The 72,089-nt window shown below is 35.3% G+C and overlaps 2 non-coding genes across 2 annotated transcripts; both read right to left on the bottom strand.

The window, feature by feature from the left end:
• Window positions 1–41,968: 41,968 nt before the first annotated feature.
• Window positions 41,969–42,075, bottom strand: LOC141675867 (small nucleolar RNA R71). The gene has a single exon (XR_012556496.1). It is a non-coding gene; the product is annotated as a small nucleolar RNA R71 (small nucleolar RNA).
• A 3,202-nt stretch (window positions 42,076–45,277) lies between these two features.
• Window positions 45,278–45,384, bottom strand: LOC141675759 (small nucleolar RNA R71). Its single transcript, XR_012556394.1, has one exon. It is a non-coding gene; the product is annotated as a small nucleolar RNA R71 (small nucleolar RNA).
• Window positions 45,385–72,089: the final 26,705 nt, after the last annotated feature.

The raw sequence follows: 72,089 nt of genomic DNA, 5'->3' as shown, positions 1-72,089 counted from the left end.
CATCCTTTTACCACCTCTTAGTGACACTTTCATACAAGTCAATTTTGTTCCACATTTTGGCTCTAATCAACCATGTAAGTTACTTTTCATCATATTAGAGTCACTTTGCACCCTATAAGAGTCACTTTCCAATATATTTGTACAATTAACATGTTAACATCATATACATCAAATTTAACATCCTTTTACCACCTCTTAGTAACACTTTCATACTAGTCAATTTTGTTCCACATTTTGGCTCTAATCAACCATGTAAGTTACTTTTCATCATATTAGAGTCACTTTGCACCCTATAAGAGTCACTATCCAATATATTTGTACAGTTAACATGTTAACATCATATACATACATTTTGTCATCCTTTTACCACCTCTTAGTATCACTTTCATACAATTCAATTTTGTTCCACATTTTGGCTCTAATTAAACATGTAAGTCACTTTTCACCATATTAGAGTCACTTTTCACCATATTAGAGTCACTTTGCACCCTATAAGAGTCACTTTCCACAATATATTTGTATAATTAACATGTTAACATCATATAAATGCGATTTGACATCCTTTTACCACCTCCTCATTCCACTTTAATACAAGTAAATTTTGTTCCACATTTTGGCTCTAATCAACCATGTAAGTCACTTTTTACCATATTAGAGTCACTTTCCACAATATATTTGTACAATTAACATGTTAACATCATATACCTCCAATTTGAAATACATTTACCACCTCTTAGTGACACTTTCATACAGGTCAATTTTGTTGCACATTTTGGCTCTAATCAACCATGTAAGTCACTTTTCATCATATTAGAGTCACTTTGCACTCTATAAGACTCACTTTCCACTATATCTTTGTACAACTAACATGTTAAAATCATATACATCCAATTTGACATCCTTTTACCACCTCTTAGTAACACTTTCATACAAGTCAATTTTGTTGCACATTTTGGCTATAATCAACCATGTAAGTCACTTTTCATCATGTTATAGTCACTTTGCACCGTATAAAAGTCACTTTATACTAGATCTTTGTAAAATTAACATGTTAACATCATATACATCCAATTTGACATTTTTTTACCATCTCTTAGTGCCACTTTCATACAAGTCAGTTTTGTTCCACATTTTGGCTCTAATTAACCATGTAAGTCACTTTTCACCATATTAGAGTCACTTTCACCCTATAAAAGTCACTCTCGGTATATTTGTATAATTAACATATTGACATCATATAAATGCAATTTGACATCCTTTTACCACCTCCTCGTTCCACTTTCATACAAGTCAATTTTGTTGCACATTTTGGCTCTAATCAACCATGTAAGTCACATTTCACCATATTAGAGTCACTTTGCACCCTATAAGAGTCACTTTCCACAATATATTTGTACAATTAACATGTTAACATCATATACATCCAATTTAACATACTTTTACCACCTCTTAGTGACACATTCATACAAGTCAATTTTGTTCCACATTTGTTCTCTAATCAACCATGTAAGTTACTTTTCAGCATATTAGAGTCACTTTGCACCCTATAAGAGTCACTATCCAATATATTTGTACAATTAACATGTGAACATCATATACATACATTTTGACATCCTTTTACCACCTCTTAGTATCACTTTCTTACAATTCAATTTTGTTCCACATTTTGGCTCTAATTAGACATGTAAGTCACTTTTCACCATATTAGAGTCACTTTTCACCATATTAGAGTCACTTTGCACCCTATAAGAGTCACTTTCCACAATATATTTGTATAATTAACATGTTAACATCATATAAATGCGATTTGACATCCTTTTACCACCTCCTCGTTCCACTTTAATACAAGTAAATTTTGTTCCACATTTTGGCTCTAATCAACCATGTAAGTCACTTTTTACCATATTAGAGTCACTTTTCTTCCTTTAATAGTCATTTTCCATAATATATTTGTACAATTAACATGTTAACATCATATACCTCCAATTTGAAATCCTTTTACCACCTCTTAGTGACACTTACATACAAGTCAATTTTGTGGCACATTTTGGCTCTAATCAACCATGTAAGTCACTTTTCAGCATATTAGAGTCACTTTCACCCTATAAAAGTCACTCTAGGTATATTTGTAAAATTAACATATTAACATCATATAAATGCAATTTGACATCCTTTTACCACCTCCTCGTTCCACTTTCATACAAGTCAATTTTGTTCCATATTTTGGCTCTAATCAACCTTGTAAGTCACTTTTCACCATATTATAGTCACTTTGCACCCTATAAGAGTCACGTTCCACCATATATTTGTACAATTAATATGTTAACATCATATACATCCAATTTGATATCCTTTTACCACCTCTTAGTGACAGTTTCATACAAGTCAATTTTGTTCCACATATTGGCTCTAATCAACCCTTTAAGTTACTTTTCACCATATTAGAGTCACTTTGCACCTTATAAGGGTCACTTGCCACCATATATTGATACAATTAATTGTTAACATCATGAACATGAAATATGATATCCTTTAACCACCTCTTGGTACCCCTTTCCTATGAGTCAATTTTGGGCACATTTTGGCTCTCATCTATCATGTAACTGACTTCACATCATATTAGAGTCTCTTTTCACCCTATGAGAGTCATTTTCCACCATATATTTGTACAATTAACATGGTAACATCATATACATCCAATTTAACATCCTTTTACCCCCTCTTAGTGACACTTTTATACAAGTCAATTTTGTTCCACATTTTGGCTCTAATGAACCATGTAAGTCACTTTTCACCATATTAGAGTCACTTTGCTTCCTATAATAGTCATTTTCCATAATATATTTATACAATTAACATGTTCACATCACATACATCCAATTTGATATCCTTTTACCACCTCTTAGTGACACTTTCATACAAGTCAATTTTGTTTCACATTTTGGCTCTAATCAACCATGTAAGTCACTTTTCACCATATTGGAGTCACTTTGCTTCCTATAATAGTCATTTTCCATAATATATTTATACAATTAACATGTTCACATCATATACATCCAATTTGACATCCTTTTACCACCTCTTAGTGACACTTTCATACAAGTCAATTTTGTTGCACATTTTGGCTCTAATCAACCATGTAAGTCACTTTTCATCATATTAGAGTCACTTTGCACTCTATAAGACTCACTTTCCACTATATCTTTGTACAATTAACATGTTAAAATCATATACATCCAATTTGACATCCTTTTACCACCTCTTAGTAATATTTTCATACAAGTCAATTTTGTTGCACATTTTGGCTATAATCAACCATGTAAGTCACTTTTCATCATATTATAGTCACTTTGCACCATATAAGAGTCACTTTATACTATATCTTTGTAAAATTAACATGTTAACATCATATACATCCAATTTGACATTTTTTACCATCTCTTAGTGCCACTTTCATACAAGTCAGTTTTGTTCCACATTTTGGCTCTAATCAACCATGTAAGTCACTTTTTACCATATTAGAGTCACTTTTCTTCCTTTAATAGTCATTTTCCATAATATATTTGTACAATTAACATGTTAACATCATATACCTCCAATTTGAAATCCTTTTACCACCTCTTAGTGACACTTACATACAAGTCAATTTTGTGGCACATTTTGGCTCTAATCAACCATGTAAGTCACTTTTCAGCATATTAGAGTCACTTTCACCCTATAAAAGTCACTCTAGGTATATTTGTAAAATTAACATATTAACATCATATAAATGCAATTTGACATCCTTTTACCACCTCCTCGTTCCACTTTCATACAAGTCAATTTTGTTCCATATTTTGGCTCTAATCAACCTTGTAAGTCACTTTTCACCATATTAGAGTCACTTTGCACCCTATAAGAGTCACGTTCCACCATATATTTGTACAATTAATATGTTAACATCATATACATCCAATTTTATATCCTTTTACCACCTCTTAGTGACAGTTTCATACAAGTCAATTTTGTTCCACATATTGGCTCTAATCAACCCTTTAAGTTACTTTTCACCATATTAGAGTCACTTTGCACCATATAAGGGTCACTTGCCACCATATATTGATACAATTAATTGTTAACATCATGAACATGCAATATGATATCCTTTAACCACCTCTTGGTACCCCTTTTCTATGAGTCAATTTTGGGCACATTTTGGCTCTCATCTATCATGTAACTGACTTCACATCATATTAGAGTCTCTTTTCACCCTATGAGAGTCATTTTCCACCATATATTTGTACAATTAACATGTTAACATCATATACATCCAATTTAACATCCTTTTACCCCCTCTTAGTGACACTTTTATACAAGTCAATTTTGTTCCACATTTTGGCTCTAATCAACCATGTAAGTCACTTTTTACCATATTAGAGTCACTTTGCTTCCTATAATAGTCATTTTCCATAATATATTTATACAATTAACATGTTCACATCATATACATCCAATTTGACATCCTTTTACCACCTCTTAGTGACACTTTCATACAAGTCAATTTTGTTTCACATTGTGGCTCTAATCAACCATGTAAGTCACTTTTCACCATATTAGAGTCACTTTGCTTCCTATAATAGTCATTTTCCATAATATATTTATACAATTAACATGTTCACATCATATACATCCAATTTGACATCATTTTACCACCTCTTAGTGACACTTTCATACAAGTCAATTTTGTTGCACATTTTGGCTCTAATCAACCATGCAAGTCACTTTTCATCAGGTTAGAGTCACTTTGCACCCTATAAGAGTCACTTTTCACCATATTAGAGTCACTTTTTACCATATTAGAGTCACTTTTCACCATATTAGAGTCACTTTTCACCCTATAAGAGTCACTTTCCATAATATATTTGTACAATTAACATGTTAACATCTTATACATCCAATTTGACATCCTTTTACCACCTCTTAGTGACACTTTCATACAAGTCAATTTTGTTCCACATTTTAGCTCTACTCAACCATGTAAGTCACTTTGCACCTTATAAGAGTCACTTTCCACTATATCTTTGTACAATTAACATGTTAACATCATATACATCCAATTTGACATTCTTTACCACCTCTTAGTGCCACTTTCATACAAGTCAGTTTTGTTACACATTTTGGCTCTAATCAACCCTTTAAGTCACTTTTCACCATATTAGAGTCACTTTGTACCCTATAAGAGTCACTTTCAACCATATATTGATACAATTAATAGTTAACATCATGAACATGCAATATGACATCCCTTAACCACCTCTTGGTACCCCTTTCCTACGAGTCAATTTTGGTCCCCATTTTGGCTCTCATCAATCATGTAACTCACTTTGCATCAAATTAGAGTCACTCTGCACCCTATAAGAGTCATTTTTCACCATATATTTATACAATTAACATGTTAACATCATATACATCCTATTTGACATCCTTTTACCACTCTGAGTGCCACTTTCATACAAGTCAATTATGTTCCACAGTTTGGCTCTAATCAACCATTTAAGTCACTTTTCACTATATTACAGTCACTTTGCATCCTATGAAAATCACTTTACACCATATATTTGTACAATTAACATGTTAACATCATATACATCCAATTTAACATCCTTTTACCAACTCATAGTGCCACTTTCATACAAGTCAATTTTGTTCCATATTTTGGCTCTAATCAACCATGTAAGTCACGTTTCACTATGTTAGAGTCAATTTGCACCCTATAAGAGTCATTTTCCACAATATATTTATAAAATTAACATGTTAACATCATATACATCCAATTTAACATCCTTTTACCACCTCTTAGTGACACTTTCATACAAGTCAATTTTGTTCCACATTTTGGCTCTAATCAACCATGCACGTCACTTTTCACCGTATTAGAATCACTTTGCTTCCTATAATAGTCATTTTACATCATATATTTTTACAATTAACCTGTTATCATAATATACATCCAGTTTGACATCCTTTAACCACCTTTTGGTACCCCTTTCTACGAGTCAATTTTATTCCATATTTTGGCTCTAACCAATCATCTAAGTGAATTCCCACCATATTTGTGTCACTTTACGCCCTATAAGAGTCATTTTCCACAATACATTTGTATAATTAACATGTTAACATCATATACATCTAATTTAACATCCTTTTACCACCTCTTAGTGACACTTTCATACAAGTCAATTTTTTTCCACATTTTGGCTCTAATCAACCATGTAAGTTATTAGAGTCACTTGGTACCCAATAAGAGTCACTTTCCAATATATTTGTACAATTAACATGTTAATATCATATACATATATTTTGACATCCTTTTACCACCTCTTAGGGTCACTTTTATACAAGTCAATTTTGTTGCACATTTTGGCTCTAATCAACCATGTAAGTCATATTTCACCATATTAGAGTCACTTTGCACCCTATAAGAGTCACTTTCCACAATATATTTGTATAATTAACATGTTAACATCATATACATCCAATTTAACATCCTTTTACCACCTCTTAGCGACACTTTCATACAAGTCAATTTTGTTCCACATTTGTTCTCTAATCAACCATGTAAGTTACTTTTCATCATATTAGAGTCACTTTGCACCCTATAAGAGTCACTTTCCAATATATTTGTACAATTAACATGTGAACATCATATACATACATTTTGACATCCTTTTACCACCTCTTAGTATCACTTTCATACAATTCAATTTTGTTCCACATTTTGGCTCTAATTAAACATGTAAGTCACTTTTCACCATATTAGAGTCACTTTTCACCATATTAGAGTCACTTTGCACCCTATAAGAGTCACTTTCCACAATATATTTGTATAATTAACATGTTAACATCATATAAATGCGATTTGACATCCTTTTACCACCTCCTCATTCCACTTTAATACAAGTAAATTTTGTTCCACATTTTGGCTCTAATCAACCATGTAAGTCATTTTTTACCATATTAGAGTCACTTTGCTTCCTTTAATAGTCATTTTCCACAATATATTTGTACAATTAACATGTTAACATCATATACCTCCAATTTAAAATCCTTTTACCACCTCTTAGTGACACTTTCATACAAGTCAATTTTGTGGCACATTTTGGCTCTAATCAACCATGTAAGTCACTTTTCACCATATTAGAGTCACTTTCACCCTATAAAAGTCACTCTAGGTATATTTGTAAAATTAACATATTAACATCATATAAATGCAATTTGACATCCTTTTACCACCTCCTCGTTCCACTTTCATACAAGTCAATTTTGTTCCACATTTTGGCTCTAATCAACCTTGTAAGTCACTTTTCACCATATTAGAGTCACTTTGCACCCTATAAGAGTCACGTTCCACCATATATTTGTACAATTAATATGTTAACATCATATACATCCAGTTTGATATCCTTTTACCACCTCTTAGTGACAGTTTCATACAAGTCAATTTTGTTCCACATATTGGCTTTAATCAACCCTTTAAGTTACTCTTCACCATATTAGAGTCACTTTGCACCTTATAAGGGTCACTTGCCACCATATATTGATACAATTAATTGTTAACATCATGAACATGCAATATGATATCCTTTAACCACCTCTTGGTACCCCTTTCCTATGAGTAAATTTTGGGCACATTTTGGCTCTCATCTATCATCTAACTGACTTCACATCATATTAGAGTCTCTTTTCACCCTATGAGAGTCATTTTCCACCATATATTTGTACAATTAACATGTTAACATCATATACATCCAATTTAACATCCTTTTACCCCCTCTTTGTGACACTTTTATACAAGTCAATTTTGTTCCACATTTTGGCTCTAATCAACCATGTAAGTCACTTTTCACCATATTAGAGTCACTTTGCTTCCTATAATAGTCATTTTCCCCAATATATTTGTACAATTAACATGTTAACATCTTATACATCCAATTTGACATCCTTTTACCACCTCTTAGTGACACTTTCATACAAGTCAATTTTGTTGCACATTTTAGCTCTACTCAACCATGTAAGTCACTTTGCACCTTATAAGAGTCACTTTCCACTATATCTTTGTACAATTAACATGTTAACATAATATACATCCAATTTGACATTCTTTATCACCTCTTAGTGCCACTTTCATACAAGTCAGTTTTGTTACACATTTTGGCTCTAATCAACCCTTTAAGTCACTTTTCACCATATTAGAGTCACTTTGCACCCTATAAGAGTCACTTTCAACCATATATTGATACAATTAATAGTTAATATCATGAACATACAATATGACATCCCTTAACCACCTCTTGGTACCCCTTTCCTACGAGTCAATTTTGGTCCACATTTTGGCTCTCATCAATCATGTAACTCACTTCGCATCAAATTAGAGTCACTCTGCACCCTATAAGAGTCATTTTTCACCATATATTTATACAATTAACATGTTAACATCATATACATCCTATTTGACATCCTTTTACCACCTCTGAGTGCCACTTTCATACAAGTCAATTATGTTCCACAGTTTGGCTCTAATCAACCATGTAAGTCACTTTTCACTATATTAGAGTCACTTTGCATCCTATGAAAATCACTTTACACCATATATTTGTACAATTAACATGTTAACATCATATACATCCAATTTGACATCCTTTTACCAACTCATAGTGCCACTTTCATACAAGTCAATTTTGTTCCATATTTTGGCTCTAATCAACCATGTAAGTCACTTTTCACTATGTTAGAGTCCATTTGCACCCTATAAGAGTCATTTTCCACAATATATTTATACAATTAACATGTTAACATCATATACATCCAATTTAACATCCTTTTACCACCTCTTAGTGACACTTTCATACAAGTCAATTTTGTTCCACATTTTGGCTCTAATCAACCATGCACGTCACTTTTCACCGTATTAGAATCACTTTGCTTCCTATAATAGTCATTTTACATCATATATTTTTACAATTAACATGTTATCATAATATACATCCAGTTTGACATCCTTTAACCACCTTTTGGTACCCCTTTCCTACGAGTCAATTTTATTCCATATTTTGGCTCTAACCAATCATCTAAGTGAATTCCCACCATATTTGTGTCACTTTGCGCCCTATAAGAGTCATTTTCCACAATACATTTGTATAATTAACATGTTAACATCATATACATCTAATTTAACATCCTTTTACCACCTCTTAGTGACACTTTCATACAAGTCAATTTTGTTTCACATTTTGGCTCTAATCAACCATGTAAGTCACTTTTCACCATATTAGAGTCACTTTGCTTCCTATAATAGTCATTTTCCATAATATATTTATACAATTAACATGTTCACATCATATACATCCAATTTGACATCCTTTTACCACCTCTTAGTGACACTTTCATACAAGTCAATTTTGTGTCACATTGTGGCTCTAATCAACCATGTAAGTCACTTTTCACCATATTAGAGTCACTTTGCTTCCTATAATAGTCATTTTCCATAATATATTTATACAATTAACATGTTCACATCATATACATCCAATTTGACATCATTTTACCACCTCTTAGTGACACTTTCATACAAGTCAATTTTGTTGCACATTTTGGCTCTAATCAACCATGCAAGTCACTTTTCATCAGGTTAGAGTCACTTTGCACCCTATAAGAGTCACTTTTCACCATATTAGAGTCACTTTTCACCATATTAGAGTCACTTTTCACCATATTAGAGTCACTTTTCACCCTATAAGAGTCACTTTCCATAATATATTTGTATAATTAACATGTTAACATCATATAAATGCGATTTGACATCCTTTTACTACCTCCTCGTTCCACTTTCATACAAGTAAATTTTGTTCCACATTTTGGCTCTAATCAACCATGTAAGTCACTTTTCACCATATTAGAGTCACTTTGCTTCCTATAATAGTGATTTTCCCCAATATATTTGTACAATTAACATGTTAACATCTTATACATCCAATTTGACATCCTTTTACCACCTCTTAGTGACACTTTCATACAAGTCAATTTTGTTCCACATTTTAGCTCTACTCAACCATGTAAGTCACTTTGCACCTTATAAGAGTCACTTTCCACTATATCTTTGTACAATTAACATGTTAACATCATATACATCCAATTTGACATTCTTTACCACCTCTTAGTGCCACTTTCATACAAGTCAGTTTTGTTACACATTTTGGCTCTAATCAACCTTTTAAGTTACTTTTCACCATATTAGAGTCACTTTGCACCCTATAAGAGTCACTTTCAACCATATATTGATACAATTAATAGTTAACATCATGAACATGCAATATGACATCCCTTAACCACCTCTTGGTACCCCTTTCCTACGAGTCAATTTTGGTCCCCATTTTGGCTCTCATCAATCATGTAACTCACTTCGCATCAAATTAGAGTCACTCTGCACCGTATAAGAGTCATTTTTCACCATATATTTATACAATTAACATGTTAACATCATATACATCCTATTTGACATCCTTTTACCACCTCTGAGTGCCACTTTCATACAAGTCAATTATGTTCCACAGTTTGGCTCTAATCAACCATGTAAGTCACTTTTCACTATATTAGAGTCACTTTGCATCCTATGAAAATCACTTTACACCATATATTTGTACAATTAACATGTTAACATCATATACATCCAATTTGACATCCTTTTACCAACTCATAGTGCCACTTTCAAACAAGTCAATTTTGTTCCATATTTTGGCTCTAATCAACCATGTAAGTCACGTTTCACTATGTTAGAGTCCATTTGCACCCTATAAGAGTCATTTTCCATAATAAATTTATACAATTAACATGTTAACATCATATACATCCAATTTAACATCCTTTTACCACCTCTTAGTGACACTTTCATACAAGTCAATTTTGTTCCACATTTTGGCTCTAATCAACCATGCACGTCACTTTTCACCGTATTAGAATCACTTTGCTTCCTATAATAGTCATTTTACATCATATATTTTTACAATTAACATGTTATCATAATATACATCCAGTTTGACATCCTTTAACCACCTTTTGGTACCCCTTTCCTACGAGTCAATTTTATTCCATATTTTGGCTCTAACCAATCATCTAAGTGAATTCCCACCATATTTGTGTCACTTTGCGCCCTATAAGAGTCATTTTCCATAATACATTTGTATAATTAATATGTTAACATCATATACATCTAATTTAACATCCTTTTACCACCTCTTAGTGACACTTTCATACAAGTCAATTTTTTCCCACATTTTGGCTCTAATCAACCATGTAAGTTATTAGAGTCACTTGGTACCCAATAAGAGTCACTTTCCAATATATTTGTACAATTAACATGTTAATATCATATACATATATTTTCACATCCTTTTACCACCTCTTAGGGTCACTTTTATACAAGTCAATTTTGTTGCACATATTGGCTCTAATCAACCATGTAAGTCACATTTCACCATATTAGAGTCACTTTGCACCCTATAAGAGTCACTTTCCACAATATATTTGTACAATTAACATGTTAACATCATATACATCCAATTTAACATCCTTTTTCCACCTCTTAGTGACACTTTCATACAAGTCAATTTTGTTCCACATTTGTTCTCTAATCAACCATGTAAGTTACTTTTCATCATATTAGAGTCACTTTGCACCCTATAAGAGTCACTTTCCAATATATTTGTACAATTAACATGTGAACATCATATACATACATTTTGACATCCTTTTACCACCTCTTAGTATCACTTTCATACAATTCAATTTTGTTCCACATTTTGGCTCTAATTAAACATGTAAGTCACTTTTCACCATATTAGAGTCACTTTTCACCATATTAGAGTCACTTTGCACCCTATAAGAGTCACTTTCCACAATATATTTGTATAATTAACATGTTAACATCATATAAATGTGATTTGACATCCTTTTACCACCTCCTCATTCCACTTTAATACAAGTAAATTTTGTTCCACATTTTGGCTCTAATCAACCATGTAAGTCACTTTTTACCATATTAGAGTCACTTTGCTTTCTTTAATAGTCATTTTCCACAATATATTTGTACAATTAACATGTTAACATCATATACCTCCAATTTGAAATCCTTTTACCACCTCTTAGTGACACTTTCATACAAGTCAATTTTGTGGCACATTTTGGCTCTAATCAACCATGTAAGTCACTTTTTACCATATTAGAGTCACTTTCGCCCTATAAAAGTCACTCTAGGTATATTTGTAAAATTAACATATTAACATCATATAAATGCAATTTGACATCCTTTTACCACCTCCTCGTTCCACTTTCATACAAGTCAATTTTGTTCCACATTTTGGCTCTAATCAACCTTGTAAGTCACTTTTCACCATATTAGAGTCACTTTGCACCCTATAAGAGTCACGTTCCACTATATATTTGTACAATTAATATGTTAACATCATATACATCCAATTTGATATCCTTTTACCACCTCTTAGTGACAGTTTCATACAAGTCAATTTTGTTCCACATATTGGCTCTAATCAACCCTTTAAGTTACTTTTCACCATATTAGAGTCACTTTGCACCTTATAAGGGTCACTTGCCACCATATATTGATACAATTAATTGTTAACATCATGAACATGCAATATGATATCCTTTAACCACCTCTTGGTACCCCTTTCCTATGAGTCAATTTTGGGCACATTTTGGCTCTCATCTATCATGTAACTGACTTCACATCATATTAGAGTCTCTTTTCACCCTATGAGAGTCATTTTCCACCATATATTTGTACAATTAACATGTTAACATCATATACATCCAATTTAACATCCTTTTACCCCCTCTTAGTGACACTTTTATACAAGTCAATTTTGTTCAACATTTTGGCTCTAATCAACCATGTAAGTCACTTTTCACCATATTAGAGTCACTTTGCTTCCTATAATAGTCATTTTCCATAATATATTTATACAATTAACATGTTCACATCATATACATCCAATTTGACATCCTTTTACCACCTCTTAGTGACACTTTCATACAAGTCAATTTTGTTTCACATTTTGGCTCTAATCAACCATGTAAGTCACTTTTCACCATAGTAGAGTCACTTTGCTTCCTATAATAGTCATTTTCCATAATATATTTATACAATTAACATGTTCACATCATATACATCCAATTTGACATCCTTTTACCACCTCTTAGTGACACTTTCATACAAGTCAATTTTGTTGCACATTTTGGCTCTAATCAACCATGCAAGTCACTTTTCATCAGGTTAGTCACTTTGCACCCTATAAGAGTCACTTTTCACCATATTAGAGTCACTTTTTACCATATTAGAGTCACCTTTCACCATATTGGAGTCACTTTTCACCCTATAAGAGTCACTTTCCACAATATATTTGTATAATTAACATGTTAACATCATATAAATGCGATTTGAAATCCTTTTACCACCTCCTCGTTCCACTTTCATACAAGTAAATTTTGTTCCACATTTTGGCTCTAATCAACCATGTAAGTCACTTTTCACCATATTAGAGTCACTTTGCTTCCTATAATAGTCATTTTCCCCAATATATTTGTGCAATTAACATGTTAACATCTTATACATCCAATTTGACATCCTTTTACCACCTCCTAGTGACACTTTCATACAAATCAATTTTGTTGCACATTTTAGCTCTACTCAACCATGTAAGTAACTTTGCACCCTATAAGAGTCACTTTCCACTATATCTTCGTACAATTAACATGTTAACATCATATACATCCAATTTGACATTCTTTACCACCTCTTAGTGCCACTTTCATACAAGTCAGTTTTGTTACACATTTTGGCTCTAATCAACCCTTTAAGTCACTTTTCACCATATTAGAGTCAGTTTGCACCCTATAAGAGTCACTTTCAACCATATATTGATACAATTAATAGTTAACATCATGAACATGCAATATGACATCCTTTAACCACCTCTTGGTACCCCTTTCCTACGTGTCAATTTTGGTCCACATTTTGGCTCTCATCAATCATGTAACTCACTTCGCATCAAATTAGAATCACTCTGCACCCTATAAGAGTCATTTTTCACCATATATTTATACAATTAACATGTTAACATCATATACATCCTATTTGACATCCTTTTACCACCTCTGAGTGCCTCTTTCATACAAGTCAATTATGTTCCACAGTTTGGCTCTAATCAACCATGTAAGTCACTTTTCACTATATTAGAGTCACTTTGCATCCTATGAAAATCACTTTACACCATATATTTGTATAATTAACATGTTATCATAATATACATCCAGTTTGACATCCTTTAACCACCTTTTGGTACCCCTTTCCTACGAGTCAATTTTATTCCATATTTTGGCTCTAACCAATCATCTAAGTGAATTCCCACCATATTTGTGTCACTTTGCGCCCTATAAGAGTCATTTTCCACAATACATTTGTATAATTAACATGTTAACATCATATACATCTAATTTAACATCCTTTTACCACCTCTCAGTGACACTTTCATACAAGTCAATTTTTTTCCATATTTTGGCTCTAATCAACCATGTAAGTTATTAGAGTCACTTGGTACCCAATAAGAGTCACTTTCCAATATATTTGTACAATTAACATGTTAATATCATATACATATATTTTGACATCCTTTTACCACCTCTTAGGGTCACTTTTATACAAGTCAATTTTGTTCCACATTTTGGCTCGAATCAATAATGTAAGTCACTTTTCACCATAATAGAGTCACTTTGCACCCTATAAGAGTAACTTTCCATAATATATGTGTTTATTTAACATGTTAACATCATATAAATGCAATTTGACATCTTTTTATCACCTGCTCGTTCCACTTTCATATAATTCAATTTTGTTCCACATTTTGGCTCTAATCAAACATATAAGTCATTTTTCACATATTAGAGTCACTTTACTTCCTATAATAGTCATTTTCCACAATATATTTGTACAATTAACATGTTAACATCATATACATCCAATTTAACATCCTTTTATCACCTTTTAGTGACACTTTCATACAAGTCAATTTTGTTCCACATTTTGGCTCTAATCAACCATGTAAGTTACTTTTCATTATATTAGAGCCACAGTGCACCCTATAAGAGTCACTTTCCAATATATTTCTACAATTAACATGTTAACATCATATACATCCAATTTTACATCCTTTTACCACCTCTTAGTAACATTTTCATACAAGTCAATTGTGTTCCACATTTTGGCTCTAATCAACCATGTAAGTTACTTTTCATCATATTAGTCACTTTGCACCCTATAAGAGTTACTTTCCAATATATTTGTATAATTAACATGTTAACATCATATACATCCAATTTAACATCCTTTTACCACCTCTTAGTAACACTTTCATATAAGTCATTTTTATTCCACATTTTTGTTCTAATCAACCATGTAAGTTTCTTTTCATCATATTAGAGTCACTTTGCACCCTATAAGAGTAACTTTCCAATATATTGGTACAATTAACATGTTAACATCATATACATACATTTTGACATCCTTTTACCACATCTTAGTGTCACTTTCATACAAGTCAATTTTGTTCCACATTTTGGCTCTAATCAACCATGTAAGTCAATTTCACCATATTAGAGTCACTTTGCACCCTATAAGAGTCACTGTCCACAATAAATTTGTATAATTAACATGTTAGCATCATATAAATGCAATTTGACATCCTTTTACCACCTCCTCATTCCACTTTCATACAAGTCAATTTTGTTCCACATTTTAGCTCTAATCAACCATCTAACTCACTTTTCACCATATTAGAGTCACTTTGCACCCTAAAAGAGTTACTTTCCATAATATATTTGTATAATTAACATGTTAACATCATATACATCCAATTTGACATCCTTTTACCACCTCTTAGTAACACTTTTATACAAGTCAATTTTGTTGCACGTTTTGGCTCTGATCAACCATGTAAGTCGCTTTTCAGCATATTAGAGTCACCTTGCACCCTATAAGAGTCACTTTCCACTATTTATTTGTACAATTAACATGTTTACATCATATACATCCAATTTGACATTTTTTACCACCTCTTAATGTCAGTTTCATACAAGTCAGTTTTGTTCCACATTTTGGCTCTAAACAACCATGTAAGTCACTTTTCACCATATTAGAGTCAGTTTCACCCTGTAAAAGTCACTCTCGGTATATTTGTTTAATTAACATGTTAACATCATATAAATGCAATTTGACATCCTTTTACCACCTCCTCGTTCCACTTTCATACAAGTCAATTTTGTTCCACATTTTGGCTCTAATCGACCTTGTAAGTCACTTTTCACCATATTAGAGTCACTTTGCACCCAATAAGAGTCACATTCCACAATATATTTGTACAATTAACATGTTAACATCATATACATCCAATTTGACATCGTTTTACCACCTCTTAGTTACAGTTTCATACAAGTCAATTTTGTTCCACATATTGGCTCTAATCAACCCTTTAAGTTACTTTTCACCATATTAGAGTCACTTTGCACCCTATATGGGTCACTTGCCACCATATATTGATACAATTAATAGTTAAAATCATGAAAATGCAATATGACATCCTTTAACCACCTCTTGGTACGCCTTTCCTACGAGTCTATTTTGGGCCACATTTTGGCTCTCATCTATCATGTAACTGACTTCACATCATATTAGAGTCACTTTTCACCCTATAAGAGTCATTTTCCACCATATATTTGTACGATTAACATGTTAACATCATATACATCCAATTTAACATCCTTTTACCACCTCTTAGTGACAATTTCATACAAGTCATTTTTGTTCCAGATTTTGGCTCTAATCAACCATGTAAGTCACTTTTCACCATATTAGAGTCACTTGACTTCTTATAATAGTCATTTTCCACAATATATTTGTACAATTAACATGTTCACATCATATACATTCAATTTGACATCCATTTACCACCTCTTTGTGACACTTTCATACAAGTCAATTTTGTTCCACATTTTGGCTCTAATCAACCATGTTTGTCACTTTTCACCATATTAGAGTCACTTTGCTTCCTATAATAGTCATTTTCCACAATATATTTATAAAATTAACATGTTCACATCATATACATCCAATTTGACATCCTTTTACCTCCTCTTAGTGATACTTTCATACAAGTCAATTTTGTTGCACATTTTGGCTCTAATCAACCATGTAAGTCACTTTTCACCATATTAGAGTCACTTTGCACCCTATAAGAGTCACTTTCCACAATATATTTGTATAATTAACATGTTAACATCATATACATCCAATTTAACATCCTTTTACCACTTCTTAGTGACACTTTCATACAAGTCAATTTTATTCCACATTTTGGCTCTAATCGACCATGTAAGTTACTTTTCATCATATTAGAGTCACTTTGCACCCAATAAGAGTCACTTTCCAATATATTTGTACAATTAACATATTAACATCATATACATCCAATTTAACCTTTTACAACCTCTTAGTAACACTTTCATACTAGTCAATTTTGTTCCACATTTTGGCTCTAATCAACCATGTAAGTTACTTTTCATCATATTAGAATCACTTTGCACCCTATAAGAGTCACTTTCCAATATATTTGTACAATTAAAATGTTAACATCATATACATACTTTTTGACATCCTTTTACCACCTTTTAGTGTCACTTATATACAAGTCAATTTTGTTCCACATTTTGGCTCTAATCAACCAAGTAAGTCACTTTTCACCATATTAGAGTCACTTTTCACCATATTAGAGTCACTTTTCACGATATAAGAGTCACTTTCCACAATATATTTGTACAATTAACATGTTAACATCATATAAATGCGATTTGACATCCTTTTACCACCTCCTAATTCCACTTTCATACAAGTAAATTTTGTTCCATATTTTGGCTCTAATCAACCATGTAAGTCACTTTTCGCCATATTAGAGTCACTTTGCTTCCTATAATAGTCATTTTCCACAATATATTTGTACAATTAACATGTTAACATCATATACCTCCAATTTGAGATCCTTTTACCACCTCATAGTGACACTTTTAATACAAGTCAATTTTGTTGCACATTTTCGCTCTAATCAACCATGTAAGTCACTTTTCATCATATTAGAGTCACTTTGCTTCCTATAATAGTCATTTTCCACAATATATTTATACAATTAACATGTTCACATCACATACATACAATTTGACATTCTTTTACCACCTCTTAGTGACACTTTCATACAAGTCAATTTTGTTCCACATTTTGGCTCTAATCAACCATATAAGTCACTTTTCACCATATTAGAGACACTTTGCTTCCTATAATAGTCATTTTCCACAATATATGTATACAATTAACATGTTCACATCATATACATCCAATTTGACATCCTTTTACCACCTCTTAGTGACACTTTCATACAAGTCAATTTTGTTGCACATTTTGGCTCTAATCAACCATGTAAGTCACTTTTCACCATATTAGAGTCACTTTACACCCTATAAGAGTCACTTTCCACAATATATTTGTATAATTAACATGTTAATATCATATACATCCAATTTAACATCCTTTTACCACCACTTAGTGACACTTTCATACAAGTCAATTTTATTCCAAATTTTGGCTCTAATCAACCATGTAAGTTACTTTCATCATATTAGAGTCACTTTGCACCCTATAAGAGTCACTTCCAATATATTTGTACAATTAACATGTTAACATCATATACATCCAATTTGACATTTTTTAACCATCTCTTAGTGCCACTTTCATACAAGTCAGTTTAGTTCCACATTTTGGCTCAAATCAACCATGTAAGTCACTTTTCACCATATTAGAGTCACTTTCACCCTATAAAAGTCACTCTCAGTATATTTGTATAATTAACATATTAACATCATATAAATACAATTTGACATCCTTTTACCACCTCCTCGTTCCACTTTCATACAAGTCAATTTTGTTCCACATTTTGGCTCTAATCAACCTTGTAAGTCACTTTTCACCATATTAGAGTCACTTTGCACCCTATAAGAGTCACGTTCCACCATATATTTGTACAATTAACATGTTAACATCATATATATCCAATTTAATATCCGTTTACCACATCTTAGTAACAGTTTCATACTAATCAATTTTGTTCCAGATTTTGGCTCTAATCAACCATGTAGGTCACTTTTTACCATATTAGAGTCACTTTGCTTCCTACAATAGTCGTTTTCCCCAATATATTTGTACAGTTAACATGTTAACATCATATACATCTAATTTGACATCCTTTTACCACCTCTTAGTGACAGTTTCATACAAGTCAATTTTGTTCCACATATTGGCTCTAATTAACCCTTTAAGTTACTTTTCACCATATTGGAGTCACTTTGCATCCTAAAAGGGTCACTTTCCACCATATATTGATACAATTAATTGTTAACATCATGAACATGCAAGATGACATCCTTTAACCACCTCTTCGTACCCCTTTCCTATGAGTCAATTTTGGGCACATTTTGGCTCTCATCTATCATGTAACTGACTTCACATCATATTAGAGTCTCTTTTCACCCTATAAAGTCATTTTCCTCCATATATTTGTACAATTAATATGTTAACATCATATACAACCAATTTAACATCCTTTTACCACCTATTAGTGACACTTTCATACAAGTCAATTTTGTTGCACATTTTGGCTCTAATTAGCCATGTAAATCACTTTTCACCATATTAGAGTCACTTTGTACCCTATAAGAGTCACTTCCCATAATATATTTGTATAATTAACAAGTTACCATCATATACATCCAATTTAACATCCTTTTACCACCTCTTAGTGACACTTTTATACAAGTCAATTTTGTTCCATATTTTGGCTCTAATCAACCATGTAAGTTACTATTTTCGTCATATTAGAGTCACTTTGCACCCTATAAGAGTTACTTTCCAATATATTTGTACAATTAACATGTTAACATCATATACATCCAATTTAACATCCTTTTACCACCTCTTAGTAACACTTTCATACTACTCAATTTTGTTCCACATTTTGGCTCTAATCAACCATGTAAGCTAGTTTTCATCATATTAGAGTCACTTTGCACCCTATAAGAGCCACTTTACGATATATTTGTACAATTAACATGTTAACATCATATACATATATTTTGACATCCTTTTACTACCTCTTAGTGTCACTTTCATACAAGTCAATTTTGTTCCACATTTTGGCTCTAATCAACCATGTAAGTCACTTTTCACTATATTAGAGTAACTTTTCACCATATTAGAGTCACTTTTCACCCTATAAGAGTCACTTTCCACAATATATTTGTATAATTAACATGTTAACATCATATAAATGTGATTTGACATCCTTTTACCACCTCCTCGTTCCACTTTCATACAAGTAAATTTTGTTCCACATTTTGGCTCCGATCAACCATGTAAGACACTTTACACCGTATTACAGTCACTTTGCTTCCTATAATATCATGAACGTGCAATATGACATCCTTTAACCACCTCTTGGCACCCCTTTCCTACGAGTCAATTTTGGGCCACATTTTGGCTCTCATCAATCATGTAACTGACTTCACATCATATTAGAGTCACTTTGCACCCTATAAGAGTCATTTTCCACCATATATTTGTACAATTAATATGTTAACATCATATACATCCTATTTGACATCCTTTTACCACCTCTTAATGCCACATTCATACAAGTCAATTATGTTCCACAATTTGGCTATAATCAACCATGTGAGTCACTTTTCACCATATTAGAGTCACTTTGCTCCCTATAAAAATCACTTTCCACCATATATTTTTACAATTAACATGTTAACATCATATACATCCAATTTGACATCCTTTTACCACCTGTTAGGGCAACTTTCATACAAGTCAATTTTGTTCCACATTTTGGCTCTAATCAACCATGTAAGTCACTTTTTACCATATTAGAGTCTATTTGCACCCTAGAAGAGTCATTTTCCATAATATATTTGTACAGTTAACATGTTAACATCATATACATCCAATTTAACATCCTTTTACCACCTCTTAGTGACACTTTCATACAAGTCAATTTTGTTCCATATTTTGGTTCTAATCAACCATGCAACTCACTTTTCGCCATATTAGAATAACTTTGCTTCCTGTACTAGTCATTTTATATCATATATTTGTACAAGTAACATGTTATCATAATATACATCCAATTTGTCATCCTTTAACCACCTTTTGGTAACCCTTTTCTACGAGTCAATTTTATTCCACATTTGGCTCTAATCAATCATGTAAGTGAATTCCCACCATATTAGTGTTACTTTACGCCCTATAAGAGTCATTTTCCCCAATATATTTATACAATTAACATGTTAACATCATATACATCCAATTTAACATCCTTTTACCAACTCTTAGTGACACTTTCATACAAGTCAATTTTGTTCCATATTTGGGCTCTAGTCAACCATGTAAGTTACTTTTCATCATATTAGAGTCACTTTGCACCCTATAAGAGTCACTTTCCAATATATTTGTACAATTAATATGCTAACATCGTATACATCCAATTTAACATCCTTTTACCACCTCTCAGTGACACTTTCATACAAGTCAATTTTATTCCACATTTTGGCTCTAATCAACAATGCAAGTCACTTTTCACGGTATTAGAATCATTTTGCATCCTATAATAGTCATTTTCCATCATATATTTGTAAAATTAACATGTTATCATAATATACATCCAATTTGTCATCTTTTAACCACCTTTTGGTACACCTTTTCTATGAGTAAATTTTATTCCACATATTGGCTCTAATCAATCATGTAAGTGAATTCCCACCATATTAGTGTCACTTTGCGCCCTATAAGAGTCATTTTACACAATATATTTGTACAATTAGCATGTAAACATCATATACATCCAATTTAACATCGTTTTACCACCTCTTAGTGACACTTTCATACAAGTTAGTTTTGTTCCACATTTTGGCTCTAATTGTTAGTGTATACTGAAAATATTTATTTGAAGTATGTACATTTATTTCTGACCAGTTTATTTGAGAATCATTTGAATGTTTACATGTTGTCTAATATTATATATTGTGAACAATCTAGTATCAAATGGGATACAGAATATTAGATTGTTAAATACGGTTATATAATATAATAAGGTTCACAGCACAGGTGGTGTTGGACAATCCACTGGTATGGCTGTAGTATTATTTAGATTAGTTTATATTGACTAATAAATAATACTAGTATACTTTGTGTATATTGAACAGGATCAAATTTAGAATTGTTCCCTTAATACTGATTAAGAAGGAGAACTAAGATTCTATGTTATTATTAATGTTTAGGTTCTTAATCCGAAAATAGTAATTGACACGTGTATATTATTTACATGCTTTGATTTATATATGAAATAATTCTTTTGAATTATATCATTATATTTTGGGTGACGGAATTATATACATGGTGGATATTATTTATTGAAGGAATCCATGTCTTGATAATATTCGGGTTAATGATGTCCCCTTGAAAGCTCAAAAAGATTTAATTATGTGAAACACTGAAGGTGGAATTTATTCTGGCATAATAAAATAAAGGTTGAGTGGATGATCAAGGATAAAAGATATTAATTAAATAAATTATCAGTAATTTATTTAATTAATGGACATATGATATTTTAAACATGGGGAATTTAATAAGCAAATAATATTGGAACCGAATTAATTAAATTACGGTATTAGGAAAGGTAGTGCAAATATTAATTCTTTAGTGGATTGAATTAATATTTAATTACATTGGGCTAGGCTCAAGATGTAATTAGAAGGCCCAACCTAATTATCCATGGTCCCTATTGTAGCCTATATATATTCTTATTCTCTTTTTGCTTGGCAATTGTGTGAAAACATATTGTAGCCACCAAGGAGCAAGAAGAGAGGATAACTTGAGAAGACGGAGGCCACACTTCGCTCAAGGGAATTTAGGAATACAATAGATTAGCGTGGAATCAACCATTAACAAGGTAATCCTCTTTTCGTAATCTTTATCGTAAAACGTAGTAACACCCTAAGTCCGTGGTTCCCAACAATTGGTATCAAGAGCCTGGTAATGGGTTCAACGTTTTATGATATAATATCCATGTAGTAATTATATATGCGTGTATATAGTGTTTTGCTTGTATTGGTTTTGATGCAGGTTGTTAATCCACTATTATGGCCATGTATATTTTAATTATGTGTTTGGATCCCACGTGGTTTAATCGTGGTTAATTTTTGTTTTGGTTTCCACGTGGTTTAATCGTGGTTGTAATTTACACGAGGGTTGATCGTGTTAGAATAGATTTTACAAAATTAGTTTTGTATTAGATCTATTTTTTTGTAATTATTCCGGGTATTTTGTAATAGTTATGTGCGATCAGAGATCAATTCCGGTAGTTTTTTGTTCCGCTGTGCGATTACAAGGGGCTGCTGTTGATGTTTGGATCGAACAAAATCAAAACAAAACTCACAGAAAAGAAATAGGCGCGCGCGCTGCGGCCGCTGCGGCAGCTGGGGCTGCTGCGGCAGCTGGGACTGCTGGGGCCGCTGGGGCTGCTGCGGCAGCTGGGACTGCTGGGGCTGCTGGGGCTGCTGCGGCTGCTGGGACTGCTGGGGCTGCTGGGGCTGCGGGGGCTGCTGGGGCTGCTGGGGGCGTCGGGGCGCGCTTGGGGCAGATTTTTTTTTAGAGCTGGATTTTTTTTTCAAGGGCCATAATAGTGGAAAATTTATTTTAATTTTTTCCATTAAATTTTAATTATTGCTTTAATTTATTGATTATGTGTGTCGTTAATTATGTGTGTAATTCTTTTAAAATTACATGTTTAACTTAATTAGGACGACATGGACATAAATTTTATTTATTGCTTTAATTAAATGTTATATGTTGCTAAAATTATGTGTGTATTTTGAATGCATGATTAGACATAATTATAACAATATAGGGCCCCATTTAATTTTAAAATTCCTCAATTTTAATAAAAAAAATTCTAAGTGGTAGAGGGAATTAAAATGAAATTAAATCCCATGGTCTCCATTATTGGTTGTAGGTAATTTAACATAAAGACGAATATAATTTATATATACGTCACCCATCGTAGCATGTAATTTATGGTGTCTAGAATGTTATAGAAATTACTAGAACAAACTTCTTAAATTAATAAATTTTGAAAGGAATAAATACGGATTTTCTTTATTTCTGATTTGGGACGATTTTGACGAAAACGGGTTCATCAAACTTGTAAGGCTGTGAGTTTTAAGCGAGACCGATGTGACTCCTCCACTACCTGAAAATCAAACCATTGATCAATATTGAATTGAAGTATTCTATTCAAGGCAAAATTACGAATAATTGGAAGGTATACACGCCACCCATCGTGGCGTACCAAGTTCCATAGATTTCAAATAATTTAAGATTTGATGATGGTATACACTTAGCTATGAAAAATAATATAGTCCACCCCAACGTGGCATATTGTTTAGTAATAGGACTGAAGTAACATTTAAACAAAATTAGGTGGTATACATGTCACACATCGTGGCGTACCAGAAGCTTATGGTGTTTATAAGTTAGTGCATTAAATTTTAATAATTGTTAGAGGAATCAATAGATCTTAATAATTAATGCACCCTTATTTATGTGATGTTTTTATGCATGATTCTCAGGATAAAATGGGTTTTAATCCACTATTCACCATACTTAAGGATAACAAACTTACCGGACCTAACTATATTGAATGGAAACGAAATTTGGACATTGTGTTGACTGCTGAGGAGTAGAAGTTTTGCACTTATGAACCCAAGCCTGAACAGCCTGCTGTTGATGCTCCTGAAGATGAGAAAGAGTATTATAAACGGTGGATTAAGGCTGATGAAATATGTTAGGTCCCAATTTGTTTGTAGAAGGGGGGGTTGAATGCAAACAATACCGTTTCGTCGAATAAAATGCGGAATAAAATTGTGAAACAAAATTCAAGTTAAATAAAACTTTTATTAAACTTGAAAGGTGTTACAACTACGGTATCGGTTACAAGGGATTAATCTCAAATCAATTATTACAAATTTAGAATAAATTCGACATGAACTTTTTCTATTTTTGTAATTAAAAGATCAAATGCTAAAAGCGATTTGAGATTAAGTTCTAGGGATTTTAATCCGCTAGATTGATATACAAGAACAAGATAAGTAATTCTAGTGGTTTGGATTTAACATTAACAAACTAGAATATTTGATCTTGAATAAGCAGATGAATGATGAAATATTTTCTTTTGTTTTCTGCTGTGTTCTCTTGTTCTGTATGAATGAATGATTGAATGAATATCATGAATTGCTGCTTCTGCTTCTATTTAACAATCCAACCGAGAGGAAAAGAACTGGAATGACAATCCTTTTTAGCTTGAAAGACTTTCGGTGAGACAATCTATTAGAGCTAGCAAGATAATTAAAATGAACTAGCAAGACTTTCGGTATGACTATTGATTGTCATACCGATTGTCATATTAGTTCAAATGAAATTGTTTTACTGAATTAATAATTGATTTTAATCTAAATAATAATTCTATCAATACAATCAACTGAATTAGCATGACATTCGGTATGACTATCAATTGTCATACCGATTGTCATACTAGTACAATCAGTTGTCTTACTTAGAATTATCACAGATTTTAATCAATTAACATTCTGAAAATCCTTAATATTAATTCTAAATTAATTAATTAATTTAATTCAATTAAACAATAAATTAATCCTTGCAGATATAATTTATTTTCTTAATTAAATTATATGACTTAATTAATTAATAGAGAATTAATACTAACCCTGAGCAGCATCCATTCTTCTGACAATCTTCTGAAAGTCATTGAGACTTATGAATCAATTCCGCCACTTCAATGCTGACACTCGATGTAATGTCTGGTTCATGAGTGACTAACTTTCGTGACGTTTCTTCATGTCTTGACTTTGTTGTTCTGATTGAATCCTTGTAATAAATGATACCTTGACGAGATCTCTGTCACTTGATTAAATCCACGATCTTGATTTATATCACTGAGGCATGATCAAATTCTTGAACTTCTTCCAGTGAATCTTCAAGTCTGCAGATGAACAATGTTTCTTTATTCTTTGACAGATGTTACTTTGTGAGATCTCTCTGATGCTTGATCCACTATTTACTTATTACATTCTTATTTGAGTTGAGTTAAATACTCGAATAAACGAGTAGGCTATGACATATGCCTTTCAATCTCCCCCTATTTGCTTGTTAGACAATAACAACAAATACCTAGAGGATAACTCAACTAACAAATAAGAAAAAGATATAAACAGTAATGTAAAGTAAATAGCAGAAAAGTTCTGGATTATATTTAACATTTTCCAGATTCCAAATGAAATTTACAAGTGAATACAAGATAGATGTTCCTCTAGCCTGAACATATAACTACATTAGACTATCTTGATTCATAACGCTCTAATCATATTACATTGAGTTTTGAGCTAATTGACTTTAGTTGTCTTCTCTTCTGACTTCACCTTCTTCTAAATCTTGAAGCAATTCCTTGTCAAAGATACGATCTTTTTCTGAAGTGAAGCTTGCAGGTCTGACTGGTTGAACTCCAACTGTCTTCAACTTATTCTTGAGTTGATTATACCTTTTAACATTCTTCTCACAATAAGCTTGAATCAAGTCAGCAGCTTGAGTCTTCAACATGGATGAATATCCAGCAGTTCTCAAATGATGTTCCATCCAGACCAGATGCTTAGCTGAGTAGTCTTTAAGAGATTGTACATCTAGCTGACAGATTTGAAGACAATCAGACTTAAAGAATCTCACTTGATGAGGATTGTTGACCACTTGAGGACTAGCCCTGCTGGCAAACTCTTTAAGCCTTTCCTGAAGAACTTCATTCAACTCTGAGCTTCTTTTCACTTTGTTTAAAAGAACCCAAATCTCTGACAACGAACGATTCTCAAATAGATGAAGTGACACTTTGAATGATCCTTCACTCTGACAATATACAAAAATGCTCATCTCATTTAGGGATCTATCAAAAGCAGCTGTGATCCTTGAGACTTCAGTCTTGATAGCATTCATGTACATGTCATTGTTAGGATTTGAGATTTCCAGCTTGTCAAGAAGATGTAAGAACTGCCTATCATTGTTAGTGCATAGCTGAGGCATATCGAGTACTCTCCTAGCTTCATCCCACTTTCCACCAATCTTCAGTCTGACATCTCTTCTCCTTTCTTGAGCTTTAATGTCATGAAGACGTTGCTTTTGAAGAGTTTCTGTTCTTTGTATGTCTTTTCTCCTATCAATGATCTGTGAGACCTTCTTGAGTTCAGCTTCTTTTCTTTGCATCTCTGACTGTTCTTTCTGAAATTCTTTCTCAAACCTAGGATCCACTGTATCTTCTTCTTCCCAATCTTCAAAATCACTTTCTTCTTCAGCTTCAAATAACCCATCTTTATCTTCCTGAATTGGTTCAGTGGGAATGTCAAAAATATCGAAGTCATCCTGTTCTCCACTGTAGTAGGCATCATCAGCCTTTCCTTTATCTCCAGCAGAAGTATCTTTTTCTTTCCCTTTGGAACTACTCCCTTTCTTCTCCCCCTTAGTTGAGGGATCCTCTACTGACTTTCCTTTGAAACCTCCACCACTTCCAGAGCCTGATCCTCCACCAGACGGTCCTTCAAAATAAGCTCTTTGTTCTTCATTAGGGCAATGAGAATTCTTGATCATGTAATATAAGTGCTTCATGCCTTCATTTAGATGTTCCATGCCCGTCTCTATCTTTAGAAATCTTGAGTTGTCCAGTGAATGATTCATCTCAACGAGGTCTTCAAGAGAAGTCATTCTTGTATGTAGGGAGCAGAAGTTGGATATGTCATCAGCTGATAAATTTGGAGTGTCCTGAATAGAATTGAGCTTTGGTATTACAGTAGTCTTTAAATCTGAGATGTCATTCCTTATGATTGCAAGCTGATTGTCGACAGAGGTGGAAGAAGAAGACCGTTCAACCACTTGTGCTTTGAATGCTTGAGCTTCAGCTTAACTTTTAGCAAGTTCTTCTTTCAGGGCAGCAATCTGAGCTAACAGGTTGACAGTATCAGTGTCTGTGTGTGCTCTCACCTGAAGTTCACTCGTATTTGGTTCACTCATCTCACGTGCATGTGTTTCTCTCAATATGATTGCTCGTGAGGAGTCTTCCAATTGCTGTTCTTGTGTACCTGCATTAAAAGTCACCCTAGCCTCTTCAAGAGAGGTCAGTGGTGGTGCAATGGGAATTCGCGAGTCCCGATCCTCAGTCAATGCTATCAAATCTTTTGGAATAGATGTCTGAATTGCTTCAGGGATAGATTGACCGAGTTGCCCTCCACTTTCTCCAGATAAATCTGCGAGTGGAGAATCCCATAAGGGAGCCAGAGTTGTTGGATCTGGGAGGGGAGAAAATGACTCTATTAAAGATGGCGGAGAGTCAGATTTTCCCTCTGAAGCATGTGACTGCTCTTCTGCCGTAACTATGGCAGGCACTGTAACCGACTCGACGTGCACTCCTCGCTGGGTGTCCTGAGTATTATCTGGGGAAGTGTATGGTTCCATTGCGAGTAATGGAATTGTGCTTGACTCAGTACAAGATGCCATGGCCCGATGGCGAATTTCAATAGATGCATCCTGTTGAGAGAATGCCTCTAGTAACTGTTCATTGGCCATTTCAAAGTCCATGTCCTGTTGGGAGGACAAGGATGGGCTTTCAGATGCCTCAGAATAGGTTTTTCTTTTCTTAGGAGGAGGCAGAGCTGAGGGTTCACTCATATTTGACATTGTACTACTTCCTAGTAATCTTCTGGGTAACATTTTAGACAGTGGGGGAGAGGGTGAGATAGAATGAGACTCTGTGTTTGGCTCTATGACCTGGGATTGAAGCTGTGGTTCTACAACTTCATGGTCAGCCCTATCAACCACTGAGGGTCTGTTAACAGAAGTAGGAAGAGAGTGAGAGTGAGAGTGAGGAGTTACTACCTGTAATGGAAGAGCCTGGGTGGCTTGAACCACTGGAGGTTGAGGTTGCTGTTCATGGCCGGGAAGATTAAAAATAGGCAAGGGAATATAATTGGCCATGAAAGCAGATACAAGTACTGGTACTTGCATAAATTTGAAGGTTGTGTCTTGGCGAGTGTAAATCTTTTTGCTAACTGGTGGGGGTTCGGTTACAGCAGAGTTAGCAAAAAGTGCTTTGTGTTCAGGGGTGAGTAGATGATCTGCTATGAGCATAAGAAAACGAGCATAGTAACATGATACCCTACGATTTGTAGAATGATCACGTAAAGCAGAAGTTAGACGTCTCAAGAGAATGGGAAAAAGTAGTTTGCCAAAATTGATCCTTTGATTGAAAACAACCGCAAGACCAATATACTGCAGGGTGGAAGTAATGTTATGAAAATTAGATTTTGTGCAGTTGGCAAACACTTTGGAAAGTGTATCGAAGAATATATCCCATTCAGACACCAAATTTGATTTAGAAAGTTTGGTTAAATTGATCACCCCCTGATAGTGAATAGCATTGAAAAAATTTGTGATATCATTTTCAGAGGGTAAATTACAGAAATTGTCTAGTGGAAAATTTAACGCACGATTGACGACTGTTTCATCAACTACATACTGTGTGTTTGCGATGGTGAATGAAAAAGATTTTGAATCATCGGCCACAGTAGAAGTTGTGCAAATCAGTCTAAGTAGATCGACGTTTAAAATCACATTTGATTTAATAGCAGAGCTAACAATCGAATGATCATTTAAAAATCTAATCCAAGGCTTAAATTTTTCAACATCACATTTTTCCGGATTGAAATAACCAACTTGATTATGCGCGACAATTTGGAAATTGAGAGCCATTTTTTATAAAATAATAATAAGACACAAGCTTTTCAGAATTTTAAGAATAATATTAAGAAAATTCGAATTAATTAAATTAATTTAATAATTCGAATTAAATTAATTATAATCGAAAAATTTAGACAGAAATGTATCTCGTTAAAATTCTTAAATCACTAACACAGTTTTGACACACCAAAAGACACAAATAAGAAATTAAAATTAAAATGGAATTTGAAGGGGCAAACTGATTTTAATTTGATTTTTGCGTTTTTTATACTAACTTTTATTTTTCAGAAAATTCAACAGCACTTCTTTATGTATATACTTATATGTATATATCACTAAAGTGATGATTAAGTTTGCTGAGTAAAAACTCGAGCAAGGAAATAACAGGTTTGGTTTGGTTCGAAGAGAGAGAAGAGAGAAAATGGAGAGAAAACTGTTAGAAATTCTTTGAAATGAACTGCTATGTTGAAAATGATTCAAAACAAAACAGCAACAGCCTTTATATAACAGCTGGTATGACAATCCGGGATTGTCATACCGATTGTCATACCAGGCAAAAGAAGGAAAAGAAACAAATAAAAATAAACAACTGGTATGACAATCTGATAGTCATACCGATTGTCATACCAGTACAAAATAAAACAATATAATTCTGATATTAATTTTATTACTGGCATGACAATCAATAGTCCTACCGATTGTCTTGCCAGTTATAAAATTAATCTGATATTAAAATAAGCAATCAATATTACTAAAATGACTTTCAGCATCAGCAAGACAATTTTAATTGTCTTGCCGATTGTCTTTGCAGTAGAAAAACAAAAAGAATATGTACAGACAATTATTAATGTACTGAAACTTTATTACAAAATAGTAAAACTGAAATAAATACTTAAAATTTTTACAGAAAATAAAGACAATATTTCAGAATTAATTATTTTTATTCCAAAAATAGATTTCTGTTGAATTTTAGCAAATAAAATTCATAGAAAAATATTTTTAGAGGAAATAAAATATTCTGAGATATTTTAAATTAACAAGTAGAGTAAATAACATAGATAAGATAATATATATTACATAGAAATAAGCAAGAAATATGATAAAATGATAAAATAAATTTGCAAATGAATTTTTCATTTATGAAAAATTCATTTATAAATTCATTCAAGAACAGATTCCAGATATTAATTAAATTAATCACAAAAACTATTTAACATGCCCAATTTACCAACTAATCTGGTAAATGTGGATTCGTCAAGTGGTTTAGTGAAAATATCTGCTATTTGTTCTTCTGTTGGAACAAAAAATAGTTCAACAGTACCATTCATGACGTGCTCTCTAATAAAATGATACCTGATGTCAATGTGCTTTGTCCTCGAGTGCTGCACAGGGTTGTTGGTGATGGCTATTGCACTTGTGTTGTCACATAAAATAGGAATCTTGTTCAATACAGAGCCATAGTCTCGTAGTTGGTTCCTAATCCACAAGATCTGAGCACAGCAGCTTCCAGCAGCAATATATTCAGCCTCGGCCGTTGAGTTGGAAACTGTTTGTTGTTTCTTGCTGTACCATGAGACTAGCCTGCTTCCTAAGAATTGACAACTTCCTGAGGTGCTTTTCCTATCAACAACACTTCCTGCATAATCTGAATCTGTATATCCGACAAGGTTAAAACCAGATTCTTTAGGGTACCAAATACCTAGATTTGGTGTTCCCTTAAGATATCTTAAGATTCGTTTAACAGCAACGAGATGAATATCTCTAGGATCCGCTTGGAACCTTGCACATAGGCATGTAGCATACATAATATCTGGTCTACTTGCAGTAAGATAGAGTAACGAGCCAATCATACCTCTGTAGCTTGTGACATCTACCTTAATGGAGTTTTCACATGGTCCAAGCTTGACAGCTGTAGTTGATGGAGTCCTTGCTGATGCAGAATCCTCTAGAGTGTATTTTTTGAGGAGTTCCTTGAGATACTTGGATTGACAAATAAATGTTCCATCTAACCTTGATTTACTTGTAATCCAAGAAAGAACTTCAGCTCTCCCATCATGCTCATTTCAAACTTGTTGTGCATTAACTTAGCAAATCTCTTACAGAGATTATCATTAGTAGACCCAAATATTATATCATCCACATAGACTTGGACTAATATAGTATCATTCTTATGTTTTTTAGAAAAGAGAGTTTTGTCTATGACACCTCTAATAGAGCTATTTTCAATAAGAAATTCAGAGAGAGTGTCATACCATTTTCTTGGTGACTGTTTTAGCCCATAGATAGCCTTGAAAAGAAAGAAGACAAAATCCATATGATCTGGATCTTCAAAACCAGGAGGTTGCTCTACATATACCTCTTCATCCAGCTTTCCATTCAGAAAGGCGCTCTTGACATCCATTTGATAAACTTTAAAGTTTGAAAATGCTGCGAATGCCAGAAATATCCTGATGGCCTCAAGTCTAGCCACTGGAGCATAGGTTTCATCATAATCAATACCTTCAGCTTGAGAATACCCTTTAGCTACCAGTCTTGCCTTGTTTCTTGTAACCACACCATCTTCATCTAGTTTATTCCTGAATACCCACCTTGTACCAACAACTTTCTTGTGTACAGGCCTAGGTACCAGTTTCCAGACTTGTTGACTTTCAAACTGATTGAGTTCATCTTGCATAGCAATCACCCAATCTGGATCAGTTAGTGCTTCTTCAATTTTCTTAGGTTCCATCTCAGAAAGAAATCCTGAGAACAGACACTCATTTTGAGTAGCACATCTAGTTCTGACTCCAACATCTGGATCACCAATAATCAACTCAAAAGGGTGAGCTTTATTCCAGACAGTCTGTCTTGGAAGATTTGATCTTGATGATTCGCCTTGAAATTCATTGTGATGTTGTGTCCTACTAGATGATCCTTCAGCATCTCCCCCTGAGTTGTTGCCATGTTGACTTGAAGATTCTCCGTCAGTAGCAGTGGTATCTCCATTGTTTCCAGAGTTTCCATCACTATTACCTTGAGTATTATCAGGATTAACAAGTTCTTCAACAGCAACAACCTCAGGTTCTTGACCATGTTCTGACTCTGAATCTGACGTATCATCAAACTTCAGTTTCTCAGAAGGATCTTCAGTTTGGATACTAGGGAGTTTAGTGTCATCAAATGTAACATTGACACTTTCAGTTACTTTGTGTTGATCAATGATATACACTCTATATGATCTTCTTCCATATCCAACAAAAATACCCTCATATGCCTTTGCCTCGAACTTACCACGACGATCATCTCCATCCTTGAGCACGAAGCATCTGGCACCAAATACATGAAAGTATTTGATAGAAGGTTTCTGTTCATTCAAAATCTCATAAGGAGTTTTCATGAAGTCTTTGTTGATTAGAGTTCGATTCTGAGTATAACATGCAGTATTGACAGCTTCAGCCCAAAAGTACATTGGAAGACCTGATTCATTTAACATCGTTCTTGCAGCTTCAATCAATGTACGATTCTTCCTTTCTACCACTCCATTTTGCTGAGGGGTTCTAGGAGCTGAAAATTGTCTGGTAATCCCTTTGTCTGTACAGAATCCATTTAGAAGTGCATTCTTGAATTCTGTTCCATTATCTGACCTTATTGCTCTAACAGGGACGTTAGAATCTAACTCAATCATCTTGATATGATCAATCACAACTTGTGGTGTTTCATCCTTAGAGTGAAGAAATAAAACCCACGTATACTTGGAATAGTCATCAACTATCACAAGACAGTAACACTTCTTTGACATAGAAAGGATATTAACTGGACCAAATAAATCCATGTGCAATAATTGCAGAACACCAGTTATGGAAGATGTGTCAGTGCCTTTGTGACTTGCTTTCTTTGACTTTCCTTTCTGGCAAGCCTCACATAGTCCTTCTGGAGAGAATTCCAGCTGAGGCAGACCTCTTACCAATTCTCTTTTGACAAGAGAATTCATTGTCTTGAAATTGAGATGGGAAAGTCTCTTGTGCCATAGCCAACTCTCATTTGACGATGCTTTTGCATAGAAACAATTGACTTCAAGATTGCTTCCAGAGTTCATGTCAGCTACGAACAGATTTCCTTTCCGTATTCCCATTAAGGAGGGTTTTTCACTTTTCTTGTGCTTCAGCTTGTCGAATAAAATATTGTAGCCGTTGTCACAGAACTGACTAATGCTAAGCAGATTGTGTTCAAGTCCTTGCACAAGATATACATTTTCAATGATAATATTTCCAGCTTGCAAACAGCCATATCCCTCCGTTAAACCTTTGCTGTTATCTCCAAAGGTAACCACTGGGCCAGCTTTCTCAACCACATTTGATAGCAGGGCTCTATCTCCGGTCATATGTCTTGACGATCCACTGTCAAGAATCCACACTACCGGTTGTACCTGTTTAATGCCCTGCAATACAAATGGATTAGAACTTCTTCGGAACCCAAGCTTGGCTGGGTCCGGCATACTTGTAAAATTGGCCTTTATCAGGCAAAACAACATTCTTAATTTCACTATTCTCAACATTCTCAATGACTGAACATTTGACCTTTAAAACAGCCTTATCAGATTTATGTTTAGGCTTAGGCACAAATGTCTCCTTTCTAGCTTTAGGAGGACTAGCAGTCTTAGACCTATCATGCTTTCTATTATTCACATGCTGACGAGGAGTAGTCTTATCATTAGAAGCATGCTTACCATTAAAATAAGCAAACAACAGATTAAAAGCACAAGACATACAATCAGGAACACCACATGCTTTATGAGAAGGATTAACAATAGGCAACTTATGCATGGTAGACATGGCATTTGTGTTATCCAACTCATGTGTGTCTGAGTTAGTCTCAGTTGCTTTCACAACCTTGACTGGAACTTTTGACACACTTGACTTGGAGACAGCTTTCCCATTAGCATTATCTTCAGCACGGATTTCTTCTTGAATAATAAAAGAGGTCTCATCAAATGGTTCAGCAATTGATTCCTTATAGAGGGGTTCATCAACACCCTTAAGCACATGTGGTACTTCCCTGCCTTTAGCACATACATGAGGAGGGGAGTTTATGCCTAATTTTCCAATAGCAGCATTGTAATCATAACCTATTCCATGTGTTTGATTAACAGCTTGCTTATTGTAAAACTCTTTGGACTTCGAACAAGAATTAAAGTAAGCTTTAACCTTAGCCTCAAGACCGGTGATCTTGTCTTTGAGAATAGTTTCGAGTTGTCTATAACAGTCAACTCTATTCTCTAGAAAAGATACTTGGTCTTTAAGTTTATCTTGATTAATGTGCACAAGTCTTAATTCATTGACCTCTTTCTCAAGGTCTTTGATTTGTTGATTTAACAATTCATTATCACGACGAGCACAATCTAAGTTACTTCTTAGATGATAAACCATTTAAGCATCAGAAAGTTTTACCTCTTTTCTTGACGATGAGGTGCTTGCATCACTAGCCATGAGAGCAAGATTCCCAACTTCTTCATCTTCACTGTCAGTATCATCCCAGCTTCTTCCCTTTGCCAGGTACGCCCTTTCAGATTTACTCTTCTGATTAGAATCGTAAGAGTTCTTCCTTGCTTGTTTTGGCTTCCTGCATTCTGTGGCAAAGTGTCCCAACTCATTACAGTTGAAGCATCGAATGGTGCTTCGATCAACCATCCCTGTTTTATACCCACCACTGCTGGTGTTAGAGGATGAAGATCCACCTTTCTGGAATCTGTTGTAGTTGGACTTGTACTTGAACTTGGGATTCCTTTTGAATCTGACATTTGAGAATCTCTTGACAATCAGGGCCATTGACTCATCCTCCAATTGCTCCAGTTCTTCCAAGGAATAATAATCATCTCCTGATTGATTTGTAGTAGGTGAATCAAATTCTGCTACTATCACATTATCTTCAACCTTGGAAGACTGTACCATTCTATCTGACTATTGAGATTGTTGTTGATATAGTGGTTGTTGTTGTTGTTCATCAGCTACCAGAGCAGTAGACGTGCTGACCACTCTTCCTTTCCCGTAAACTTCCTTCTGCTGAATCTGCTCCAACTCATAAGTCTTTAACACACCATATAGCCTTTCCAAAGAAATCTCACTCAGATCTCTTGCTTCTCTTATGGCAGTGATTCTATGTTCGAGATGAGTTGGCAGTGTTAAAAGGAACTTTTTATTGACCTCCCTGATGGAATAGTATTTACCATTAATGTTCAGGTTGTTGATCAATGCATTGTACCTCTCAAACACTTCAGTGATTCCTTCTCCTGGATTAGATTTAAAGTATTCATACTCAGAGGTTAGGATTTCTAGTTTGTTCTCCCTAACTTCCTCTGTGCCTTCATTAATAATCTCAATAGTTTCCCAGATATGTTTAGAATCTTTACAATTCATCACATGTCTGTTCATTAGGGGATTAAGGGAATCTACTAAGATTAATTGAAGGCTAGCATCCAGGGAAGCTTCTTCTATTTCAGCAGGAGAGAAGTCCTCAGGATCCTTCACATAAGTTCTCGCTTTGGTGATCACCACATCATTCTCTATTACCTCTGGTTCAATAACCATAGGAATTTTTGGACCCTTCTTCAACACTTGCAAATATTTGGGATTAGCAACCTGTAAAAACAGTAGCATCTTCTTCTTCCACATCACATAATTTTCTTTATCGAAAAGTGGAATTTTAACGGTTCCAACTTTTTGTGTAGTCATTATGAATTTTTGAGTGAATAAAAATTCAAGAAGTGAAAGAAACACAAAAGTCTAGGATCTTGATTTGTACGTTAATCAGAATGCTCTGATACCAATTGTTAGGTCCCAATTTGTTTGTAGAAGGGGGGGTTGAATGCAAACAATACCGTTTCGTCGAATAAAATGCGGAATAAAATTGTGAAACAAAATTCAAGTTAAATAAAACTTTTATTAAACTTGAAAGGTGTTACAACTACGGTATCGGTTACAAGGGATTAATCTCAAATCAATTATTACAAATTTAGAATAAATTCGACATGAACTTTTTCTATTTTTGTAATTAAAAGATCAAATGCTAAAAGCGATTTGAGATTAAGTTCTAGGGATTTTAATCTGCTAGATTGATATACAAGAACAAGATAAGTAATTCTAGTGGTTTGGATTTAACATTAACAAACTAGAATATTTGATCTTGAATAAGCAGATGAATGATGAAATATTTTCTTTTGTTTTCTGCTGTGTTCTCTTGTTCTGTATGAATGAATGATTGAATGAATATCATGAATTGCTGCTTCTGCTTCTATTTAACAATCCAACCGAGAGGAAAAGAACTGGAATGACAATCCTTTTTAGCTTGAAAGACTTTCGGTGAGACAATCTATTAGAGCTAGCAAGACAATTAAAATGAACTAGCAAGACTTTCGGTATGACTATTGATTGTCATACCGATTGTCATATTAGTTCAAATGAAATTGTTTTACTGAATTAATAATTGATTTTAATCTAAATAATAATTCTATCAATACAATCAACTGAATTAGCATGACATTCGGTATGACTATCAATTGTCATACCGATTGTCATACTAGTACAATCAGTTGTCTTACTTAGAATTATCACAGATTTTAATCAATTAACATTCTGAAAATCCTTAATATTAATTCTAAATTAATTAATCAATTTAATTCAATTAAACAATAAATTAATCCTTGCAGATATAATTTATTTTCTTAATTAAATTATATGACTTAATTAATTAATAGAGAATTAATACTAACCCTGAGCAGCATCCATTCTTCTGACAATCTTCTGAAAGTCATTGAGACTTATGAATCAATTCCGCCACTTCAATGCTGACACTCGATGTAATGTCTGGTTCATGAGTGACTAACTTTCGTGACGTTTCTTCATGTCTTGACTTTGTTGTTCTGATTGAATCCTTGTAATAAATGATACCTTGACGAGATCTCTGTCACTTGATTAAATCCACGATCTTGATTTATATCACTGAGGCATGATCAAATTCTTGAACTTCTTCCAGTGAATCTTCAAGTCTGCAGATGAACAATGTTTCTTTATTCTTTGACAGATGTTACTTTGTGAGATCTCTCTGATGCTTGATCCACTATTTACTTATTACATTCTTATTTGAGTTGAGTTAAATACTCGAATAAACGAGTAGGCTATGACATATGCCTTTCAAAATATCACGATGTTACATTCTGGCAGCAATGTCGGGTGTTTTGCAGCATCAACATCAGTTTATGGCCACTGCTTCGGATATGCTCTTTAATCTCAAGGAACTTTTTGGAGATCAGAATAGGGCTGCTAGGCTAGTAGCCATGAAGGCTTTAATGAACACTCAGATGGCTGAAGGCACACCTATAAGGGATCATGTTCTCAAGATGATGTCTCATCTGAATGAGATAGATATCCTTGGTGCTGAACTTGACGGGGAAACCCAGATTGACATTATCCTTATGAGCTTGTCCAAGAGTTTTGAGCAGTTCCGCTTGAATTACAACATTAACAAGAGGCAGTATAGTCTCGCGGAACTGCTGACAGAACTTTAGGTAGCTGAAGGATTATTTCGGCAGAGTGTTCAAGTGAATGTGGCTGAGAAAGGTTCTTCCTCTAAGTCGAAAGGTATTAAGAAGAAGAAAAAGGCTCAGACACAGAAAGCTGTGAAGGCAGTGGGAGTTCAGGGTGGTGTGAAAAAGCCTAAGGGAAAGTGCTTCAGATGCAAACAGTCAGGTCACTGGAAACAGGATTGTCCTCTTCCTAAGAAGACAAACAATACTGGTATGTCTCTTTCTCTAGTTACAGAAACATTTATAGCGGCTATATCTACGAGCACTTGGTGTGTAGATACAGGAGCCACTGATCATGTTTATAATTCTATGCAGGTGTTCCGGCTATCCAGAATGCTTAGAGATGGTGAGATATACGTGTTCATAGGAGATGCTACGAAAGTAGCAGTAGTTGCAGTAGGAGTTATTCATTTATCTTTTGGTTCTGATAGGATTTTGGTTTTGAACAATTGTCTTTATGTACCTTCTTTTATAATGTTTGTTTGTCTGGTACATTGCAAGACAATTTGTATATAATTAATCCTAGTCAACCTGCACTGCAACTGCAATTTAGGGAATTGAACAACACATCTTCTAACTCTACTAAAAGAAAGGAACCTTCTAGTTTGAACCAAACATATCTTTGGCACTTGAGATTAGGTCATATTAACTTGAGGAGGATTTAAAGACTGGTAGTAGACGGGCCTTTAAGCTCATTGGCAGTGGAGCCATTTACAGTTTGTGAATTCGGCTTGGAAGGTAAAATGACTAATAGGCCTTTCAATGCAAGGGGGAATAAAGCCAAACAAGTATTAGAATTGGTTCACTCTGATTTATGTGGACCCATGAATATCCAAGCAAGAGGTGGTTATGAATATTTCATCACTTTCATTGATGATTATTCTAGATATGGGTACGTTTATTTGTTGCGCCGTAAGTCTGAGTGCTTTGATAAGTTCAAAGAGTACAAAGCTAAAATGGAGAAGCGACTTAATAAAAGTATCAAGTCACTACGATCAGATCGTGGTGGCGAATACTTGCTTGGAGAATTTAGGGAATATTTATCAGAATATGGGATAGAATTCTAGTTAACTGCACCAGGCACACCCCGGCAGAACGGTGTAGCAGAGAGAAGGAACCAGACTCTTTTAGAGAGTGTTAGATCGATGATGAGTTATTCGGATTTACCCAAGTCATTTTGGGGACATGCCTTAGAGACAGCAGCTTATCTTCTGAACTTAGTACCTTCTAAGTCGGTTCCTAAAACCCCCTTAGAATTATGGACCGGGGATAAACCGAGTCTAAGACATATTCGAATATGGGGTTGTTCAGTACATGTGCTAAACAAGAACGCGACTAAGTTAGAATCTCGTACAGAAGTAAAGTTGTTTGTAGGCTACCTGATAAGTGGATTATATATCCACTTGGAATGCTTTATTACAAGCTTAAATTGGTATTTTGGACTCAAGTTGTTGGTATTTTGATGTGTTTTTGTGTTATTGCATTTCAGGTATCAGTTAAATGAAGAAAAGAGCTTTTAAAGGAAATATGATGAAAAGTGATCAGAATTGGAAGCCAATTCCATTGTCAAGTTGTAAAGAATCTCAATAGCTTCACGTGGGCAGTTGAATCGCCTAATTCTGACGAGTAGAACTCAAGTTATGGCCAAAATAAGATTCATCAGAATATTTTTCCCAGTCAGTAGCTGAGCGCCCGCTCAGCAGAGCTGAGCGGCCGCTCAGGGCGCGGCTGGTCGCTGATTTTGCTGAAAAAGCCTTTTTTGAGTGGAATTTGACGATTTTAAGGGTCCAGGTCCACTAGGGGCGTATATATACTTAAAAAAAGGGTTTTCATCATCCGGGAAGATTGGGATACCAAGGAGAAGACCTGGAAGCACAGAACAACTCCGAAAAAGAAGATCTTATTTTCAACTTGTGATTCTTTGAATTAGTTGTAACTTTGGATGCTCGTTTTCGTTCTTGTTGAACCTAGATCTCATTTATTCGTACTTTGATTATTATTTAGTTTATTAAGACCTTGTTTATACCATGCTTTCATTGGAATCCATGGTAACGATGAGTTCGATTATGGGCTAATCGTTGTCATGGGATTCTAGCGGATTTACTTATGGATTTCAATAGTTAATTGTTTCGATATCTTGGTGTGTGGTGATTGATTGATATCCTAGTATGGTTGTGCTTATTCGTCTTATGTGCGTAGCTAACATATAAGATAGCGTGTTAATCTCTATTGAAGCGACAGTGAATATAGAGGTTTAGAACTTGCCATGCTAGCATAGGTTCATGTATGTGTATGCATGATTTGTAGGTAACTCTAACCGTTTTACTTGCCCTATGTAATCAAGATAATGACTTGTTCTTAAACCGTTATGTTGTCAAATTCTATAGACATATAAGGTCTCAATATAATTGGTGCCTATTCAGCTTCTATCTCTTTTGTGGATGTCTGGTAGAATGGTACTCGTGCAACGAAAGTTGGCGTTTATCAGTTTCGTGTTATCTGATTAGTGTCATCACCATCATATGCTAAGGTTAAAAACAATAAGGCTATTGAATGAAGTATTTAATGAAGTTAGAATCCCATGTTTGTCATATATAGTAATTCAACTTCAATTCTCTTAGTTAATGTTATTTAGTATAATATCTTAGTTTAATAAAAACCCAATTTGTTATTTGTCTTAGCATTGAGCGATAACCATACATTGTTGCATAGGTGCATAAATTGAACTTAACCTAAACCAGTCTCTGTGGGAACGAATCTGATTTATATCTTATACTACTTGTGAACGCGTATACTTGCGTGAATATTAGCGCGTGTTTTCGCCCTAACAAGTTTTTGGCGCCGCTGCCGGGGACTCGGTGTTAATTTTTAGTTTATGTGCTTGTCATCAGTGGTCGTTAAAGTTCACTGACTCGGATTCTTTTACTTTCACAGTTTATTTGTTTGTGTTTCAGGTACTCATTACAATGGGAGATCCAGCAGCACGAACGAAAGCCTTGATGGACTTTTCTCAACCCAAGATCAATGACATTCAATCTAGCATTGTCCGGCCAGCTATCACGGCTAATACCTTTAAGATCAAGCCTGGCATAATTCAATGGGTGCAGAATTCAATCCAGTTTGGGGGTTCTTCAACGGAAGATCCCAATATGAACATTAGGGATTTCATTGAGATCTGCGACACCTTCAAGTTCAACGGTGTTTCTGAAGATGTTGTGAAGCTGAGACTGTTCCCATTCTCTCTGAGGGACAAGGCTAAGAGCTGGTTACACTCTCTACCAGCTGGTTCGATTACTACTTGGGAGGATCTTGCTCAGAAATTTCTTACTAAATTCTTTCCTATGGCGAAGACAGCTGTAATCAGAAACGCTATTACTCAATTTGCGCAGCAAACGGGAGAATCACTAAGTGAAGCTTGGGAGCGCTACAAGGAGATGCTTAGGAAGTGTCCTCATCATGGAATTCCTGATTGGATGATCATCACTTGTTTTTACAATGGGTTGGGAGCACAGTCCAGACCCATGCTCGATGCAGCATCAGGCGGAGCATTATGTGCAAAGAGCTATGAGGAAGCTTATGATCTAATTGAACTGATGGCTGCTAATGAATATCAGTATCCAACCCAGAGATGTCCACAGGGCAAGGTAGCAGGAGTTCTTGAGGTGGATACAGCTACGGCTATCACTGCTCAACTAAAGGCGTTGTCTATGAAGATCGATTCTCTGGCTAACTATGGTGTTAAGCAGATAACCAGTGTTTGTGAGCTGTGTGCAGGTCCGCATGCGACAGAGCAATGCGCTATATCTAGTGACTCAGCTCAGTTTGTGAGCAACTTTCAGAGATCGCAACAGCCAGTTCCTGCCACTTATTATCCTGACAACTAGAATCATCCTAACTTCAGCTGGAGCAACAATCAGAATGCGATGCAACAGCCATTCCAGCAGTTTGCAAATAAGATATTTAACCCTCCTGGTTTTCAGCAACAATTTTCACCAAGACAACAACTCCAACTTCAACAACAAACTAATGATGCAGGTCTATCTTCGAATAAAAAATCTGAATTGGAGGAGTTGTGGTTTATGTGCAAAAACCAGACTCTTATATGCCAAGCCAGGCTGTTTCTATCCAGAATCTGGAGAACCAAATAGGGCAAATTGCTAATGCCTTATTGAATTGACCACCAGGAACGGTTCCTAGTGATACAGAAACAAATCCAGGCAAGAGGGAAGTTGAAGAACAGGTGAACGCCATCACCTTAAGGTCTGGAAAGGTCGCAAGCCCCCAAGTTCAGCAAGACGAAGAGCCTGAAAAGTCTCAAGTTCCAGAATCTGAGGTTTTGGCTAAAGAAGATGTGCAGAAGGAAGTAGAGGTGGAACCAAGGAAGACTACTGTGGAACACACTCCTCCTGAGAGTAATACTGGGGAGAAATAGATCTATCCTCCACCTCCTTTTCCTAAGAGGCTGCAGAAGAAAAAGCTGGATAAGCAGTTTGAGAAGTTTCTGGAGGTGTTCAAGAAACTTCATATCAACATACCTGATAAGTGGCATTTTATACCACTTAGAACGTCTTAAAATGGCTTAAATTGGTGTCTTCAAATCAAGTATTTTGTGTATTTGATGCGTTTTTCTAGTGTTTATGCATTTCAGGGTATTAGTTGCATTTCGGGGGAGGAATCATCAAGAATAAGCCTTGGCATGTGTTCACCATTGCGAGAGGAAAGGAATGGGCAGATTACGGCGAAGAAACGGAGCAAACCTGGATTTTTTTCCAGTAGAGGTCTGCGCGCCCGCGCAGCAATGCTGAGCGGCCGCGCAGCAATCTGCGCGCCCGTACAGCTATGCTGAGCGGCCGCGCAGGGTCGGGGAAAAAGATAAATTATTTTAGACTTCTACTTCTGTTTGGCTTCCAACTTCTATGTAATCTGAGTTTTATGGGACTATTATATAGGTAGATTTGAGACGTTTTCACAGAGAGTATTAAGGGGATTATGTTTTAGATTGTGTTTTACGCAAGAAGCGAAGGAGATAAGGAAGAAGACCGATTTAGCACACTGCAACGAAGAGGAGCATATTTTCTTGTGATTCTTGTTTCGTTGTAATGTTGGATGCTAGTTTTCTTGCTTTGACTTACTTACTCTTGTGACGTACTCTGTTTTAATATAATTAGTTTAGTTATTATTTTCTTGTGTTTGTTTGTCATGATTTCATATGAACCCATGATGGCGATAAGTTCTATTATGGGCTAATCGTGATCATGGGGTTGCAACGGATTTATTATGGAATTCTTTAGTTAATTGTTTAATACTTTAGTGTGTGATGATTGCATGATATCTAGTATTGGTTGTGCGTATTCGTCTTATGTGCGTTGCGAACATATAAGATAGGGTGTTAATCTCTTGTGAAGCGACGGTGGATCTTGAGATTTAGAACTTGCCATGCTAGCATAGGTTCATGTACGTTGAGCATGATTAGTGGGTAACTCTTACAGTTTTATTTGCCCTATGTAATCAAAAGGAATAACTTGAGCTTAAATTGTTGTGTTGTCAATTTCTGTAGACATATAGGAACTCAACATAATTGATGACTATTCAACTTCTATCTTAATTGTGGATGCTTGGTAGAATGGTATTAGTACAATGAAAGTTGGCTTTTATCAGTTTCGTGTTGTTCGATTAATATCATCACTGTCACATGCTAAAGGTAATAACAATGGCTATAGAAGGAAGTAATAATGAAGTTGTGATCTCATGAGTGTTTTATTATTGATAAATTGAAGTGTTAGTTAAGTGGTTAATTAAGTAGTTAATTATAGTTAATATTTAATCAACAATCTTAAGTGTTATTATCTTAACATTGAGAAGTAATCATACATTGGTGAGTGAGTTTAATTAGACAATAATTTAGTCTGAGTCTCTGAGGGAACGAACTAGAAAATATTCTATATTACTTGCGAACGCGTATACTTGCGTGAATATTAGTGCGTGTTTTCGCCCTAACAAGTTTTTGGCGCTGCTGCCGGGGACTCGGCGTATTTGTTTAGTTTATGTACTTACCATCATTGCTCATTAGGACTCAGTGATTAGGACGTAGTAGTTACTTACTCTTTTCGGTTGTGTTTCAGGTACTTTAGCAAGCGTTTATGCAAACTCGTTCTCGTGCTCGCAAGAGGACTTTAGATACAGCTGAGGAGACAGACGAAGTTCTTGATATTCAGGAGAAGTTAGATTTTGAGGATTCGGATTCAGGAACTGAGCAGAAAGAACCAGTAAACATGGGAGATCGTATTGTTCAAGCTGATCCAGCTCTTATGGATTTTTCTCGGCCTAAAATTGATGACATTCAGTCAAGCATCCTTCATCCGGCTATTCAAGCTAACACCTTTGAAATCAAGCCGGGCACTATTCAGATGGTGCAGAATTCTGTTTCTTTTGGAGGAGCGGCAACTGAAGACCCCAACATGCACATAAGGAATTTTGTCGAGATCTGCAGCACTTTTAAGTATAATGGCGTGACTGATGAGGCTATCAAGTTGAGGCTTTTCCCATTTTCACTGAGGGATAAGGCTAAAGACTGGTTACATTCTGAACCAGCTGGGTCCATCACTACGTGGCAAGATCTTGCGCAAAAGTTTCTGGTGAAGTTTTATCCAATGGCAAAGACTGCTGCTATGAGGAGTGCTCTTACTCAGTTTGCGCAGCAACCTACAGAATCTATGTGCGAGGCTTGGGAATGCTACAAGGAAATGTTGAGAAAATGTCCACATCATGGAATGCCAGATTGGATGGTGATCACTAGTTTCTATAATGGTTTGGGGGCCCAATCTCGGCCCATGCTCGATGCAGCAGCTGGAGGAGCCTTATGGGCTAAAAGCTATACTGAGGCGTATAATCTTATCGAGACGATGGTTGCAAATGAGCATCAAAACCCAACTCAGAGGATGACGTCAGGCAAGGTAGCAGGTATTTTGGAAGTTGATGCAGCCACCGCTATTGCAGCCCAGCTCCAAGCGCTATCAATGAAGGTTGATTCTTTGGCTACGTATGGAGTTAATCAAATAGCTATGGTTTGTGAGCTTTGTGCAGGTTCTCATGCTACGGATCAGTGTTCTCTTGTCAACGAATCTGTTCAGTATGTGAATAATTATCAGCGACAACAGCAGCCGGTGCCAGCGACCTATCATCCTAATAACAGAAATCATCCAAATTTCAGTTGGGGGAATAATCAGAATGCTATTCAGCCACCGTATCAGCAAGGAGTGAGTAAACAGTTTAACCCACCTGGATTCCAGCAACCACAGCAGTATGCTACAAGGCAATCATATCCTCAACAGGGAAGTACAGCTGCACCCACTAGTGCTGATTTTGAAGAACTTAAGCTGTTGTGCAAGAGTCAGGCGGTTTCTATCAAGACCTTGAAAAATCAAATCGGTCAATTAGCCAATGCAGTGCTCAATCGTCAACCTGGCACTCTTCCCAGTGACACGGAAGTACCAGGCAGGAAGGAAGCTAAAGAGCAAGTCAAGGCTATTACCTTAAGGTCTGGAAAAGTGGCCGATGCTGAAAAGGCAAAGGAAGTCGAAGCTGAAGTTAGAGATGAAGAATCTAAGCAAAAGGAGAAAGCGGCGGAACCAAGGAAGACTACTGTTGAACACACTCTGCCTGAGGCTAATACAGGGGAGAAACAACTCTATCCTCCACCACCTTTTCCTAAGAGATTGCAGCAACAAAAGCTGGATAGACAGTTCGGGAAGTTTCTGGAGGTGTTCAAGAAACTTCACATCAATATACCTTTCGCTGAGGCTCTGGAACAAATGCCTAGTTATGCGAAGTTTATGAAGACTATTCTTTCAAGGAAGGTGAAACTGGATGACCTTGAAACTGTTGCTCTCACGGAAGAATGCAGCGCTGTTCTGCAGCAAAAGTTACCACCAAAACTGAAAGATCCAGGAAGCTTCACCATTCCTTGCACCATTGGCAATCTAACTTTTGACAAGTGCCTTTGTGACTTGGGAGCAAGCATTAATCTGATGCCGTTGTCGATCTTTAAAAAGCTGGATCTGCCTGATCCAAAACCCACATACATGTCGCTACAATTGGCTGACCCTTCTATTACTTACCCAAGGGGCATAGTTGAGGATGTGCTCGTCAAAGTGGATAAGCTCTTCTTTCCAGCAGATTTTGTTATTCTGGATTTTGAGGAAGATAAGAAGATTCCTATAATCTTGGGAAGGCCTTTCTTGGCTACTGGCCGTACCTTGATAGATGTGCAAAAAGGTGAACTTACTATGCGGGTCCAAGATCAGGATGTGACCTTCAATGTATTCAAGGCAATGAAATTCCCTACAGAAGATGAGGAGTGCTTAAAAGTGGATGTGATTGATACTGCGGTTACTTCGGAACTCGATCACATGCTAATGTCTGATGCATTGGAAAAGGCCTTAGTGGGGGATTTTGACATCGATGATGAAGATAGCAACGAGCAATTACAATATCTGAACGCTTCTCCCTGGAAGCGAAAGCTAGACATACCATTTGAATCTCTTGGTACTTCTGACCTTAAGAATGCTGAAGGGAAGCTCAAACCATCAATAGAGGAAGCACCTACCTTGGAGCTCAGACCATTACCTGAACACTTGAGGTATGCTTTTTTAGGTGATTCATATACGTTACCTATTATTATTTCATCTGACCTTTCAGGTAGTGAGGAAGACAAGCTCTTAAGGATTTTGAGAGAATTTAAATCGGCTATAGGATGGACCATAGCAGACATCAAGAGGATAAGTCCTTCATATTGTATGCATAAAATTCTGCTAGAGGAAGGTAGTAAGCCAACTGTGGAACAGCAGCGAAGACTGAATCCCATCATGAAGGAGGTGGTGAAGAAAGAAATTCTGAAATGGCTAGATGCAGGCATCATTTATCCTATTTCTGATAGCTCGTGGGTGAGCCCCGTACAATGTGTACCTAAGAAGGGAGGTACCACTGTGGTCGCAAATGAAAAGAATGAGCTCATCCCTACTCGAACAGTTACAGGATGGAGAGTATGCATGGATTATAGAAAATTGAACAAAGCCACAAGGAAAGATCACTTCCCTCTTCCATTTATTGATCAGATGCTTGACAGATTGGCGGGGCATGAGTATTTTTGTCTTCTGGATGGTTATTCCGGGTATAATCAGATCTGTATTGCACCAGAGGATCAGGAAAAGACAACCTTCACTTGTCCATTTGGCACATTTGCTTTTCGCAGAGTTTCGTTTGGGTTATGTGGCGCACCGGCCACTTTTCAGAGATGTATGATGGCTATATTCTCTGACATGATTGGAAATAACGTCGAAGTGTTCATGGATGACTTCTCCGTCTTTGGACACTCATATGATGAATGTTTGAATAATCTGCGCACCATACTCAAAAAATGCGTGGAAACTAATTTGGTGCTTAATTGGGAGAAATGTCATTTTATGGTGCGTGAAGGCATTATCCTTGGGCATAAGGTCTCTAGCAAGGGTCTGGAGGTGGACAAGGCCAAGGTGGGAGTCATTGAAAATCTTCCCCCACCTAATTCTGTGAAAGGAGTCCGTAGTTTTCTTGGTCATGCGGGTTTTTATCGGCGATTCATCAAGGACTTTTCAAAGATATCTAAGTCGCTGTGCAATTTGCTTGAGAAAGATGTGCCTTTCAAATTTGATGATGAATGTTTGGCAGCATTCGAGACTCTCAAGGAGAGTTTGATCACTGCACCAGTTATTACAGCACCAGATTGGACAGAACCGTTTGAGATGATGTGTGATGCGAGTGATTATGCGGTAGGTGCAGTTCTGGGACAGCGCAAGAAAAATCTCTTCCATGTGGTCTACTATGCGAGTAAGACTTTAAATGGTGCCCAATTGAACTACACCACTACTGAGAAGGAGCTTTTGGCTATAGTCTTTGGCTTTGAGAAATTTCGATCTTATCTGCTTGGTACGAAAGTAACAGTATTCACTGATCATGCAGCCATTCGCTATCTGGTTTCTAAGAAGGATTCGAAGCCGAGACTCATTCGTTGGGTGCTTTTACTTCAGGAATTTGAGTTAGAGATCAAAGATAGAAAAGGTACTGAGAATCAAGTAGCTGACCATCTCTCTAGGTTGGAGAATCCCGATTCTACTTCACAAGATAGGACGTTAATCAATGAATCTTTTCCGGATGAGCAGTTGTTTGCAATTCAGAAGGAAGAACCATGGTTTGCAGATATTGTAAACTATCTCGTCAGCAATATAATGCCTCTTAATTTGACATCCGCTCAAAAGAAGAAGTTTTTGCATGAGGTGAAGTGGTATATATGGGATGAACCATATTTGTTTAGACAGGGAGCTGACCATATCATCAGGAGATGTATCCCGTTCTGTGAGACGGAGGGGATATTACGAGACTGCCATTCCACGGTTTATGGTGGACACTATGGAGGTGAAAAGACGACAGCTCGTATTCTGCAAGCAGGGTTTTTCTGGCCTACTTTGTTCAAGGATGCTCATCAGTTTGTTTTAAGGTGTGATCGTTGCCAAAGAGTGGGAAATTTGTCAAGGAAAGATGAGATGCCATTAAATGTGATGCTTGAAGTCGAGGTCTTTGATGTATGGGGAATCGATTTCATGGGGCCTTTTATCTCGTCTTGCAATAATCAGTACATCTTGCTGGCAGTCGATTATGTCTCAAAATGGGTCGAAGTTAAAGCTTTACCGACAAATGATGCAAAGGCAGTGCTAAATTTTCTTCATAAGCAAATTTTCACAAGGTTTGGAACACCTCGGGTAATCATAAGTGATGAAGGATCGCATTTTTACAACCGTAAGTTCACTTCTATGATGCAGCGTTATAATGTGAATCATCGAGTAGCTACTGCTTATCATCCGCAAACAAATGGTCAAGCGGAAGTGTCTAACAGAGAGATAAAGCGCATTCTAGAGAAGGTTGTTTGTCCGTCAAGGAAGGATTGGTCTTTAAAGCTCGATGAAGCTGTTTGGGCTTACAGAACAGCATACAAAACTCCACTTGGGATGTCACCGTTTCAGTTGGTGTACAGTAAGGGATATCATCTACCGGCGGAGCTTGAGCATAAGGCCTACTGGGCATTGAAGAAATTGAACCTGGATTTAGATGCAGCTGGTAAGAAAAGAATGCTTCAGCTTAATGAACTTGATGAATTTCGACTTCAAGCGTACGAGAATAACAAAATGTATAAGGAAAAGGTGAAGAGGTGGCACGATAGGAAGCTACATCCTAAGTTATTTGTGCCAGGGCAACAAGTTCTTTTATTCAACTCTGGGCTCCGACTTTTTCCTGGGAAGTTGAAATCAAGGTGGTCTGGACCTTTTATTGTCAAAACTGTGTTTCCACATGGAGCGGTGGAAATTTTTGAGAATGATGTGGACCAAGCATTCAAGGTTAACGGTCAGCGGTTGAAGCACTACTATGGGGACATGGCAAACCGAGAGGTGGTTAGTGCCATTTTGTTGACTACTTGAGAAAGGTACGAAACGTCAAGCTAATGACGAAAAAGAAGCGCTGCGTGGGAGGCAACCCATGAATTGTTGTTATAGGAACCCTTAGAAGTTAATAACCTATCCAAAAACACAAAAAAATCAGAAAACAGGGGCTGAAAAAAAAAATTTCCAGAGACCCTCTGCGCGCCCGCACAGCTATGCTGAGCGGCCGCGCAGCTTGCTGCGCGCCCGCGCAGATATGCTGAGCGGCCGCGCAGGGGTCGAGTTCCAGAAATTTTTTTTACAGTTCAGAAAAAAAAAAACAAACAAAAACACAAAAACAGTTTTAGCCCATAACCCACGAATTGTTCCCACTACCCCATCATTTTATCCCTTAATTCCCAAACCCTAATCTAATCCACACCCTATATATACATACACCTATCCTACATATCTCCCACAAAACTTCCTACACTTAAACCCTCTCACAAACATCAAAAATCAGTTCTTACACACTTTTATTCACGAATCAATGGCACCCAAGAGAGCACGCACTATTGACAGCAGCAGCACAGTTCCTACTGCTGATTCATCGAGGGGTACTGCTGCAAGGCCTCGGTTAACTGACAGAGCTGCGGAGGAGGAGTACACTAGGCTGTTGGGGAAGCCGATTCTGAAGGAGAGGGGGTTTTTACCATCAGAGAGGGATGGTGAGTTGTTGCCCATGATTGCAGAGAAGGGGTGAATAGCTTTTTGTGAGTCGCCCGAAGCAGTACCGATGAGCGTTGTTCGCGAGTTCTACGCAAACGCGAAGGCTGAAAAGAATGGGTTTTCTGTAGTCCGTGGGTTGACGGTTGATTATCATCCTGCGGCGATTCGCCGTGTGATTGGACAGCGAGAGAGGAAGCCCGAGGAGGAGAACTGGAATGAAAAGACTGCTGAGGATTTTGACTTGGATTTGATTTGTGCGACTCTCTGTCGACCAGGCACAGTTTGGAACCGCAGTCCAGCCAATAATGAGTATCGTCACTTTCCGGCGATCGCCATGAACAGGTATGCCCGTGCATGGAATGCATTTATATGTGCTAATATTTTACCTTCTTCACATGCACACAAGGTCACAGTTGAGAGAGCACAGCTGTTGTGGGGAATTCCGAATGAGGAATACTATGTGGACCTTGGTGAGTTTATCTACCAAGGAATTCTGAAGTTTTTGAGGGGAGCAAAGCATATGAACATCCCTTATGCATCTATGGTTACGAAGCTATGCCGAGCAGTGGGAGTGAACTGGCCGGCTCATGAGCAGTTGCAGTTGCCAGCAGCTCCGATTGATTCTGGCACTCTGAATGGGATGCAGGAGTGGACCGGTGGTGAGCCTGAGGAGCATGGGCTGGGTTATCGTCTTCCAGGAGGGCGTCCAGCATGAGGTGCTACTATGGCTAGGCCAGGGCGTGGTGAGGCTGGTTCTTCGAGAGCTCAGGAGGGTGCTGGGATGGGTGATGCCCAGTATAGGAGGCTTTCACGGCGGATGGATGCCATGTATAAGACGCAGAGCAGATTTGCTCAGGAGCTCACCCTTGCGTTAGGGACTGCTTTTCGAGGCCTTGGAGCTGATATCCAGTGGCCAGTTTTTGGTGAGGACTCTGCATACCCACCGCCTGATACTCCACCCACTGAGGGTGATGATGATGATGACTCCGAGTAGGTATACCCTGTGTTCCTTTCTACTACTTTCACTGAGGACAGTGAAGATTTTTAGTTTGGGGGTGGTAGTTAAGGAATATTGTGTGTGTGTCATTTAGTTGCATATTCATGATAGTTTAGTTCATATAGTTGCATAATTTATGCCATTTAGTTTTTTTTTATGAATGTCATGTAGCTCATGCATTTACCATGATCCCTTTTGCAATAAGTTATCGACTGAATTGTGATATTGATGCGAGTGTAGTGATAGCATTAAAGTGATATTAAGTTGTGTAGGTTGATATGCATGCTAGAAATAATTGTAAGTCCACTAAGTCTTAAAGAATGCGTAAGGGCTAGATTGTTGTTATGATTTGGTTGTTTTCAAAGTCAATCTACTTATTATGCTTAGAATTCGATTATAGGTTCTTAGTGATAAAGACATGAAAAAAGAAAAAATTTTGGAGAAAAAAATATGGAAGTTGTTGCTAGTTGTGGCTAGGCGTCAAATGGCTAGTAGCCCGCTCGCATATGTTGCGAGTAGTCTAGGGTTGAGCAAGATGGAGCGAAACGCACTTGCTCAGAAGTTATTAAAAAAAAAAAATTTGCATAATTGATCAAGAGTGGGCTCTTTGGTATTCGAGTTATTAAGTTCTTAGGGGACTTTGTGCCTAGTGACCTAAGGCTTTTAGAGTCTGGGATCCGCTAACCTAACGCTCGTTACATGGATATCATTGTATAAGTCTTTTGTGGACCTCACTTATTGCACGGTCAAATAAGCATTTGAGTTGTAAATAAAAAGCACGATTCCGTAGTAAGCTCCAGAGTTCTTGTAGTGTTGTATATCACTTTGTGCCTAGAATTTTTATTCTTTGTATAATCGTAGGATTGCCTTGAGGATAGTCTGGTCATAGTAATTGGTCTAGTTCCAAAGCATATCTGTTAAGCATTTGCACACACCACGTTTCTGGCTGTATGTCCGTTTGCATGAGTTTATTGATCTTTAGTTGTCTAACTACATTCGTTGAGATGTAACAATTTGGTTGGTTAATTGTAGTAAGGGGGATCGTTGCATTTTCATATAGATTGCATTCATGCATATTTTTTTTTAATTGTTTTGAGTCTGTGACGCTTGAGGACAAGCATCGATTTAAGTTTGGGGGTGTGATAAGTGGCATTTTATACCACTTAGAACGTCTTAAAATGGCTTAAATTGGTGTCTTGAAATCAAGTATTTTGTGTATTTGATGCGTTTTTCTAGTATTTATGCATTTCAGGGTATTAGTTGCATTTCGGGGGAGGAATCATCAAGAATAAGCCTTGGCATGTGTTCACCATTGCGAGAGGAAAGGAATGGGCAGATTATGGCAAAGAAACGGAGCAAACCTGGATTTTTTTCCAGTAGAGGTCTGCGCGCCCGCGCAGCAATGCTGAGCGGCCGCGCAGCAATCCGCGCGCCCGCGCAGCTATGCTGAGCGGCCGCGCAGGGTCGGGGAAAAAGATAAATTATTTTAGACTTCTACTTCTGTTTGGCTTCCAACTTCTATGTAATCTGAGTTTTATGGGACTATTATATAGGTAGATTTGAGACGTTTTCACAGAGAGTATTAAGGGGATTATGTTTTAGATTGTGTTTTACGCAAGAAGCGAAGGAGATAAGGAAGAAGACCGATTTAGCACACCGCAACGAAGAGGAGCATATTTTCTTGTGATTCTTGTTTCGTTGTAACGTTGGATGCTAGTTTTCTTGCTTTGACTTACTTACTCTTGTGACGTACTCTGTTTTAATATAATTAGTTTAGTTATTATTTTCTTGTGTTTGTTTGTCATGATTTCATATGAACCCATGATGGCGATAAGTTCTATTATGGGCTAATCGTGATCATGGGGTTGCAACGGATTTATTATGGAATTCTTTAGTTAATTGTTTAATACTTTAGTGTGTGATGATTGCATGATATCTAGTATTGGTTGTGCGTATTCGTCTTATGTGCGTCGCGAACATATAAGATAGGGTGTTAATCTCTTGTGAAGCGACGGTGGATCTTGAGATTTAGAACTTGCCATGCTAGCATAGGTTCATGTATGTTGAGCATGATTAGTGGGTAACTCTAACAGTTTTATCTGCCCTATGTAATCAAAAGGAATAACTTGAGCTTAAATCGTTATGTTGTCAATTTCTGTAGACATATAGGAACTCAACATAATTGATGACTATTCAACTTCTATCTTAATTGTGGATGCTTGGTAGAATGGTATTAGTACAATGAAAGTCGGCTTTTATCAGTTTCGTGTTGTTCGATTAATATCATCACTGTCACATGCTAAAGGTAATAACAATGGCTATAGAAGGAAGTAATAATGAAGTTGTGATCTCATGAGTGTTTTATTATTGATAAATTGAAGTGTTAGTTAAGTGGTTAATTAAGTAGTTAATTATAGTTAATATTTAATCAACAATCTTAAGTGTTATTATCTTAACATTGAGAAGTAATCGTACATTGGTGAGTGAGTTTAATTAGACAATAATTTAGTCTGAGTTTCTGAGGGAACGAACTAGAAAATATTCTATATTACTTGCGAATGCGTATACTTGCGTGAATATTAGTGCGTGTTTTCGCCCTAACAATACCTTTCGCTGAAGCTCTTGAACAGATGCCTAGCTATGCGAGGTTTATGAAAGGTATTCTCTCTCGGAAAGTGAAGCTCGATGACTTAGAGACCGTTGTTCTAACGGAAGAATGCAGTGCTGTGCTGCAACAGAAGTTGCCTCCGAAGCTTAAAGATCCTGGAAGCTTCACTATTCCTTGCACCATCGGAAACTTGTCGTTCGACAAGTGTTTATGTGATTTAGTAGCTAGCATCAATCTGATGTCCTTATCTATCTTCAAGAAGCTTGGTCTTCCTGAGCCGAAACCAACATACATGTCATTGCAACTAGCTGACCATTCCATCGCTTATCCACGAGGTATAGTGGAGGATGTCTTTGTCAAGGTGGATAAACTCTTCTTCCCTGCTGACTTTGTAATTCTTGATTTCGAGGAAGATAAGAAGATTCCCATTATCTTGAGAAGACCATTCTTGGCTACAGGCCGAACTATGATCGATGTGCAAAAAGGAGAGCTTACGATGAAGGTTCATGATCAGAAGGTCACTTTCAATGTGTTCAAGGAAATAAAATTACCCACAGCTAAAGAGGAGTGCTTTAAAGTAGAGCAAATTCAGGTTTTGAATGCACCTCTGTGGAAGAGGAAGTTGGATGTGCCATTCGATTCTCTTGGGTTAGCAGAGCTGAAATTTTCTCGAGACCGTCTCGAGCCATCTATTGAAGATGTTTCCACACTTGAGCTTCACCCACTACCAGATCACTTGAGTTATTCATTCTTAGGTGCACCCCTTGACAAGGGGTTGGGATATATCTTTGATGATGTAGAGGGTAGCCGAACGGATCCTCCAGTGCCTATAGAGGGTTCTTCTCATATGCAGCAGGTAGTTGATAGGACTTGTGTTGGTGATGAGCAGTACAGGCGAGTAATTAGGTGTATGGAGGCCATGCACGACATTCACCGTCATTTTGCTGAAGATTTGACACACGCTTTCGGTACTATTTTCCGAGACAGTAGTGGCGAGGTTGATTGGCCACCTGATCCTCCACCCGACGAGGGTGAATCTCCCGCTAATTAGGTATGCCTGAAATCCTTATTATTGCCTTCAATGAGGACATTGAAAATTTTAAGTTTGGGGGTGATAATGTAAGGATTAGTAGTGTGTGTCCATATAGATTCATATAGATTCATGTTGCATGTTTAGTTGTAGTTCATTCATATTTTTGTATGATTGTTCATTTAGGACATATTTGTTTATTTTTATGTAATTTCATATAGTTGCATTTGCATGCATATTTAGCATGATCCCTTAAGATGAACTATGCTATTTGATAAGTTGATGTTGATTTTAGTGTGGTGATGATGAATAGAGGGATGTTTAAGTCCTAATGAATTTATTTGCATGCCAGAAACAAATATTTTCACAAAGTCTTATAGGGTTGCTTTTGATCTAGATCATGATCATACTTGTTTGTTGTTGAGATTTAATCACTTGGTTATATTTAGAATTTGTGATATTCTCGTAGTGACGTAAAAACACTGATTCTTTTTATCTGGAGAAAACTTGGATTTCATTGCTAGTTGTTGTAAGGCTAGGTGTGAAATGGCTAGTAGCCGGCTCATATTTTTATGAGTAGTCTAGGGTTGAATGAGATGGAGCGAAACGCACTCATTCAGAAATTGTTGAAAAAAAAAGAAAAGAGAAAAAAAAAAGTATGTGTTTATGCATAATTGATCAAGAGTGAGCTCTTTAATACTCGAGTTATTAAGTTTTAGGGGATTTTGTGCCTAGTGACCTAAGGCTTTTATAGTCTGGGATCCACTAACCTAACGCTCGCTACATGGGTATTACTGTATAAGTCTTTTGGGACCTCATTCATTGCACGGTCAAATAAGCATCTTTGCTATGTGTTCAATAATAGTGTGAATCCTTGTATAACTCTAGTAGAAAGGAGGTGTTGTGAGTCATAATGCGTTTATTGTCTATTCTGTTTATAAACTTTTGATTGTTTCAATGATAGATAAGTTAGGGTTATTGATCTAGTATCGAGAGTATATCTGTTAAGCATCCACACACACACGTTTCTGGTTTGTGAGTTGGTTTGTGGGATTTATTTGAACTCTGTTTAAAGTCATTGCATTTTTAGAGGCATTGGCTTATTCATTTGGTTATGGTTATTCTGAGGGGATCGATTGCATTGTCATTTAGTTGCATTCACGTAGTTGCATTCATGTATTAGGTTTATTTTGTAGTTTTGAGTCTGTTTATGCTTGAGGACAAGCATCGATTCAAGTTTGGGGGTTTGATAAGTGGATTTTATATCCACTTGGAATGCTTTATTACAAGCTTAAATTGGTGTTTTGGACTCAAGTTGTTGGTATTTTGATGTGTTTTTGTGTTATTGCATTTCAGGTATCAGTTAAAAGAATCTCAATAGCTTCGCGTGGGCAGTTGAATCGCCTAATTCTGACGAGTAGAACTCAAGTTATGGCCAAAACAAGATTCATCAGAATATTTTTCCCAGTCAGTAGCTGAGCGCCCGCTCAGCAGAGCTGAGCGGCTGCTCAGAGAGCTGAGCGCCCGCTCAGGAGAGCTGAGCGGCCGCTCAGGGCGCGGTTGGTCGCTGATTTCGATGAAAAAGCCTTTTTTGAGTGGAATTTGACGATTTTAAGGGTCCAGGTCCACTAGGGGCGCATATATACTTAAAAAAAGGGTTTTCATCATCCGGGAAGATTGGGATACCAAGGAGAAGACCTAGAAGCACAGAAAAACTCCGAAAAAGAAGATCTTGTTTTCAACTTATGATTCTTTGAATTAGTTGTAACTTTGGATGCTCGTTTTCGTTCTTGTTGAACCTAGATCTCGTTTATTCGTACTTTGATTATTATTTAGTTTATTAAGACCTTGTTTATACCATGCTTTCATTGGAACCCATGGTGACGATGAGTTCGATTATGGGCTAATCGTTGTCATGGGATTCTAGCGGATTTACTTATAGATTTCAATAGTTAATTGTTTCGATATCTTGGTGTGTGGTGATTGATTGATATCCTAGTATGGTTGTGCTTATTCGTCTTATGTGCGTAGCTAACATATAAGATAGCGTGTTAATCTCTATTGAAGCGACAGTGAATATAGAGGTTTAGAACTTGCCATGCTAGCATAGGTTCATGTATGTGTATGCATGACTCGTAGGTAACTCTAACCGTTTTACTTGCCCTATGTAATCAAGATAGATAAATTGTTCTTAAACCGTTATATTGTCAAATTCTATAGACATATAGGGTCTCAATATAATTGGTGCCTATTCAGCTTCTATCTCTTTTGTGGATGTCTGGTAGAATGGTACTCGTGTAACGAAAGTTGGCGTTTATCAGTTTCGTGTTATCTGATTAGTGTCATCACCATCACATGCTAAGGTTAAAAACAATAAGGCTATTGAATGAAGTATTTAATGAAGTTAGAATCCCATATTTGTGATATATAGTAATTCAACTTCAATTCTCTTAGTTAATGTTATTTAGTATAATCTCTTAGTTTAATAAAAACCCAATTTGTTATTTGTCTTAGCATTGAGCGATAACCATACATTGTTGCATAGGTGCATAAATTGAACTTAACCTAAACCAGTCTCTGTGGGAACGAATCTGATTTATATCTTATACTACTTGTGAACGCGTATACTTGCGTGAATATTAGCGCGTGTTTTCACCTTAATCATACATTTTTCATCATATAATTGTACAAGTAACATGTTATCATAATATACATCCAATTTGTCATCCTTTAACCACCTTTTGGTACACCTTTTCTACGAGTCAATTTTATTCCATATTTTGGCTCTTATCAATCATGTAAGTGAATTCCCACCATATTAGGGTCACTTTGCGCCCTATAATAGTCATTTTCCCCAATATATTTGTACAATTAATATGTTAACATCATATACATCCAATTTAACATCCTTTTACCAACTCTTAGTGACACTTTCATACAAGTCAATTTTGTTCCAGAATTTGGCTCTAATCAACCATGTAAGTTACTTTTCATCATATTAGAGTCGCTTTACACCCTATAAGAGTCACTTTTCAATATATTTGTACAATTAACATTTTAATATCATATAAATCCAATTTAACATCCTTTTACCACCTATTAGGACACTTTCATACAAGTCAATTTTGTTGCACATTTTAGCTCTAATCAACCATGTAAATCACTTTTCACGGTATTAGAGTCACTTTGCACCCTATAAGAGTCACTTCCTATAATATATTTGTATAATTAACATGTTAACATCATATACATCCAATTTAACATCCTTTTAACACCTCTTAGTGACACTTTTATACAAGTCAATTTTGTTCCATATTTTGGCTCTAATCAACCATGTAAGTTACTATTTTCGTCATATTATAGTCACTTTTCACCCTATAAGAGTTACTTTTCAATATATTTGAACAATTAACATGTTAACAACATATATATCCAATTTAACATCCTTTTACCACCTCTTAGTAACACTTTCATACAACTCAATTTTGTTCCACATTTTGGCTCTAATCAACCATGTAAGCTAGTTTTCATCATATTAAAGTCACTTTGCACCCTATAAGAGTCACTTTACAATATATTTGTACAATTAACATGTTAACATCATATACATATATTTTGACATCCTTTTACTACCTCTTAGTGTCACTTTCATACAAGTCAATTTTGTTCCACATTTTTGCTCTAATCAACCATGTAAATCACTTTTCACTATATTAGAGTCACTTTTCACCATATTAGAGTCACTTTTCACCCTATAAGAGTCACTTTTCACAATATATTTTTATAATTACCATGTTAACATCATATAAATGTGATTTGACATCCTTTTATCACCTCCTTGTTCCACTTTCATACAAGTAAATTTTGTTCCACATTTTGGCTCCGATCAACCATGTAAGACACTTTTCACCATATTACAGTCACTTTGCTTCCTATAATAGTCATTTTTCCAAATATATTTGTACAATTAACATGTTAACATTGTATACATCCAATTTGACATCCTTTTACCACCTCTTAGTGACACTTTCATACAAGTGAATTTTGTTGCACATTTTGGCTCTAATCAATCATGTAAGTCACTTTTCCTCATGTTAGTGTCACTTTTTACCCTATAAGAGCCACTTTCCACTATATCATGGTACAATTAACATGTTAACATCATATACATCCAATTTGACATTCTTTTACCACCTCTTAGTGCCACTTTCATACAAGTCATCTTTCACCATATTAGAGATACTTTTCACCCTATAAGAGTCACTTGCCACCATATATTGATACAATTAATAGTTAACATCATGAACATGCAATATGACACCCTTTAACCACCTCTTGGTACCCCTTTCCTACGAGTCAATTTTGGTCCACATTTTGGCTCTTATCAATCATGTAACTAGCTCCACATCATATTAGAGTAACTTTTTACCCTATAAGAGTCATTTTCCACCATATATTTATACAATTAACATGTTAACATCATATACATCCTATTTGACATCCTTTTACCACCTCTTAGTGCCACTTTCATACAAGTCAATTATGTTCCAAAATTTGGCTCTAATCAACCATGTAAGTCACTTTTCACTTTATTAGAGTCACTTTGCACCCTATAAAAATCACTTTCCACCATATATTTGTACAATTAACATTTTAACATCATATACATCCAATTTGACATCTTTTTACCACCTCTTAGTGCCACTTTCATCCAAGTCAGTTTTGTTCCACATTTTGGCCCTAATCAACCATGTCAGTCACTTTTCACCATATTAGAGTCCATTTGCACCCTATAAGAGTCATTTTCCATAATATATTTATAGAATTATTATGTGAACATCATATACATCCAATTTAACGTCCTTTTACCACCTCTTTGTGACACTTTCATACAAGTCAATTTTGTTCCACATTTTGGCTATAATTAACCATGCATGTCACTTTTCACCGTATTAGAATCACTTTGCTTCCTATAATAGTCATTTTCCATCATATATTTGTACAATTAACATGTTATCATAATATACATCCAGTTTGACATCCTTTAACCACCTTTTGGTACCCTTTTCCTACGAGTCAATTTTATTCCACATTTTGGCTCTTATCAATCATGTAAGTGAATTCCCACCATATTAGTGTCACTTTGCGCCCTATAAGTGTCATTTTCCATAATATATTTGTACAATTAACATGTTAACATCATATACATCTAATTTAACATCCTTTTACCATCTCTTAGTGACACTTTCATACAAGTCAATTTTGTTCCACATTTTGGCTCTAATCAATCATGTAAGTTACTTCTCATCATGTTAGAGTCACTTTGCACCCTATAATAGTCACTTTCCACGATATATTTGTATAATTAACATGTTAACATCATATAAATGCAATTTGACAGATTTTTACCACCTCCTCGTTCCACTTTTATAAAAGTCAATTTTATTCCACATTTTGGCTCTAATCAACCATGTAAGTCACTTTTCACCATATTAGAGTCACTTTGCACCCTATAAGAGTCACTTTCCACCATAAATTTGTACAATTAACATGTTAACATCATATACATCCAATTTAACATCCTTTTACCACCCCTTAGTGACAGTTTCATACAAGTCAATTTTGTTCCACATTTTGGCTCTAATCAACCCGTTAAGTCACTTTTCACCATATTAGAGTCACTTTGCACCCTATAAGAGTCACTTGCCACCATATATTGATATAATTAATAGTTAACATCATGAACATGCAATATGACATCCTTTAACCACCTCTTGGCACCCCTTTCCTACGAGTCAATTTTGGGCCATATTTTGGCTCTCATCAATCATGTAACTGACTTCACATCATATTAGAGTCACTTTGCACCCTATAACAGTCATTTTCCACCATATATTTGTACAATTAACATGTTAACATCATATACATCCTATTTGACATCCTTTTACCACCTCTTAGTGCCAATTTCATATAAGTCAATTATGTTCCACAATTTGGCTCTAATCAACCATGTAAGTCACTTTTCACCATATTAGAGTCACTTTGCACCCTATAAAAATCACTTTCCACCATATATTTTTACAATTAACATGTTAACATCATATACATCCAATTTGACATCCTTTTACCACCTCTTAGGGCAACTTTCATACAAGTCAATTTTGTTCCACATTTTGGCTCTAATCAACCATGTAAGTCACTTTTTACCATATTAGAGTCTATTTGCACCCTAGAAGAGTCATTTTCCATAATATATTTTTACAATTAACATGTTAAAATCATATACATCCAATTTAACATCCTTTTACCACCTCTTAGTGACACTTTCATACAAGTCAATTTTGTTCCATATTTTGGTTCTAATCAACCATGCAACTCACTTTTCGCCATATTAGAATAACTTTGCTTCCTGTACTAGTCATTTTACATCATATATTTGTACAAGTAACATGTTGTCATAATATACATCCAATTTGTCATCCTTTAACCACCTTTTGGTAACCCTTTTCTACGAGTCAATTTTATTCCACATTTGGCTCTAATCAATCATGTAAGTGAATTCCCACCATATTAGTGTTACTATACGCCCTATAAGAGTCATTTTCCCCAATATATTTGTACAATTAACATGTTAACATCATATACATCCAATTTAACTTCCTTTTACCAACTCTTAGTGACACTTTCATACAAGTCAATTTTGTTCCACATTTGGGCTCTAATCAACCATGTAAGTTACTTTTCATCTTATTAGAGTCTCTTTGCACCCTATAAGAGTCACTTTCCAATATATTTGTACAATTAACATGCTAACATCATATACATCCAATTTAACATCCTTTTACCACCTCTCAGTGACACTTTCATACAAGTCAATTTTATTCCACATTTTGGCTCTAATCAACAATGCAAGTCACTTTTCACGGTATTAGAATCACTTTGCATCCTATAATAGTCATTTTCCATCATATATTTGTACAATTAACATGTTATCATAATATACATCCAATTTGTCATCTTTTAACCACCTTTTGGTACACCTTTTCTATGAGTAAATTTTATTCCACATATTGGCTCTAATCAATCATGTAAGTGAATTCCCACCATATTAGTGTCACTTTGCGCCCTATAAGACTCATTTTACACAATATATTTGTACAATTAGCATGTAAACATCATATACATCCAATTTAACATCCTTTTACCACCTCTTAGTGACACTTTCATACAAGTCAGTTTTGTTCCACATTTTGGCTCTAATCAACCATGTAAGTCACTTTTCACCATGTTAGAGTCCATTTACACCCTATAAGAGTCATTTTCCACAATATATTTATAGAATTAACATGTTAACATCATATACATCCAATTTAACGTCATTTTACCACCTCTTTGTGACACTTTCATACAAGTCAATTGTGTTCCAAATTTTGGCTCTAATAACAATGCATGTCTCTTTTTACCGTATTAGAATCACTTTGCTTCCTATAATAGTCATTTTCCATCATATATTTGTACAATTACCATGTTATCATAATATACATCAAGTTTGATATCCTTTAACCACCTTTTGGTACCCCTTTCCTACGAGTCAATTTTATTCCACATTTTGGCTCCAATCAATCATGTAAGTGAATTCCCACCATATTAGTGTCACTTTGCGCCCTATAAGAGTCATTTTCCACAATATATTTGTACAATTAACATTTTAACATCATATGCATCTAATTTAACATCCTTTTACCACCTCTTAGTGACACTTTCATTCAAGTCAATTTTGTTCCACATTTTGGCTCTAATCAACCATGTAAGTTACTTTTCATCATGTTAGAGTCACTTTGCACCCTATAAGAGTCACGTTCCACAATATATTTGTATAATTAACATGTTAACATCATATAAATGCAATTTGACATCTTTTTACCACCTCCTCCTTCCACTTTCATAAAAGTCAATTTTGTTCCACATTTTGGCTCTAATTAACCATATAAGTCACTTTTCACCATATTAATGTCATTTTGCACCTATAAGAGTCCCTTTCTACCATATATTTGTACAATTAACATGTTAACATCATATACATCCAATTTGACATCCTTTTACCACCTCTTAGTGACAGTTTCATACAAGTCAATTTTGTTCCACATTTTGGCTCTAATCAACCCGTTAAGTCACTTTTCAACAAATTAGAGTCACTTTGCACCCTATAAGAGTCACTTGCCACCATATATTGATATAATTAATAGTTAACATCATGAACATGCAATATGACATCCTTTAACCACCTCTTGGCACCCCTTTACTACGAGTGAATTTTGGGCCACATTTTGGCTCTCATCAATCATGTAATATTAAAGTCACTTTGCACCCTATAAGAGTCATTTTCCACAATATATTTGTACAATTAACATGTTAACATCATATACATCCTATTTGACATCCTTTTACCACCTCTTAGTGCCACTTTTATACAAGTCAATCATGTTCCAGAATTTGGCTCTAATCAACCATGTAAGTCACTTTTCACCATATTAGAGTCACTTTGCACCCTATAAAAATCAATTTCCACCATATATTTTTACAATTAATATGTTAACAACATATACATCCAATTTGACATCCTTTTACCACCTCTTAGGGCCACTTTCATACAAGTCAATTTTGTTCCACATTTTGGCTCTAATCAATCATGTAAGTCACTTTTTACCATATTAGAGTCTATTTGCACCCTAGAAGAGTCATTTTCCACAATATATTTGTACAATTAATATGTTAACATCATATACATCCAATTTAACATCCTTTTACCACCTCTTAGTGACACTTTCATACAAGTCTATTTTGTTCCATATTTTGGTTCTAATCAACCATGCAAGTCACTTTTCGCCGTAATAGAATAACTTTGCTTCCTGTACTAGTCATTTTTCATCATATATTTGTACAAGTAACATGTTATCATAATATACATCCAATTTGTCATCCTTTAACCACCTTTTGGTACACCTTTTCTACGAGTCAATTTTATTCCACATTTTGGCTCTAATCAATCATGTAAGTGAATTCCCACCATATTAGTGTCACTTTGCGCCCTATAAGAGTCATTTTCCCCAATATATTTGTATAATTAACATGTTAACATCATATACATCCAATTTAACATCCTTTTACCAACTCTTAGTGACACTTTCATACAAGTCAATTTTGTTCCACATTTGGGCTTTAATCAACCATGTAAGTTACTTTTCATCATATTAGAGTTGCTTTGCACCCTATAAGAGTCACTTTCCAATATATTTATACAATTAGCATGCTAACATAATATACATCCAATTTAATATCCTTTTACCACTTCTCAGTGACACTTTCATACAAGTCAATTTTATTCCACATTTTGGCTCTAATCAACAATGCAAGTCAGTTTTCACGGTATTAGAATCACTTTGCATCCTATAATAGTCATTTTCCAACATATATTTGTACAACTAACATGTCATCATAATATTAATCCAATTTGTCATCATTTAACCACCTTTTGGTACCCCTTTTCTATGAGTAAATTTTATTCCACATTTTGGTTCTAATTAATCATGTAAGTGAATTCCCATCATATTAGTGTCACTTTACGCCCTATAAGAGTCATTTTCCACAATATTTGTGTACAATTAGCATGTAAACATCATATACATCCAATTTAACATCCTTTTACCACCTCTTAGTGACACTTTCATACAAGTCAGTTTTGTTCCACATTTTGGCTCTAATCAACCATATAAGTCACTTTTCACCATGTTAGAGTCTATTTGCACCCTATAAGAGTCATTTTCCACAATATATTTATAGAATTAACATTTTAACATCATATACATCCAATTTAACATCCTTTTACCACCTTTTTGTGACACTTTCATACATGTCAATTGTGTTCCACATTTTGGCTCTAATCAACCATGCATGTCACTTTTCACCGTATTAGAATCACTTTGCTTCCTATAATCATCATTTTCCATCATATATTTGTACAATTAACATGTTATCATAATATACATAAATTTTGACATCCTTTAACCACCTTTTGGTACCCCTTTCCTACGAGTCAATTTAATTCCACATTTTGGCTCTAATCAATCATATAAGTGAATTCCCACCATATTAGTGTCACATTGCGCCCTATAAGAGTCATTTTCCACAATATATTTGTACAATTAACATTTTAACATCATATGCATCTAATTTAACATCCTTTTACCACCTCTTAGTGACACTTTCATACAAGTTAATTTTGTTCCACATTTTGGCTCTAATCAACCATGTAAGTTACTTTTCATCATGTTAGAGTCAATTTGCACCCTATAATAGTCACTTTCCACAATATATTTGTATAATTAACATTTTAACATCATATAAATTCAATTTAACATCTTTTTACCACCTCCTCCTTCCACTTTCATAAAAGTCAATTTTGTTCCACATTTTTGGCTCTAATCAACCATGCAAGTCACTTTTCACCATACTAGAGTAACTTTGCACCCTATAAGAGTCACTTTCCACCATATATTTGTACAACTAACATGTTAACATCATATACATCCAATTTGACATCCTTTTACCACCTCTTAGTGACAGTTTCATACAAGTCAATTTTACTTCACATTTTGGCTCTAATCAACACGTTAAGTCACTTTTCACCATATTAGAGTCACATTGCACCCTATAAGAGTCACTTGCCACCATATATTGATATAATTAATAGTTAACATCATGAACATGCAATATGACATCCTTTAACCACCTCTTGGCACCCTCTTTCCTACGAGTCAATTTTGGGCCACATTTTGGCTCTAATCGACCATGTAAGTCACTTTTCACCATATTAGAGTCACTAGCACCCTATAAGAGTCATTTTCTACCATATATTTGTACAATTAACATGTTGACATCATATACATCCTATTTGACATCCTTTTACCACCTCTTAGTGCCACTTTCATACAAGTCAATTATGTTCCCCAATTTGGCTCTAATCAACCATGTAAGTCACTTTTCAACATATTAGAGTCACTTTTCACCATATTAGAGTCACTTTGCGCCCTATAAGAGTCATTTTCTATAATATATTTGTACAATTAGCATGTAACCATCATATACATCCAATTTAACATCCTTTTACCACCTCTTAGTACCACTTTCATACAAGTCAGTTTTGTTCCACATTTTGGCTCTAATCAACCATGTAAGTCACTTTTCACCATGTTAGAGTCCATTTGCACCATATTAGAGTCACTTTTCACCATATTAGAGTCACTTTTCACCATATTAGAGTCACTTTGTGCCCTATAAGAGTCATTTTCCACAATATATTTATAGAATTAACATGTTAACATCATATACATCCAATTTAACGTCCTTTTACCACCTCATTGTGACACTTTCTTACAAGTCAATTGTGTTCCACATTTTGGCTCTAATCAACCATGCATATCACTTTTCACCGTATTAAAATCACTTTGCTTCCTATAATAATCATTTTCCATCATATATTTGTACAATTAACATGTTATCATAATATACATCCATTTGGACATCCTTTAACCACATTTTTGGTACCCCTTTCCTACGAGTCAATTTTATTCCACATTTTGGCTCTAATCAATCATGTAAGTGAATTCCCACCATATTAGTGTCACTTTGCGCCCTATAAGAGTCATTTTCCACAATATATTTGTACAATTAACATGTTAACATCATATACATCTAATTTAACATCCTTTTACCACATCTTAGTGACACTTTTATACAAGTCAATTTTCTTCCACATTTTGGCTCTAATCAACCATGTAAGTTACTTTTCATCATGTTAGAGTCACTTTGCACCCTATAATAGTCACTTTCCACAATATATTTGTATAATTAACATGTTAACATCATATAAATGCAATTTGACATCTTTTTACCACCTGCTACTTCCACTTTCATAAAAGCCAATTTTGTTCCATATTTTTGGCTCTAATCAACCATGCAAGTCACTTTTCACCATATTAGAGTCACTTTGCACCCTATAAGAGTCACTTTCCACCATATATTTGTACAATTAACATGTTAACATCATATAAATCCAATTTGACATCCTTTTACCACCTCTTAGTGACAGTTTTATACAAGTCAATTTTGTTTCACATTTTGGCTCTAATCAACACGTTAAGTCACTTTTCACCATATTAGAGTCACTTTGCACCCTATAAGAGTCACTTGCCACCATAAATTGATATAATTAATAGTTAACATCATGAACATGCAATATGACATCCTTTAACCACCTCTTGGCACCCCCTTTCCTACGAGTCAATTTTGGGCCACATTTTGGCTCTAATCAACCATGTAAGTCACTTTTCACCATATTAGAGTCGCTAGTACCCTATAAGAGTCATTTTCTACCATATATTTGTACAATTAACATGTTGACATCATATACATCCTATTTGACATCCTTTTACAACCTCTTAGTGCCACTTTCATACAAGTCAATTATGCTCCACAATTTGGCTCTAATCAACCATGTAAGTCACTTTTCACCATATTAGAGTCACTTTTCACCATATTAGAGTCACTTTGCGCCCTATAAGAGTCATTTTCTACAATATATTTGTGCAATTAGCATGTAACCATCATATACATCCAATTTAACATCCTTTTACCACCTCTTAGTGACACTTTCATACAAGTCAGTTTTGTTCCACATTTTGGCTCTAATCAACCATGTAAGTCACTTTTCACCATGTTAGAGTCCATTTGCACCCTATAAGAGTCATTTTCCACAATATATTTATAGAATTAACATGTTAACATCATATACATCCAATTTAACGTCCTTTTACCACATCTTTGTGAGACTTTCATACAAGTCAATTGTGTTCCACATTTTGGCTCTAATCAACCATGCATGTCACTTTTCACCATATTAGAATCACTTTGCTTCCTATAATAATCATTTTCCATCATACATTTGTACAATTAACATGTTATCATAATATACATCCATTTTGACATCCTTTAACCACCTTTTGGTACCCCTTTCCTACGAGTCAATTTTATTCCACATTTTGGCTCTAATCAATCATGTAAGTGAATTCCCACCATATTAGTGTCACTTTGCGCCCTATAAGAGTCATTTTCCACAATATATTTGTACAATTAACATGTTAACATCATATGCATCTAATTTAACATCCTTTTACCACCTCTTAGTGACACTTTCATACAAGTCAATTTTGTTCCACATTTTGGCTCTAATCAACCATGTAAGTTACTTTTCATCATGTTAGAGTCACTTTGCACCCTATAATAGTCACTTTCCACAATATATTTGTATAATTAACATGTTAACATCATATAAATGCAATTTGACATCTTTTTACCACCTGCTACTTCCACTTTCATAAAAGTCAATTTTGTTCCATATTTTTTGCTCTAATCAACCATGCCAGTCACTTTTCACCATATTAGAGTCACTTTGCACCCTATAAGAGTCACTTTCCATCATATATTTGTACAATTAACATGTTAACATCATATAAATCCAATTTGACATCCTTTTACCACCTCTTAGTGACAGTTTTATACAAGTCATTTTTGTTTCACATTTTGGCTCTAATCAACACGTTAAGTCACTTTTCACCATATTAGAGTCACTTTGCACCCTATAAGAGTCACTTGCCACCATAAATTGATATAATTAATAGTTAACATCATGAACATGCAATCTGACATCCTTTAACCACCTCTTGGCACCCCCTTTCCTACGAGTCAATTTTGGGCCACATTTTGGCTCTAATCAACCATGTAAGTCACTTTTCACCATATTAGAGTCACTAGTACCCTATAAGAGTCATTTTCTACCATATATTTGTACAATTAACATGTTGACATCATATACATCCTATTTGACATCCTTTTACAACCTCTTAGTGCCACTTTCATACAAGTCAATTATGTTCCACAATTTGGCTCTAATCAACCATGTAAGTCACTTTTCACCATATTAGAGTCACTTTTCACCATATTAGAGTCAATTTGCGCCCTATAAGAGTCATTTTCTACAATATATTTGTACAATTATCATGTAACCATCATATACATCCAATTTAACATCCTTTTACCACCTCTTAGTGACACTTTCATACAAGTCAGTTTTGTTCCACATTTTGGCTCTAATCAACCATGTAAGTCACTTTTCACCATGTTAGAGTCCATTTGCACCCTATAAGAGTCATTTTTCACAATATATTTATAGAATTAACATGTTAACATCATATACATCCAATTTAACGTCTTTTTACCACCTCTTTGTGACACTTTCATACAAGTCAATTGTGTTCCACATTTTGGCTCTAATCAACCATGCATGTCACTTTTCACCGTATTAGAATCACTTCGCTTCCTATAATAATCATTTTCCATCATATATTTGTACAATTAACATGTTATCATAATATACATCCATTTTGACATCCTTTAACCACCTTTTGGTACCCCTTTCCTACGAGTCAATTTTATTCCACATTTTGGCTCTAATCAATCATGTAAGTGAATTCCCACCATATTAGTGTCACATTGCGCCCTATATGAGTCATTTTCCACAATATATTTGTACAATTAACATGTTAACATCATAGGCATCTAATTTAACATCCTTTTACCACCTCTTAGTGACACTTTCATACAAGTCAATTTTGTTCCATATTTTGGCTCTAATCAACCATGTAAGTTACTTTTCATCATGTTAGAGTCACTTTGCACCCTATAATAGTCACTTTCCACAATATATTTGTATAATTAACATGTTAACATCATATAAATGCAATTTGACATTTTTTTACCACCTCCTCCTTCCACTTTCATAAAAGTCAATTTTGTTCCATATTTTTGGCTCTAATCAACCATGCAAGTCACTTTTCACCATATTAGAGTCACTTTGCACCCTATAAGAGTCACTTTCCACCATATATTTGTACAATTAACATGTTAACATCATATACATCCAATTTGACATCCTTTTACCACCTCTTAGTGACAGTTTCATACAAGTCAATTTTGTTTCACATTTTGGTTCTAATCAACACGTTAAGTCACTTTTCACCATATTAGAGTCACTTTGCACCCTATAAGAGTCACTTGCCAACATAAATTGATATAATTAATAGTTAACATCATGAACATGCAATATGACATCCTTTAACCACCTCTTGGCACCCCTTTTCCTACGAGTCAATTTTGGGCCACATTTTGGCTCTAATCAACCATGTAAGTCACTTTTCACCATATTAGAGTCACTAGTACCCTATAAGAGTCATTTTCTACCATATATTTGTACAATTAACATGTTGACATCATATACATCCTATTTGACATCCTTTTACAACCTATTAGTGCCACTTTCATACAAGTCAATTATGTTCCACAATTTGGCTCTAATCAACCATGTAAGTCACTTTTCACCATATTAGAGTCACTTTTCACCATATTAGAGTCACTTTACGCCCTATAAGAGTCATTTTCTACAATATGTTTGTGCAATTAGCATGTAACCATCATATACATCCAATTTAACATCCTTTTACCACCTCTTAGTGACACTTTCATACAAGTCAGTTTTGTTCCACATTTTGGCTCTAATCAACCATGTAAGTCACTTTTCACCATGTTAGAGTCCATTTGCACCCTATAAGAGTCATTTTCCACAATATATTTATAGAATTAACATGTTAACATCATATACATCCAATTTAACGTCCTTTTACCACATCTTTGTGAGACTTTCATACAAGTCAATTGTGTTCCACATTTTGGCTCTAATCAACTATGCATGTCACTTTTCACCATATTAGAATCACTTTGCTTCCTATAATAATCATTTTCCATCATATATTTGTACAATTAACTTGTTATCATAATATACATCCATTTTGACATCCTTTAACCACCTTTTGGTACCCCTTTCCTACGAGTCAATTTTATTCCACATTTTGGCTCTAATCAATCATGTAAGTGAATTCCCACCATATTAGTGTCACTTTGCGCCCTATAAGAGTCATTTTCCACAATATATTTGTACAATTAACATGTTAACATCATATGCATCTAATTTAACATCCTTTTACCACCTCTTAGTGACACTTTCATACAAGTCAATTTTGTTCCATATTTTGGCTCTAATCAACCATGTAAGTTACTTTTCATCATGTTAGAGTCACTTTGCACCCTATAATAGTCACTTTCCACAATATATTTGTATAATTAACATGTTAACATCATATAAATGCAATTTGACATCTTTTTACGACCTCCTCCTTCCACTTTCATTAAAGTCAATTTTGTTCCACATTTTTGGCTCTAATCAACCATGCAAGTCACTTTTCACCATATTAGAGTCACTTTGCACCCTATAAGAGTCACTTTCCACCATATATTTGTACAATTAACATGTTATAATAATATACATCCATTTCGACATCCTTTAACCACCTTTTGGTACCCCTTTCCTACGAGTCAATTTTATTCCACATTTTGGCTCTAATCAATCATGTAAGTGAATTCCCACCATATTAGTGTCACTTTGCACCCTATAATAGTCACTTTCCACAATATATTTGTATAATTAACTTGTTAACAT

This window comes from Apium graveolens, chromosome 7 (assembly GCF_009905375.1).
Source record: "Apium graveolens cultivar Ventura chromosome 7, ASM990537v1, whole genome shotgun sequence".
NCBI classification, from domain to species: Eukaryota; Viridiplantae; Streptophyta; class Magnoliopsida; order Apiales; family Apiaceae; genus Apium; species Apium graveolens.
Note: the sequence above shows the minus strand (reverse complement) of the source record. Positions and strands in the feature narration are given on the sequence as shown.